Source organism: Tamandua tetradactyla, chromosome 2 (assembly GCF_023851605.1).
Source record: "Tamandua tetradactyla isolate mTamTet1 chromosome 2, mTamTet1.pri, whole genome shotgun sequence".
In the NCBI taxonomy this organism is placed as follows: Eukaryota; Metazoa; Chordata; class Mammalia; order Pilosa; family Myrmecophagidae; genus Tamandua; species Tamandua tetradactyla.
The window spans coordinates 165,626,421-165,698,509 of NC_135328.1; the positions used below are offsets into that span (position 1 = coordinate 165,626,421).

Consider the following 72,089-nt stretch of genomic DNA (forward strand, 5'->3'; position numbering starts at 1 on the left):
TTAGTCCAACCCTGCCATTCTAAAGAGAAATGGCACCCAGAGAAGAGCAGCTATTTGGCTAAAGAGCCAAGACTGTAAAAAAAATCATCCCTTCTTCCAATCTGCGATGCCACAAAAAGATAAGTCCTCATATGGGGCTGACTAGGGTGAGGGGATGAGTAAATGTCCTTAGTCCCTTAACTATGCATACCCTGTGCTCAGCAATTCCTTTGACAGAAAGCAAAGCCTTTCACTCTTTGGGAAAAAATTCCAGAAAATTTTCAGCAATTTCCAGGCACTGTGCTGAGGGATTCCCATTCGTAAGCCCATTTAATCTTCACGACAATCCAATCATATGAATTTTATTAGTCCCACTTACCTTCTCTGAGCCTCAATAAAGTGACATTCATTTGTAAAGTAACTTTCCCAACAGCACATAAAGTAAGTTCCTGAAACAGGGTCCAGCCATAGGTTTGTTTGCCTCTTAAGGGTGCTGGGGTGAAAAAAAAAGAGGAATATGGAATCAAGTTATACTGAGAAAAAAATGCAAAAATGAGAATTATCCATAAGATCTGTGTACTCTTTTCGGATTCTATCCCAAGAGCAGATGGATAGTAGTGAAAGGTTAGGGGAGGAAGAGTGCAATGTTCATTCATTTGCTTTTTCATAGTCTACTCAGTTGTATTAATATTTGGATTAGTCAAGAGTGGGATGTCTCCTGCATCTATGACAAACACAGCTTCACTGTTAAGCTTTTGAGATTTGAGAGTTATTTCTTTCCCACTCCACAGTCCAATCTAGTGTTTAGCAGGCCACCTTACTCATGGTGATTTGGGAACCAGCTGCCTTCCACTCTGCGGCACTACCATCTCCAACAAGTGACCTCCAAGTCTTCTGCAGGAGGGGAAAGATAGGATGGAGGACATTTCTAAGGAGAATGTCTCTACTACCCACCTTCCATTGGTTTTGCTCTGACCACAGAGCACCTGGGGAGGAGGTTTAGCTGTGTGCCCTGGAAGAAAAGAAGAAATCTGATAGTTTGTGAATGCTAGTGTTCTCCACCATAGCATGCCACCTTGAAAAAGCAAAGAACTCTCTCATTATCATTTCATGAGATCCCCCCTCACCTTCAGCAATAACCATGTGTGCTCAGTATTCTCCTGGTGAGGCTCCAACAGGAGAATTATATTTTATCAAAATCACACAGATTAAGTTGTAGAGCCAGAAAACCTAGGTCATGTTCTATAAATACAGAGTTCTTCCCGCCACCCTGTCTTTAGAGACCTGCCAATCTTCCAGCTGACACTGTGAATTAGATAACATCTGGCGCCTCCTTACCTAACAGAGAATCTGCAAGGATTTCTCAACATTGAGATATGATAAGAATCATATGGATTGAGACATTTCGTCCAAGCCTACATTTGCTTCAACTGGAATTACTGGACAAAATACAGCCAAAGAAAGAAGAGCTTAGATTTTTCTATCTGAATTCTTGGAATCATTGAGTCAAACTGTCTGGCCTGGAAAATCTCAGGAAACCATGTTGGCACAGACTCAGTGGAGGAAATGGGCATTCTAACTTCTCATTCTGAGCTCTCTAAGCTTCCTAGAGCACTAAGGCCCTCTGGTTTCTGCCCATGAGATAACTGGTAATTCTTCCCCCAGGGTCTCCTCATACAAGATAACGGTTTACAGATTGGAAAATTAAAGCATGCTCCTCGAATGCAAAAAGTAGATTTGCTTCTGCATCTGCTTTAAATAACAAAATCAACAGTATATATATATATATAAAAATTATATATATATATAATTTTTTTTTCTAAGAGCCACTGGAAAGCAGAGGACAATAGAAACCAAAACCAGAGTCAAGACATCTAAGTTCACGTCTTGGCTTTGAGACTATTGATCTGGTGTAATCCTTGAGAGTCAGGTCTTCTGTCTGAATCTGATATCCTTTTCTGTTGAAAACAAATGGGTTAGCTTCAGTCATTTCTCACTTAGAAACAGCCCTGCCTCCAAGAAGTATTTGCAAAAGTGGAGGAGCACTTTTAGATTGTCACCTTGACTGGAGGGCATAAGTGACATTTAGTGGATAGAAGCCCAAGAAGCTCCATGCCCTGCAATATGTGAGAGGGTCTTTATACTCACATCCATAATATCAATGGCCTGTTACAGAACACTGGATAATCTCTTACATTTTTAATGTAAAACTTACTGAAGTTTCTGCTTTGATGGGTTGGAAACTCAGAGCAAACTAGAGGGTTCCCATTTGCAGGTCCTTGTACCTGGAGCCCTTGGAGCTACAATTTTTCTACTACTCTTCCCCTTGACCTCACTGCACCCTGCCTCCCCCTACCCTCCACCGTCAACATCATGCTTCTTGACATTTCATTCTTACTTTAATAGTCTAATTTTAAGTGAATCTCTGTTCTCTATTGTTATTACATTTTTGACAGATTTCTACTTAATAGCATATTGTGAGCTCTTTATGTAAGTTTCCCACACTTAGACCGAACTCCTTAATTGCAGGGAGCATGTCTTATTCATATACGTATTCACTCATTCAATCAGGGTAACATTCATTGAGTACCACTTATAATAGCTAATAACACTGAGCACTTTCTATATGCTAGTAGCAGTAGTAAGAGAGTTTATGCATATTAAGTCAATTAACCCTTAGGTACTAATATTATTCCCATATTACAGATGAGGAAATTGAGATTACAAAAGATTAAGTTACTTGGCCAACATCACAGGACAAGACAGTGTGTTAGATTCTTATGCTGAGGGAGCAACAATCCTAAGGAAAATCTTTAGCTGGATTTCACATGAGAAAATTCATAGTGGGAATATAAAATAGTCTATATTGACCCTTTGCTACCCAATGCAGCAAAATAAGACTATTGAAATTAAGTGGACACAGTATAGGATTTTGAACTGACATGGGTTCACTGAATGGTGAATTTTGGAAGAAGTAATATGAAGTGAGATTAATTGACTAGACCAGTATTTGCATATATGTAAACAATAGATATTACTGCTGGAAATCTAATATGTTGGCTGCATTCTTATTTTCTTTTTATGTAGTTCTATACACAAAGATTTTAAATAGTCAGAATAACTTTGAATGTTAACTCAAATGTTTAGAGCACAAAACTATGATTCTTAACTATTGTCTTAGTATTATAATATATGTACACAGCAAGGGTGAAGACAAGCATAAATAAACACACTTTAATAGTAAAAGAAAAAAAATTTGTTAAGAACTGGAGACCCAGAGATGGAAGTCAAGTTTCTAACCTCAAGGAGTTTGCATTCTAACAGACAAATAACCAATATATCCAGAACAGCAAGATACGATGTCCAAGTGTAATAATAGAGAATGTCAAATGAGATCTAAAAAGAGGCACAATGCCCAGTCTCTGGACCTAGAGAAGGTGAGGCCTGAGCTGAAGCTGGAAACCAGGTGAGAGTAAGTCAGAGAAGCCAACACAGCAAGGCACCCCAATGGGTAGCTCAAACAGAACAGTACATATTATGGATATTGCAAATACTGAGTATTCTGTCACTGACATAGAATATAGTTCTTAATGGGGAACTGAAATGGGAGAAAAGGCACCTTGCTCAGGTCCCAGAGTTGTCAGGTAGTAGAAATGGTTGGGTATGGCCTACAACTTCGGAATTACTCCTTCCACATGTAACGGAATGTAAATGTGTTCGGCCTGGTTTCCCACGTATATTGGTCTAGGGAAATAGAACCAACCATAGATATCAGTAAATATTATGAGATTTTATAAAAGTGTCTCACACAACTGCAGGGATACATGAATCCAAATTCCATGGGGCAGGCTGCAAGTGCAACTCTGATGAAGGTTTTCATTGAATTCCCAAGGAGAAGTTGGCTGGCTGAAGAAGAGATGAAAATTCTCTCTTCTGACTGCTGAAGTCAACCCTTCTCCTTCTAAAGCCTTCAACTGATTGGATTAAACACCTCTTGTCATGGAAGACATTCTCCTTTGTTGATTGTAGAAGTAATCAGTCCTATAAGCAATTAACTTACTGACTATTTAAGTCCATGAAATATCCTCACAGTAACAATTAGTCCAGTGCTTGCTTGGCCAGACAACTGGGCACCAAAACCTGACCAAGTTGACACATGAGCTTAACCATCACACTAGGATAGGTTTTCACAGTCAAAGAGGTATGAGGTAACCAAACCCTCCCTAAAAGCTATGCTTGTTGTTAGGAATCTTCCCTAAATCTTCATCTCAGGTCTATGAGGGAATCATCATTATCCCATTTCACAAGTGGGAATATTGAGACTCAGAGAAGACAAAAAGATAGTAAGCAATCAAGGCAGAAAGTAAGCCCAGATCTATCTTTGTGCAAACTCCAAATTCTTAGGCGTGTGCCAGGCTGCTCCCTGGAGAATCATCCTATGTTCACTCAGCCCAGCCAGGGCTAATTCCCTCTGCTGTGCCCCAGACTCCAGGAGGCCAGCAAGGTTTCCCTGTCAGCTCTGCTACTGTACCTTGACATCACTGTTTACTTGAAAGGTTTTCTCCTCATTCTGTGTGGTCTGAAGCAGCAAATCCAACGTCAATTTTGTTCATGCTCAATCTCAGTTTAGATAAACCAGTTAGCAAAGTATATACAATAAATCTCCCTGCCAGGTTATAAACTAAGTAGTCAAGCAAACAAACACAAAACCAAATGAAGATCTAATTAGCTTGGTCCAATTACTCTGTTCCCTTCCGGCTAGTCTAGGATAATCTATAACAAACACCAGGGAAGCAAAATAAACTACCAGGTTTCAAGTCTTTTTTTTCCTTCTTCTTTTATTCTTTCCTGGTTGTCCTTTCTCTCTCTCTGTCTAGTTTCTCACACACGCACACTTTTTCCCTTTCTTTCTTCATTTTTCTTTTCTTTCTCCTTCTTCCATTATTTTTTCTCTTCCCCCTTCCTTCCCTACCTTATGCCATTCCATTTTTCTATTCATTTCCAGAACTAAAAGGGAAACTTGGCCCCTGGAAAGACCTAAGGCCTCCCATAAAAGCGGTATTTTGAAAGTGATCCGTCAGTTTTTCCCTTCTAACACAAGCAGCCTTGAACTAAAAACCATCTCTAACACCTTTTAGCAATGAAACTGGATCTGGGATGCCCCTAGGATGCTGAAACTAGAATGAGGTGAGGAACGGCTCCTTGAATGCCAATAGGAAGGAGGGCTGGGGGCATAGAATCACCCATGGGCACAGCACACACCAAGCCTAAATCCTTCTTTTCATTTCTCACTCCCAGCCCCAGTCAAAAAATCATTCCAGGCAGAGGAAAGAAAATGACAAGTGAGCCAAGCTCTAGCTTTTTAATAATGTGAAAATTTAAGCAATTGAGGAACAGTTATTAATAAGCGCAGTTCATTCTATGAAAGCATGGAAATTTTTCCTCTGTAAAATAACACAACCATGAGGGTGGAAATATTGACTCATTTAAAGTGAGCCTCTGGCGCTTAACATTCAGCAATCAAGGGGAATTGCATGTAGTGAGAGGAGCAATAAGTTTAGACCCAAACTCTATTTACTGCTTATGAGTTGTGTGACCTTGGGCAGGACACTTAGCTGCTTAAACTGATCTCCTGTCCTGAAAATGGGGAGCAAATAAATAGATCCCACCTCAAAGAGTTGTCATGAGAATTATATGAAATGCATGGTGTCAAATCACAGAAAACAGCTCTCTCAATAATCACTAAAAAGTGGAAAATATACATATACCCTTCCATGGGTAACTAGGTAAGCAAACTATGGTATAGCCAGGCAGTAGAATACTACTCAGCAATAAAAAGGAATGACTGCTGATCCATGGAGCGACTTGGATGAATGTCAAAGCAGTCTGCTGAGTGAAAGAAACCAATCTATATACTGGATGGGCCAATTTATCTGTCATTCTCAATTCTCAAAAAAAAAAAACACTATACTGACAGAGAATGGATCATTGGTTTTAGGGGTAGGGTGAAGATGTGACTAAAGAGGGGTAGAAGGGGGGAAGATTTGGGGACTGAGAGAAGGGTTTTGTAACCTGATTGTAGTGGTGGTTACATTAACCTGTAACTAGTACATCGATATGAACTAAAGTTCCTAGAACCAGACACCAAAAAAAAAAGGTGTGTATTTTGCTTGGTCAATTAAAAATCAATAAATTAAAATAGTAAAATGAGTGGGACTTATAATAATAAATTACTTTTATTTGCTTATCACTTTTCGGTTCACAAAGTACTTTCATTTGATTCTCACAGCTCAGAAACTACAACTGAGAGACACAACATGACTTTCCTGGTAAATATCAGTTTAATATTTGAATTTCATTCTTCCACTTTCAAATTCTATGTCTTTTCCATCGCACCTTCACTAGGTGATATTTTAAGTCCTTTTCTTTTCTTAAAGGACAGATAAGTACTTTAACTTGAAAGTTCCTTTCAAGAGGAAGCAATTATTTTTTGTCTTGTTTTGCTTTGTTTTTTTCCAAGTTCCCATGTCAACCTTCTCATGTTCCTGGGAGTGTTTATATTTTCTTAGAGGAAAAACAAAATAAGCTAATGTACAATTCATTTAAATCGCAGAGAAGTAGGAAGGTACCTTTGGCTGGTTCTTTGTATGAATGATTAGGAAAATAAATTGTTGTAGATTTTAAAGCATTCCTTCATGTATTCATTCATTTAACATGTCTCTACTCAGCAACACCGTGGGGGTCTGCAGTGACTTAACACAAGCCATTTCTTCTTTAGTGAAAATGCTCCCCACATCTCCTTCTGGCCAACTCTTACCCATCCTTCAGTTCTTGGCTGAAACATCACTTTTTCTATGAAGCCTTTGGCTGTCCTCCTCCAACAAGCTTTACTTTCTTGGTACCCCTACGGCATCCTGCATATTGCTCTACATTGATGCTAATAATTTCAATACAACAGGATTTATCTCCCCGACCAGACAGTGAACACCAAAAGGAGAAGGGCCAGGTCTGAATCATCTAGCATAGGCCTCAGCAAATCATTCATTCATTCATTCATACATTCAACAGTTATTCATGAGTGCCTTCTTTGTGTCAAGCAATGTTCTATTGCAGAGAACATACACAGACCATGTCCACAGGGAGCTTATTTGTAATCTAACAGTAGAAGAGACAATAAAGAAAAAATAGCATGCATCACTTCTTGATATTATATGATATGTCAATGAAGAAAAATAAAAGAGGGCAAAGGCAAGAGTATAATGGGTTCCTCTGAGGAAAACACATTTGAGTGGAGATCTGAATGAGGCAAAGCTCTTCATGCAATTTTCATCCAGCAACCATTTGCCGAGGACCCAATGCTTCCATTTATTACGTTGTTTTCCTAGTCTTCCAGGTCTGAGGACCTCCCCTGACCCCCACAACTTGGGAAGGCTGGAGCCATCAGTGTATACAGATATCTGGGCTTTGGTCCTGTACTGGTGGCTGAAGCAATAGGAATTGCATCTTCCTGGTCCTGGATCACACCTCCTACTCCATTGGCTTGGACAATCTGAGCAAAGCTTACCCAGGTAAAGGGTGTTGGGAGTAATTTTGGAATCTTCAATCCCCTATTCAGGTTTGTGTTTAGATTTCAAACTAGTAACCTGCCAGTCTCCAGCCATTTGAGAACTTGACTTCCTTTGACTCATAAAGTACCCTTTTATGCCTCAGAGGTGACATAAAATATCATTCCATCTTTGGCCTGAAATACTCTCAACTGGTGAATGAAATAGACCTTTATAGGCCTTTATTGTACATCAAAGGCCCATAACTATGTCCTTTTCTGGACCTTTGATATTTTAATATTTGGCCAGTGAAATTATTATCTCTTCAATCCACAAAGCACTTATTTATTTTGTTGGTTCTTTCTTTGTTATTTCTTCAGTGGTGAGAGGGCTAAGCAAGAAAAAGGCGCCCAGCTCCCTGGCAGCCTCAGATTTGGATGTCCTCTAACTTTTATCTCCAAATGCTAAAGCACTCAATGTTTGAATTCCTTGGCCCAGGTTGCCCAAAGGAAATGCAAGACAACATCCCCCTTAACAAGCGCCTCTAATTTATGCTTTTCTGAGGTCAGCCAAGTTCCTTCAATGGACTTCCACAGGCTATCCGGATCTTAAGGAGTTGGGATTTGGCTTAACATATTTTCCAAAATTTCACTACTAATAGAGACATGCTGCTCACATTCCACTAAGAAGTACGGAATACCTACTATGCGCCTCCTTTTAAGTTAGAAATCTGGAAACCACTCAAACTCCTTATTCGTTCAAGTATTCAGTCAGGGATTACTTACTGACGTTCTACATTGCATCAGGCACTGGGTTGAACAGTAGGGATACTAGTCATAAGGCAGTCTGCCCTCACAAACCTGTCATTCTAAATCCCTCTCTTATGTTCCTTATTTTAAATTTTCACCAAAACTTAAGAGATTCTGCCTCCCGAATAATTTTCAGATTTATCCCCTACTCTCTGTAGCCTATTCCCTTGCCTTAGAGCAGAATTTCATCATCTCCCAATTGAATTATTGCCATTGTCTCTTAACCTGACTTCTGGCCACCAGCCTACCCTCCTACGATCCACCCTGGGATCCAGCCAGAAGCATCAACTGAAATTCAAATCAGATATCCTCAGTGCTCTGCTTCAAACCTCTCAAACTCAAATGCCTTCAAGATCTAGGCAAGGAATGGAAATAAGTGCCATTGCAGGGTTAGAGTCAAGACTAGGAAGAAAATGGAAAATGGAGAGCCTATGTCTCACCTAAAGTCAGATTCCATCTCAGTCAAGCCAAACACATCTTTAGGCTAAACTCTAGGCTGCCAACCCATGAGCTCTTGCTCAGGGTGAATTCCACCTCCTTAGCCTCTCACTCTGGTGGCCTTATGATCTGGTTCCAGCTAAGCAATCTAGTCTCATTTCTCACCCCCACCCCTACTTCTATTCTATGCTGTAACTATATTAAATTACTTACTTGGGTTTTCCAAGAACCATACATGTTCATGCTTTCATCCATTTGCTCATGGTATTATATTTTCCTAAAATTACCCTCACCTAGAGAATATAAAAATTTATTTCTCCTGTATCTCCTTTCAAAATTTATTCTCCTGTATCATCTTTTCTCTTACACCCTCCTAGAAAAAATTTGTCACTCTCTGCCTGTCTTACTTATTTGCCTTGTAGCCCCTCTACAGTGGACTCTTTGTGCCTCTACATTTATTTATTACTTAGTGGAGAAGAAGACCATCATGCAAGTAAACAGTGAGTTCCTTGTGGCTGGAACTTGCTTATGTCATTGAACAAATACTTTATTGCCCTCTGTCATTGCTCTGAAGAGATATTTCAGTAAAAGCATGACAAAATGAATTATCAAATTCAATGTGAGGCAATTTCACACACTTCTTATTTAATATTTACAAGAAGAAACTTGACAGGTATATATTATTATCACACCCATTTTCTAAGTGAGGAAATTGAGGTTCAAAGAGATGAAGACATAGGTCATATAGCTAGCACACAGTAGGGCCAAAGTTTTGCTCTTGGTCCTCTAACACAAAGGCCAGCTAGTTTATAACAATGTAGTCCCATTGGTTCTTATGCCAAGTGCAAATATATCAATGGAGAATGTCCAAAATATCTGTGGTGTTCGAAAATAGGCCAAATGGTATTAAAATCATTGATGATAGAAAAAGATGAAACAGAAAAATACACAAAAAGATACACAAGGCTTATGGCTGTTCCTTAAGCAGGTTACAGCACTGTTTCAGCATAAAGAGTGCTGCATTATTTTACTCAGGTGTCCTGGGTTCTGGCCCCTGTCCTGCTTATAACATGCTGGGTAACACTGGGCAAACCACTTATCTGTTCTAAGTCTTCTATTCTTCACATTTCAATTTGGGAGGTGACTCTGGTAATTAATTTCCCTTCCTGCTGTGTTCCTCTCTAATTCTATGTCGCCAATACCTGGAAAGGCAGCAGAAGGTAAACTGTTCCCAGGTTCACCATTTCTGACTGAAGCCCTGCCCATCCCCCATCCTTCCTGCTCTGCCTCTCTCTTTGGAGATCCTGCAACCTGAGAGGCCAGTGAATAGATGTGTAGTAGAAACAGCTATGACAAAGAATGGCCCAAATTCCTCACATCATGTGGGCAGGTTTCCAGGGTGAACAGACCATTCAAATGTTTTGCCTAACTCGATTAGAAGTCCTTGCTTTATAAGCAACTTGCCTTTCCAATTATCTTTGTATCTCTAAAATGCAGGACTGAGGATCTACTGATATTTGATGAGGAGAGATGCCAACTCTCCTTGAATGTATTTGACTCCTATTCCTTCCACCTTGCAAAAAAATAAAAGAAAGAGAGAAATACATTGAATAAAAAATGCGTTGACCATTCATTCGGGTATAATTTACTGGTCTTGTGATTAAGTCTGGGTTTCACAAAGATCCTACTGCTCCTCTAATCCATATTCCACACTAGATGCTAGAGACAGGAGGTGAGGAAATTAGTAAGGAAGCTATTGTACTGAATCAGGCCTTCATCAGCTGTGGCCTAGATAGTGGCTAAGGAGATAAAGAAAAGCACATGAATGTGAGATGTGAACTCAGAAGCAGAATTCACAGGACTTAACGATTGGATGTTGGATGTGAACTTAAGGAAGGATAGTGTAGGATAACTCTTCAGTTCTGGTTTGGGTGATGGGAAGATGGATGATAGTGGTGCCATTTACGTGGAGAAGAAATACAGACAGAAGGGCATGCTTGGGGAGAAGAGGTGAGGAGTTCAGTTTTGGACATGTCGAATTTGACATATAAATTGCAGGTGTTTAAGAAATAGTTGGATACACTAAATCTAACCCCAATTTGGAAGACTGAGCTGTGGGTGAAATATATGCTGTCCCTTCCTACTGGCCCTTTCACTGAGGAGAATCATGCTTTCCACCCCATTGGTATTGGTTTTGGACTTGTCCACATGACTGCTTTGGCTAAGAAAATGTGAAAGCAAAGGGTGGGTGTCATTTTCAAACAAAAATTTTGAAAGCCATGGTTGTTTTCCCTCTGCTGCACAACTGGCATGTTCCAGATAGGGGCTGCTCCCTCTCAAAGGAGAGGAGAGCCACAGTCTACCCAAGAGAGCAAGAAATAAATCTTTGTTGTTGAAAGCCATTAATATTTGAGGGCTCATTGTTACTGCAGCCAAACACAGCTTAAGTTGAGTGATACATCGACCCACTCATTCTATAGAAGAAGAAATTGACGCCCAGAGTAGTCAAAGAAATTGTCTCAAGTCTTTAGAATCTTGACAAAGTCTATTTTTTCTCATACGCATACAGAAACTCTCATGTCAACAGTCTTTGTGTTCCTTGAAATTAATATATCAGAGTGAATACCGTGGTAACATGGCCCAGTTTCCCTTTTTATAAGAAAAACATCATTTTATTTTCCTCTGCAGAGATTTCATCTGTAGAATTTTTTTCTTGGTTCAAAGGTTCCTGTCTAGTATCAAAGCTAGACATGAGATTTCTTTCCCACTGATTTCCCTCCCAGCTCCACAGTACTGACTTTATACATAAAAATTTTGCTTGGACTTAAGACCAGGTGTGGGAATTTTCAAGAAAAAAAAATCCATCTACAAATATTTGTATAGTAAAGGATAGGGCATAGGACCAGGATTAAAAGAACTCAGTTTTACTCCCACCAGAGCCACCAAATTGCTGTGTGACAGCAAAGCATTCCCTTCACCTCTCTGAGCCTCAGTTCCCTTATCTGTCATAGAGAAATAATTTATGCCATAGCTATTTTTAAGGGCTATTTGAAGATGAAACAAGAGTCTATTTGTAAATGCCCTTTAAAAATCTGAAAATTGGAAAAGTAGATGTGTGAGAGGTGGGGAGCTCAGCCGATTAAGTACTGCCAAGCAACCTTGGACAAGCAGCCACTTGGCACAGATTAAAACCCCAGCTGCCTGCTCAAAGTATTTTCACCACACCAGGCCACTAGGCAGAGGTTTGGATGGAGAAAAAAGATAGAAAAAAAAGTGCTTCCAGCATTTGAGTTTTCCAGAGAATGGAATTTCTGGCCCAAGTTCCAAGAGGGCAGGGCTTCTGGGATCTATTTCTCTGGAGGGGGATGATGGTGGTCCTCTCGCACGCCTAGCATAATATGTTATAGTTCTCATCAGACCCTCACCATAACCCAATGACAGCCTGTTGTTGTTAACCCTCTTTTACTGAAAAAACTGAGTCTCAGAAAGACTACAGAATATGAAATGAAGATCTACAAGTAAGTTTTTAGGACAGAAGTGACATCACTAAAGTCACACTTCAGAAGTTGGAAGGTGAGCTCTGGGGGACTATAGGAAGGCAAAGGGGCCAGGTGATGGGAGATGATTAAACCATCCAGAGAAATCCAGGCAGGGCCCAGACCACACAGAAAATCCAGGCATGAACTGGAAACATTGTGAAGGTGGGTCATTTGTCAAAGGTCATGTGGCAAATGAGTGGAAAAACAGACCTAGAACCCAGGTCTTTGGTTCCCAGCCTGTTGCTTTCTCCTATTTCTTATTCCTGCCTAGTACAAAATGTTCCTTGTAAAATAAATGGAAAATTAAATTTAACAAAGCCTTGACTCTTGAAATAATTTTTTTTTTAAAGACAGAGCACATAGATAAATGGACTCAGAAAACAGATCCTGTGCAATGATGTTCACGCTTCCTAACAAACCTGTCTGGCTGGGCTATTGCCCTGTTCTGTCTGTTTTCCCTTTCTCCTTCACCATCCTCTCCGAAAAAAACACTAAGTATATATTGCAAGAGTTAAAGGAATCAAATTAGTGGGGAAGGGGTTTTAGAAGTGTGTGCATTTATTTAGAGATACAGCATATTGTATATATTTTCAAGAATCTGTGCAAAAAGTAAAACACATACACAAACACCCTTTTAGACATATAAGATCACTCACTTCAAGATCAGCAGACTTTTCTGAAAAAGACCGGAGAGCAAATACTTTAAGTTCTGTTGCAAACATTCAACTCTCTAATTATAGGGTAAATGCAGCCACAGGCAATACTTAAACAAATGGGATGATTATGTCTCAATAAAACTTTATTGACAAAAACAGGAGGTGAATAAGTACATGGAACCTTGAGTAGAGCATGAGATTTTTGTAGGTTTGTCCAGGGTGATGCCCTGATAAATCCCAGAGTGATCTGAACAGTGAATAAAAAAGTATTTGCGAAGTCCCCTTGAGGCAATGGCGAAAAAGAGGAAAAATTCAACTTCCCCATACGGAGAAGGACTGATATTCTCACAAGTAGTGAGGACAACAAAATCCATAAGTAGAACCCTCAATTTTGGGTTTTTTCATATGAAACATATCCCCGCAAAGAATAGGATAAGCCTATTTGAAATTAGACCCAAGAGTCACCCCCAGAAAACCTCTTTTCTTGCTCAGATGTGACCTATCTCTCAGCCAACACAACAAGAAAACTCATTGCCCTCCCCTCTCTACATGGGACATGACTCCCAGGGTTGTAAACCTTCCTGGTAACGTGGGACAGAAATCCTAGAATGAGCTGGGACTCAGCATCAAGAGATTGAGAAAATCTTCTCGACCAAAAGGGGAAAGAGAGAAATGAGACAAAATAAAGGGTCAATGGCTGAGAGATTTCAAACAGAGTCAAGAGATTATCCTGGAAGTTATTCTTAAACATTATATAGATATCACCTTTTTAGTTTAAAGTATATTAGAGAGGGTAGAAGGAAGTGCCTGTAAATGTAGAGCTGTGTTCCAGTAGCCATGTTTCTCGAAGATGATTGTATAATTATATAGCTTTCACAACATAACTGTGTGATTGTGAAAACCTTGTGTCTGATGCTCCTTTTATCTACAGTATGGACTGATGAGTAAAACATATAGATTAAAAATAAATAAATAATAGGGGGAACAAATATTAAAATAAATTGAGTAGATTGATATACCAGTGATAAATGAAAGGGAGTAGTAAGGGGTATAGAAAAAAATAGGGTAAACAAAGACTAAAATATATTGGGTAGATGGAAATGTTAGTGGTCAATGAGAGGGAGAGGTAAGGGGTACGGTGTGTATGAGTTTTTTCTTTTTTCTTTGTATTTCTTTTTCTGGTATGATGTAAATATTCTAAGAAATGATCATAGTGATGAATATACAGCTATGTGATGATATTGTGAGTCATCGGTTGTATGCCAAGAATGGAATGCTCATATGTTAAGAATTTTTGTGTTTGTATGTTGTTATGTTTATAAATAAAAAATCAAAAAAATTTAAGAAAAACAGGAGATGAGCTGGATTTGGCCTGTGGGCCATAGTTTGCTGACCCTCTACTTTGGGACAAAGTTATTCATAAATGGTGAAGCACTGGGAGCAATACTAGGAAAGTAATTACATTTGATAATCACTTCAATACATGATTTAAACATTTTAATAGCTATAATACAGACATCTGATGGAATGTTTGCAGCCATTAAAATAAAGGTCACAGAGTCTGTAAAGCTGCAGTTAGCATTTACTAACAGCTGGGTACTAGTCTAAGTGCTTCACCTTTAATAACTTATTTAACCCTCCCAACAATACCCACGAGGTAGATACTGTTCTACATCCCATTTTTCAAACTGTTTCTATTGTGCTTGCATAGCTTCTGGGATGTGTACATGGCTAGAGAGGAAACAAGAACCCTGCAGGGCTCAGAGTGCTCACAGACAGGGAGGCTCGACTCACTCAGAACCTTTGCTTCTTGGTAGCTGGCTTCTGGACCCCTGTCCACTGAGGACAGAGTCCTTAGTGAAAACGCTACCACTGAATTCTAATAATTTCCACAGGTTGAAGGTTTAGTGATTTTCCAAAACTGAAGTACCATTTTTATTCAGTCTCTATTTTACTAGGAAAAATGTGCTCTCCAATTGGATAGACATCCCAGAGAAAGACTGGATGCAGCACATTAGTGTTTATTCTTAGCCTGCTTCCATTTTTTCATTCTAAATAGTCTCTCTGCATGGCACGGTGAGGAGTGAATGAGCCTGGAGACAGAAGACCATGTCCTCTCCTGGGCCTGGCACCATCTTACTGGGTGACTTAGAGTTTTTCTCTCAACCTCATTGGTGTTGTTTTCCCTATTTGTTAAATGAGGGCATTAAAAGAGATGACATCCGGGTGAGCCACGGTGGCTCAGCAGGCAAGAGTTCTCACCTGCCGTGCTGGTCACCCGGGTTCAATTCCTAGGGCCTGCCCATGCCAAAAAAATAAAAAGAAAAGATGATATCCAAGGTATCTTTCATTCCTAAAATTTTATGTCTGTGTTCATAAAAAGGGAAATGCAGTAAACCGAAATTTGAGAGACCAGGATTCTAGCCTAGGCCCTGTCACCACCTAGTTCTGTAACCTTCAGTAAGTCTCGAGATCTCACGGGCATCCAGGTAAAAGGATGATCATGACAGGCACTTTAAGCTTCCTATGCAGCGGGCACTAGTCCAAGCACTTTACATGTATTTATGTGTTTAATTCTCACAAGTCCATGAGTTAGATATACCATATCTATTTACAGCTGAGGGAACTGAGGCACAGAGAGGATGGATAACTTGCCCAAAAGTTGCACACCAAGAAACTGGTAGACCTGGGTTTGAACCCAGACAACCTGGTCCCAGAGTCCGTGCATTTAAACATTGCATTAGAATGTCTTTGAAAGGGTTGAATTAGATGATCTCTAAGGATCCTTCCTGCTCAACCATTCTTGGTTTCAATGATTGTAAATCATCTTGCAGCAGTGTACCTTTTCTCCCTCCCCATGCTGGCTATCCTCTGCCTGCCTCACCCCATCCAACATTCTGGATATTGCTATTAGTATGTATGGAAGGAACATAAAAGACAGCTAATTCTGTTCTCCTCAACTTCACAGAGGGCCAAAGCTCTGGTGGGAGAGAGTCTAATTTGTACCCCATTGAAACAGACAGGAGCCCAGGTCTTCCTTTTACCAACTTTGCCTGGGTAACAGAAAATAATGATAACTTTCTGAGATCTGTGCCCTGTCAGTCCTGGGGAAGAGGTTACTTCCTCACCCCACTACTAGTCCAAAATTTTAACCACAAGGATATTATATTTTCATTAAGCAAATAATTATTGGCCACCTGCTGTGTGCTAGGTACCTTGGGAGGAGTAAGGAAAAATAGCAGTGAATAAATAGAACTTCATGGAGCTTACAGATGTCAAGGAAAAGAAACAAGTAATTATAGACCCAGTGGGACAAGTATGGTAGCATCAGAAGTAGACCTTTTAGGGATGGGGTAGTGGGGTAGAAATAGTAACTAGCCGAAGAAGGGGGTAGGTGGACAAAAATCAGAAGGAAAAAGAGAAATCAAGATCAAGGAGGGGAAAGTGTGGTACATTTAAAAAGTGGGAAGCAGTCAGCCCTACTTTCCTTCTCTGTGGAGTAGAAAACTGAGCATCAGTGGAGCAACCATTAAATGCTCATTTCATCCTCAAAGCAATCCTAAAAGGTTGGCATTATTTTCTCTACTCCACAATTGATGAACCTGAGCATCAAAGATAAGACAGCTTGTGCGGGCTCCCGCAGGCAGCCTGAGGTAGAGCTGGGGTTTCCTGTCTTAACTCCAAATTCAGTGCTTCTCTCTTCTCCATTTGTGGCTGCCTCTTCTGCAAGAGTTGAGTTGGGGAAAAATAATGGAGTAGGAGCTATAGACCAGCATAACTCAACCTACAGTTCATATGCCCCGGTCGATTGCCCAAATTAAGAACATGCAAATGTTTAGAACAATTTGATAGCTATTTTATGTCAGTTGAATCTAATTATGAAAAAAAAAACTGGAGGTTGTCGTCTGTGCGCCTCTTTTTTTCACTTTAACCCATTATTATTGAATTTTATAAAAGTAGTGGTCTGTGACAACTTGAGAATTCAAAACACAACACAACAAAACAAAATTTCAGTTTTGAAATTGTCTATAGAAGAAAGGCCCTGGATGTGAAATCCAGAGACCTCAGTTTTTGGTCAACCAGTGGCCCTCCAAGTAATCTTAGCAGGACAGTGTGTCTTCCTGGATGGGTTACAATTGGCTCTAAAGGGTTGGGCCATCAAAAAGGGCCTCATATTAAAAATAAAATTATCATTTATTATGTGGGGTGGGGTAGGAAGGTTCGAAAGAAGAAGGGAAGGGCGAGGAGGGATGGGGAGGGGAAATAAAATCAAAATTATACTCAAATTCCTTTTTATTATTTTTGTTTTATGAAGGAAACTGGAAAAGACAGATCAAAGGAATGGTTTTCTTTAACTTTCAAGAACGTCACTCATTAAAAATAAAGCAGATGACACCTCAGCTCCCGTTTTGGAGCAGGCTAAGAATCAAGAAGCATGACCCAACTGCCCCTAGCTGCCAGGCGGATCCGCAGCTGCCTATGACATCATGTCCTGCGCCCCGCGGTCCCGCCCGGCTCCGCCCTTTGCCCAGGCTAAAAAGAAATAGGTGCTCCATTTGTTCCTATTCCAAATCCTACCCCTCGAGCTCCGGTTTCCTCCACCAAAAAACAGAAAAGCTCTCCCTATGCCTGCCAGGTTTGGAATCATCATTTCCCTTGTAGAAATGCAAATCACAGTTGAAGGAGCATGGAAGGACAACTTCAGATTCAGCCTCTAAACAACTCTAATTTCAAATGTGGAGAAACGGAGGCCCCAGTGGGGAGCGACCTCGGAGAGACCTCTGGGACCCAGATCCCACCTACTCCATTATAGCTGCCTTCCCTGAAGTCGTTTCTCTCGCCCTGTTAAATGTTTGTGTCAGGAGCTGTCCTGGCATCGCGGGTGTGAGTTCATTTCTCACTCTGAAATTCCTCAGGCAGGTAATGTTATTTCCATTGCCTGGGGGTGGGGTCGAGTGGGGGGCGGAACTCATGCAGCATGTGGCATGCAGTTCAAAGGGGGTGGCAGAATGAAAATATACCCACCACCACCCCCTCCCCAATCATTTCTCATCTTCTCCTACAGCGTGAACCAAACGTAAGTCTACAGGAAAGAAAGCTGTGCGCGTGGTTTTTAAGCTAAGTGCAGCTAAGGGCAACAGCTGCCCCAGACTGAGTGGTCACCCTTCACGAAACACTCTGAGTGCCCCTCAGTTTAGCATACAGTTGTACTAGGTAAGAACAGGCTTTTTTTGTTCCTGCACGTACCCTCTACCAACTCTTACCAAGAGATTTGTTGCTTTTTTCTTTCTTTTTTTTCACCTTGAAGGCAAAGGGAGAAAATTCTGACCCAATCCCAAACTAGGGTTTTCTTCCATTCAAAAAAGTATTTCAGGGTTTTCTGTGCCTAAAGCTGGATATTCAGAGTTCCTCCTTTATCATCCCTGCCAACAATTCTGCACCTGAACATTTCTGCTGCTCCCTGCGCCCGTGTTTCAACGCTAGCCGTGCATTAGGACGGAAGCTTTGATGCCTTGCCAGTAAAGAGTGCCAGAAGCACCCGGATTTTCCTAGCGGCTGGCCAAATTCAGCAGTAATGATTTGATAATTTAAAAACTGATTTCACACACGTGGTCACAAAGAGATTTCTATGCTTCCACACCCTGCTCTTTCAGAAGAGGGAATAGAAGAGGTAGAAGTGGAAAAGCCTGTGTTAGAGAGCATGCATATAGCAGGAGGAATTAAAACCATGGGGCAAGCAACTTAATGAGGCAGTGACCTTGCTCAGGTAACTGAACTTCTCTGGGTCTCAGTTTCAGGCAATAATCCCAGCACCTACATCACGGGGTGCTCAGAAGTATAACTAAAATTATCCGTGTTAATTTTAGTTAATCCAGCCCTCACCATTTATTGCTTACTTATTATTAGAATGTAATCAAGTCACAGAACATAAGTTCCATGAGGGCAGGAACCTCAAATGTCTTTTTACTTCCATATCTCCTTTGCCTGGAATAGCATCTGGCTCAGAGGAGGTATTCGATGAATATTTGTTGAATGAATAAGTGAATGATGAATGTTGGGAGAACCTTAAAGATGATCTGTTCTTAACAAGGTCCTTAAATTTCTATCAAGATATTAGCCATTTTAGCTCAACTGATTTTTGCCCGTTTGTAAAATGTTTCTCTGATTTCCAAATTTTCCAAATGGACACTTATTCTTTTCCAATTTTATTTATATTTTCTGTTTTTACAGATCTCCTCTAGTTCCATCACTCACTGACTTCTGCCATTAGCATATCCATGTACCTTCTTTCTGGTCTGAGTGTTGACAGGTAAGACAAAATCATTTCCCAGAGTGAGTCCACACAGATAAGCTTTTAGTCAATTTTTATTGGAAATCTATCACATTGGTGGGGGCGTATTGATAGACATGAGAAAATATGTTCTATGTTGTAACTTTTCATTTATTAAGCTATAGTTAATGTGTCGGGGTTTCCCCCATTTTAAAATTAATCAGCTTGATAGGAAAAATCTCTCAAAACACAGGTCCATTCTAAGATTATAATAAATGAGGTCTTTATTGCTGAAAAGTTAGGGAACCACTAAAAAGGTCTAATGTCTAATTTATCCAGTCAGTTAGTAGAAAGTAATTAATATTCATGAGTGCCTATTGTATGCCTTAATCCAAGTTAATCTTCAAAAAGATCTACTGAGCTAGCTAGTAATAAAGTAGGAAATCAATCATCAATAAAGTGAGAAAAATAAGACTCAAAGGGGGAATAAAGTACTTACTGTTACATATACTTACCCTCTCCTTGTATTTCCTAAGGAGACTGTCTTGGAGTTAGTTGCCTTCCAACCCATTTTCCCCACATTGTACTCAATTCTTCCCAAGGGAGAAGGAATGATTTCTCTTATGGCTGAGTAGTGACAGCCTGACACTATTGGTCCACATTTCTAGATCAGATGGAGTTAAGAGCCTCCACCTGTAGTTCTTGCTATTGGAATGAGAAAGTGGAGGGGTAGTGACTCTCGCAGCAGGCTGTGTTAGACAGACCCACATTCCCTTTGGATGAATGCATAATCCAAAGTCTTGGACTTGGAGAAAGAAAGAGCAAGTCTTTTTGGCCTCAAGTCCAAGCCATTATATCTGAATGTAATACTATCATCAGTGAAGCTAGAACTTACAGTTTCAGCCGTGAAACTTTTGTCTTTATTTCTCAGTTGGTTCAGAATTGAGTGAGGGTGGTGACAATTTATCATCATGCTGAACATCCCTAAGGCATTGCATTCAACTATGATTCCAAAGTCTTTTCTCCTCCTACTTCTCTCATAGTCTCACAACAATGAGGCAGAGACATAGGGAGAAAAGAATGAATGTACAAACAAAGAAGCTTTTTTTTTCTATTTGTAGCCTAGAACTTTAGTGATATTATGTGAGACAAAGAAGATGATTTCTAGATCCTGTCTAAACTATACCTCATTTGGCTTGGAAATTTGGAAATTTTATCTGGAAATAATTTCTTTTCAAAGAAATTTCTTTTTGTCCAGAAAGAACTCACCATAGGTAATGCCAGCATATGTTTCCATTTGTTGTTTTATATATTTTATATTTGCTTCCAATATGAATCAACCCTTTTTAAGCCAGGAAGAGTGTATAAAAATGTGCCTGTAGAACAATAATTTTTCTTATGGTTTGTTTCATTTAAAAATAAAATAAAATAAAAACCACCATGGATCAAATGAAATGACCCAACTAAAGTCAACCCATCTCTTTCTGCAGGTTTTTCCATAGCTGTGAGACTACAATTTCCAAGGTATCATTTTAACTGTTTTCCTAACTGGTTAACATATTGGAAACAGCTGTTAGGTGCAGGAAGCTAGAGGGAAAAAGCCAAGGATATCCTTTTCTCTCCCACATGAGTCTACCCAGTGACCTGCAGCAGGTCATCACCATTCCTTTGTGATTTGGGAAATATGAACTTTAGTGGAAATCCATTGTATCATAAATAGCCATTTATCCTGTCCATTAGAAATGCTGATATTTGCATTTTTCAGCCCAGGTGTGTTTAAACAGACCATGAAGATTCTCCCACCAAGACCACCAGCCATATAAGGATCAGCAGCAGTCATTTACCACCTACATACCCTCAATTGCCTTACCCAATCCTCAGGTCAGGCTTACAAGGTAGATATTTTTATTCACATTCTACAAATAAGGGATTAAAATTTAGAGACACAAAAAGATACAGGGCCTTTCCGAGACCACAGAGCCTAGTGGGTGGCCTCAAAGGGACTGAACTCTAGGTCTGGCCGGAGCTATTGACCACAACAAGCTCAAAGAAGAACTGCCAGACCAGGAAGCCAAAGGGAGCATGCGCAGAGGTTGAGGCCCTGGAGAGCCGGCCACTATAGATTTAGCAAATGTTTAAATGCACCGGGCATAGGATCTTGTGTTTTGTTTTAAAATGAAACCATCTGAAGCCGCCTCATTTCCTTCTGTAAAGTAAGTTTTTGCTTGGGGAGGGGAAGGGGGCGTCTGAAAGGCATAGATGTGGTTGTTGGTTTTCCATGTTATCAGCTGCCCATTAAAAGAAAAGAAAACCAGCTCCCTTGGAATTGTGGCCTTGCCTCCAGAGAGTTCTCCTGGGGAGGTGAAGAGCACAGAAAGCTTATCTGGCTCCCCTCCTATGGCGCAGTGAAATTGATGTTGAAAAGAGTCAAAAAGTTTTGTGTTTTTGAAGGCTGGGAGAGAGGGAAATTGTTCCACCCTGGCCCCCCACCCTCAGCTTCCTTCTCAGACACGCTCCAGCAGTGGAGTAATTAGACCGAGGAGAATATGTCTCAGGAAGCTCTGTCCCCAGAGCCCTGTCCAGACTTGTTTAAAGACAGCTGCTCTGATCGTTAAAATGAAATAGGACATGTAACCAGATTATGGGGAAATTATTGCTATTAACAGCAATAATTACCCTCTGTTCAAGTAGCTTCCTGAAATAAAAAAACATCAAAGCAGAAGCTTTCAATTACTTTTCTTAGCACCCTGCATGAACCCTTTGGGTATGTGTGTGTTTGTGATGCATCAGAGAGAAAGAGAGCTGGTGTGTGATAGTGAGAGGGGAAGGAGAGTGCAAGTGGGTATATGTGTGTGTGCACACACACGCACCTGCACATTGGAGAATGCAGATGTATTTTGTGCTTTAGTGTGTATATATTGTAAATTGGGTGAATATATTTTTTTCACTAAAAAAAATTAGTGAACACCTGAAGTGTAGTAGGCCCTGTTTGAGGTGCTATGAATACAAAACCAAATAAGACTGACTCCCTTACCCTCAAGAAGCTCACATCTTGTGTGGGAAGCAGACATGTTAAAATACGATTTTAATACAGCATGCCCAGTACTGTGATACAGGGAAACCTGAGTGGCTCGTGTAGCACGATGGAGCCAGCCTTACTCCACTGGTAGGAGATAAGGGAAGGTGGATTTCCTGGAGGAAGGGATGCCTAAAACACATCTTGGAGGATGTGCAGGAGTGCGATGGCAAGGGGAGGTTGAACAGGGCATTCTGAGAAGAGTGTCCAATACACTGAAAGGTCTAGTGGCTTGAAACAAGCAACAGTAATTATATCAGATACAGGAGAGGAGGCTGTAGGTGGGGGCAGGTTATATACAATCAAAGCACAGAAATCCTGGAAAGATTTTAATCTGGGTGGATTAGTAGAGGGTGAGGGTGGATTAGTAGAGACCAGAGAGAGGGAGAAGTGTAAGAGGCTACTGCCAGACACTATGCTAGAAAAGAGAGAAATCCTGAACCTAAGGACAAGAAGGCATGAATATTAGAAACCTTTAAGAATCAAGACTTGCACAATTGATTAGTGGATCAATATGTCAAAAGGGAATCCACCCTACAATCTTGACTCAAGATTAAAGGGCATGGCTTTTCTGGGGTATACAACACTTTCAGACAAGCACACCTTCCAACCCTTTCTTTGCCTTCAGCACCATATACGGAAGAGCCAAGGTGTCATCAAACTCTTTTATCAGTACTCGAAATAAATGGATCAAAGTATTTAACCAGGAAAATACCATAGTGCTAAATCTGTAGGTGACTTATAAACTGAAAGTCTCAAATTCCCACTCTTATTGGATGGAAATTGAACCTCTGAAAAATACATAGAGCATGGCAAGAAGCACAGGGGTGGGGAAATTAACTACAGCACCTCTGACCTCCATTGCTTGAGCACCCTGCACCCACATTAAGCACCTCTCTATTATTAATCCCATGGATTAGGACTTTAGGGGATCGGTAAGTAATGTGCCTTTCTTCTCCTCATACATTCAGGGCCAACAGAGATAAAAACAGGAACAAGGCAGATAATAGATAACAACATCAGCTTTTACGTTAATAAAAGCAAGATTAGAGAAATGACTTTAGCTATAGCCAAAAAGTCTTAAGTCAACAGCACTCTAGCATAGAACTAAATTTACCACCTGGCACAGAGGGTGTGGGAAACTTCTGACTCCATCAGGGCAGGCTGCTTAGGCTGAGACTAGACCAGAACACAAGCTTCCTGTGGGCAGACAGATTGACTCCTACACCCACCAATCACAGAAGCGTTTTCTCTCCATGAAGAGAGGGAGTGAGGAGAGAGGCCAGAAGAATTTGAGTTGCTGGAGGCCCTCCAGATAGAAATGTAAGGGGCAAGGAAAACTGTTCCTGCTATCATTCTAGAAATATTCTCTTGCACCCAGACTACAATGGACTTTCTAGTAATGTTGCTGCTGATTTTGCCTTGGTCTTGTCTTATTCCATTCTCTATGCTATGGTAGTGCTAAACATGTTGTTCTCTCATGCCTTCATGCCTTCCACATACAGTTCCCTTTGCCTGGAATACTCTACACCCTTTCCCAAACGCATAAAACCACACACCCTTTGTCTGGATAATGGCTACTCCTAGATCAGTTCTCAGCTAAGTATCATTTTCATTCAGTCATTCATCAACAAATATTTGTTGAGTGTCTACTTAGTGCCAGAATACATAGCATATCGTTCTTCCCAAATGTGGTTGAGAAGATACTTCTAAGGACTCCTATGCATCTTCAATTACAGCAGACTCTTTAGTTATCACAGCCTTCTCTAACACAGTAAATTGTTTCCTGCCAGACTTGAACCCATTAAGGAAAGGAACTGTGTTGATCCTGGTCATCATGTTGGGCTTCATGGATGTAATGATGAACAATATATAGTAGATGATCAGTGAATATTGAATGAATGAATGTCCTTTGCTCCCATCTCTGCAAGCCAAAACCATGTCCTTCAAAGAAAATAGGGCCTCGAAGAATGTGTGATAATAATTCCCTACAGTTAAAGAGCCCTTTCCAATTTAAAGTGCCTCTGCATTCCTTATCTGATTACCTTCCTAAGAGATTCTGTGGTGTCAGTACAGTTATCTCCCTTGAGTAAATGAACAGCTGAGGCCCAGGGAAATTAAAGAATTTGGCCAAGTTCTTTCTGTAAGCAAGTGGCTCCATTTGACCCAGACTACCTTGGTGGCAAACCATGGCTTTTGAAATTATAGTGCACTAAAATTAAATTTATAGTAAAATATTCTGCCTCCCTAGAGAAACTTGAAGCTACCCTGAGACTGGAGAAACTAGGCTCTCACTGTAACAAAGAAAATGTTTCTTGGCTCCCCTTCTATCTTCCCAGGGACAGAAACTGAATACAACCTACATATTTAAATGCTAGCCTCATCCCTTAAAGATTGAAGTCTTAAAAAATAGTCTGAGATCTTCAAACAAGCAATTTAAGAGCCTTGCCCTTTCAAGTTTAACATTTCTTAAAGGCAAAAAAAAAAAACCCAATGCTTGTTGCTTTTGGAATCCAGTACTTATTACTCATGTTTTTTCCCTCCAAAAGAAAATCATTTCACATTTTAGTAATGCTTCTTGGCCACACTCGTTGAGAGCAGTCAACAACCATCTCCAGCATGCAGCATGACCTGGCTATAGAAAAAGAGGCAGGGCATGGGAAAATATGTGATTTTTCTCAGAATCATCAGACAGGCTTAAAACAAAGTATGTTGTGACCTATGTGTAAATGAGATATAAAGTCAGGCTAAAGAGCATGAGCTTCAGCACATTCAATCCTGGCTCTACTGATTTTGCTGTGTGATTTGGAGCAGATAGCCTATCCTCCCAAAATATCAATTGTATCACCTGTAAAATGAGAATTATAGTAAGACATACTTCAAAATATTGTGATAATTAGATGAATTAATGCCTATATAACTCCTATCACAGTACTTGGCATAATAAATACTAAAATTTACTGAAAGCTTACCCAGGCAATGCCAGCCTGGGAGAATAGACAAGGAAAGTTGTCCCAGAAATGACTCAAGCCCCTGCTTGGAAATCCCATCCCAGTCCTCACCAGGATACCCTTGGCGGTGGCTCTCCTAGTCCCAGAGATTTCTGGGACTCTCCTCTTTGCCTACTCTTGGCACCTGCTCACTGCCCCTCTGCTCCTCCCAAAACCCACCCTGTAGATCTCAAATTTCTATCAAACTCCCATTTCTGATGTACCAGATCCCACCCCTCCTTTACCCCCCAGTTGATATCCTTCTACCCCATTTCACATTCTAATTCTCACTCAGAGCTCTGTTTGCAAAGACAAGAGGTTATACACAAACTACCTAAAAGAAAGCGAAACAGAGACCAGAATGGCATTAAATGGATACATGGACATTTCATGGAAGCAAAACACAGCTGGACTTCATGGAACATCAACAGGGATCTAGATAGCTATGGGGATTCTGTTTCTACCTGTGAGCCTACTTGAATCTCCCAACTCTCTCTCTGCCCCCAAATTTCTCTGCTTGGTCACAAGGTATAACTAGCCTTTCATTCAACCACCCATTGTCTGGCTATATGGTTTGAGTCTCTCTGAAGGAACCCAACCTACCTCCTATTCACAAACTGCCCTTGATTTGGGTGTGCACCCACTTTTGAACTGGTGGTAGCCAGAAGGTGGAGTGTATTGGCATAAACATGGCTAGTCAAACCTACTCCTTCTTTAGGATCTTCAAAAGAGCATTAATGCTCAGAGAAAAGGTTATAGGCTGTCATGACATTATCCATGTTGACATGAAGGCATTACTCTGTCTCTGTTTTCCATGACAGGACTGGGGCAAGATTTTTGGGAGAAAACACTGGGAAAGAGTGTGCTATAACTGTAATGTACTGGCAGGAATGTTTGCTGGAGACAACAAGAGGCAGGGTAGTCAGAGTGGATAACCAAAATTGCTCTCTAGAAGATCAGGGATAAGGAAATGATGTCACGTATCAAGTCAGACAAGTGAGGCAGGCTGGGGAAATAAGAGATCCTCATCAGGGTCAAAAACTGGAAGGGTCAGAAGCAACGTGGAACCAGTCATGAATGTAGGTCAAGGAAGTGGGTCAGACTTAAGACAGAGAATAATACATATAGGCTGACTGGGAGAATTTGGATTCTGTCACCAGGGTGGGTGTGCCATTTTAAGGTTGGGAGCAGTGTCCATTCCTCTTCAGCAGTCACTACATTCAGCTACCCACTGTCACTCTAGTGTAGGAAAAGTGCACCCCTCCCACAGGTGTTAAACTCCGTATTTTTCTGGTACCCAGTAGCGTCTCTAGTGGCTCTGCTCTTTAGCCTAATTCCATCTTTCAATTCTCCACAGCCCTGTCTACCTTGAAACATCACACAATCCCGTGAGTTCATATTGCAAGACAATTTGAAAACCCTGTGCTAGACTTTGCTCAATACACTGTTCTTCACTGACCACCAACCTGTATTCAAGGCCAATTTTATGTACCTACTTGCTCCCTTTAAGGTGAATTCCTTCTCTATATGGTATTTCCACATCCCTGCAAGGTCCAAAATTGTCATTATTCCATTATTTCTTACTACCTGGGATCCTGGTCCTGGGGACAGTTATCAACCCTGATAAATCCAGTCATTGCCCTTCCTAAGAAACTCATTATGTCATCCTACAAATCACACTCTTTGGACAAAATGCCTCTCCATTTGCCCAGTGCTTCGTGTCCACCTGGCCTCTCCCCACTCCCATTCCTGCACTTACATCTGGGGTCCCTTCAACTCCTTTTTGATGAACTTATTCACTTATTAAATGTATTTACTGGGGGGCCTACTCTGTGCTAGGCACCTACTTGGTTCTTTGACAGAGTTTTCACTTTATTTTCCAAGAGTTTATAGTCTGGTAGGAAGATAAGAACTATAAATCAGAAATTAGAAAATGGTGTGAGAGAAAGCAATGAGAAAACAAGTGTAGAACTTAATCCTGGCTAGGGGAGTCATAGAAGGCTTCCTGGAGGAGGAAGCACAAGTGGAATTTTGACGCATCATACTGAGTTGCCAACTTGGAGTAGAATGAAAGATGGGTTGGGATGAGGGGGGCTTCAGGGAAAGAGCACTACAGACAGAACAACACTAAGTTTAGGAACTAGAAATAGAGTGTTATGTTTGAGGAAGTACATGTTTTCCCAGTTGCATGGCATTTTGCCTCATGAATCCAAGATCCAAGAGGTAAGCTGGATCCTGAGGGAGTGACTTTTTAAGCTAAAGAGTTTTTGTGGAGTCAGGTGTTGATTTTAAGTAGGCGAATGGTGCAATCAGACTCATGGTAAGGGAGCTCAACAGAGGACAGAGATGCAATCAGAATGCCACATCAGGGGACCGCCTTTCCATCCATTTGGATGTTCTTCCAGAGAGAAATACCTGCCCATAGGGCCAAAGGAGGCATAGGAGTGGACAGACATGATTAGGGACACGGGAAGGAGCAGCTTGACCTATCAAATGACTGCAGTCTCTACTTTCCTGAGTACAGCAAAGAAAAATAAATCATCCCTCAAATGGCAGGGGCCATGGCTTCCTGCATGATTGTCTAATTAGGTATAAGCTTACACCATAGGTCTGGTTACTGGAGGCCAGGGGGGCAATTAAATCCAACAGCATCAGACTGGAAAAGAAGGCAAGACTTTTCTCAGGATGAAAACAAAAGAGATGTAAAAGCCTGCCACCACCCCTTGCTTACAACCTAGTTGCCAATCTTAATAGCCAAATAATAAGGAATTTTGAAGTGGGAAGATAAATTATCTGCTGAGATTTTATACTCTGTTTCATTTCTGGCATGGTTCTCTGATCGCAGACAGGTAAATTATGTAAGAAATAAGGATGTGGGAGATGGCCATAAGCACAGTTTAATTTTTTCAGTAAACATTATTGAAAAATAATTGTTTCCTATGTGTAAGATACTGCACTGTCTGCAGGGGACACAAGTAATTAGGACATGGCCCCTTCTCAGGGATCTCACATCCCAGTCGGAAACAATGACTCAAAAATTCAGAAAAAATACTTCTGTATTAGGGTCTTTTATTCTTAATCAAAGGATGGGTTTTATATGTATGTGGAAAACATTCAGAAAGTTACCACAAAATAGTTTGGCTTGAACCAAGTCTTGAAAATTAGTAGAAGTCTACCTGGTAATGATGAGGAAAAGGGAAGTGCATACTCAAAAGTATAGAGATGAGAAAAAATACCGTAGCAGTTTAATGAATAATAAGGACTATATTCCCTTCATCCCAAGAGTTCATTGATTATAGGTATATTCTGATGCTACCTTTTAAAGGCAAGGATAAAAAGGAAATGCATATTACATTAAAGAAATATAGATATAAATTATGTTTCCCTAATAGCATACACTTGTCCTCACCTTATATACCACTTTCTTTGTACTGCAATCAAAGTGAATCGATTGTCTCCTACACATTCAGCATCCAAAAATTCTTCTGAATCATTTTTGCACCCTAGAATTATGCATAGCATAAGAGTGACTCAGAGCTTTATGTAACATATGTCCAATATTTTGACCTCATTTTTCTGTTTAGGGTTGACTAATTTTAAAAGTGTCTTAAAATACCAGGGTTTTGTTTGCATTTCCTGTTTGGTAATACTCATGGGTTTCCTCCTCTTAACTGAATTATGCAATAGTGGAAAGTAACTTTCTGTTTTATTTTATTATATTTCTTACAGGTTCATCCATTTTGTTGGACTCAAGAGGAAACAGAAAGCCTAAATACTACCATATCATTAAGGAAATCAAATCACTGGGTTTAAATGTTCCCACATAGAAAACTCCAGGCTTAGATAGATGGTTTTAAAGTGAGTTCTACCAAACCCTCAAGGAACATATTATTCCAATCTTATAGAAACTTACAGATCCAGTCTCACATATGAACAGATTCAAATATTCTAAACAATATTTTCAAAATGGTTCTAGCAATGAATACAAATGTAAAATAACTTGACACAGTTCCATGTATCCCAGGAATGCAACTTTGGGTTAGCGTTTTTAAATACATTAACATAATCCACCTTATTAAGAATAAAGGAAAAGAAACATATTCTCAGACAATTTTTTTGAATATTCAATAAAATAAATTTTTATAATTTAAAATTCATATAAATGTAGGAGCAGAAGGGAACTTTTTTTAACCTGATAAAGGGCATCTATCAAAAACCTATAATGCATACTTAAAAGTAAAATGTTGGAAACATTTCTTTTGAGAAAGGAGCAGGACAATGATTCTCTATTCAGTATTGTCCTGGATGTCCTAGGCAATGTAAATCAAGAAAATTATAAAAAAAAATAAGGATAGGAAATGGAGAAACCAAACTACCAATGCTCATAGATGTTGTAAGTGTCTATATAAAAATTGAAAATAATACAAGTTATCATTACTAAGAAACTTCAGCAAATTGGTTGACTAGGACATCAATATGCAAAATCCAGTTGCATATTTAGATTTAAGAAACACCTAGAATGAGTAATTTTAAAAAAGATAATATTTATTGAATGGTGAAATTCATATATATGTGAAATTTAGGAATATATCTAACAAGAGATGTGCAAGATCTTCATGGAGAAATTTCTAATACCCTTTGGAAAAAAAATTTTTTAAACAAATAAATGTAAGATTTTATTATGTTCATGAAGGGGAAGACTCAACATAAAAATGTCGTTTGGCTTTAAGTGATATATAGAGTCAATTTGTTCCAGTGGATATCCTAACCAGAAGTTTTCTGTGAAACATGAAAAGATTTGCACCTACCTTGTATGAATTCTTGCCATATCAGATAGCTTATAAAGCTATAGAATTAACATTTTGAAATAATGGCCCAACAACAGGCAAACTGACCAAATACCTTCCTGAACATATGGAAATTTGGTTCATCACAAACACACAGCATTGAAAATATGGGGAAAAGATGAACAGTTTAATAAATGTTGTCAGAAAGGGTTAGGCATCCGTTATGGGGAAAATATGAAATTTATCCTACCTCATACTATATGTGATCTATTCCAGAGAGACTAAGTATTAAAGTATTAAAAAGCAAAACTTTGAAAATGTTTCAAGGAGAATATGGAAGACAGTCTTTGTAATTATAGTATCGCAAAGGATAATGTAACAAAACACAAAAGCACTAGCCACAAAAGAAAATATTGAAATTTTATTATAGTAAATTAAAATTTCTGTTTGTCAAAGGAATTAATAAAATATTGAAAAGATAAGCCATAACCCAGTAGAAAATATTTGCCATATAAATAACTGACAAATAGTTAGTATCCAAATATATTGAAGAATTCTCTTCTGACCAATAAAGAAACAAGACACCTAATAGAAAACTGGGCAAAAGACATGAACAGAGGCAGGCATTTTCATAAAAGTAAACCTCTTTACTATCCATGAATAACTACTGTTAGCATTTTTACATTCTTTTAGTCTTTATTTTATGTTCCACTGCATTATAAAATTCTTAAAAATACACTAATTAAAAAATTGGCTGGGGTCGGCCACGGTGGCTCTGTGGCAGAGTTCTTGCTGCCATGCCAGAGACCCGAGTTCAATTCCCGGTGCCTGCCCATGAAAAAAAAAAAAAAAAAAAAATTGGCTGGAAGCCTTTGGCATATGGGAGATTGGCACTTGCCTACATATAATTATGCCTAACAGTCACCTCCAGAGAGAACCTCTTTTGTTGCTCAAATGTGGCCCCTCTCTCTAAGCCAACTCAGCAGGTGAACCCTAACCCATACATAGGGCATGAGTCCCAGGAGTATAAATCACCCAGGACTCCCTGGATGAGCCAGGACCCAGCATCATGAGATTGAGAAAGCCTTCTTTACCAAAAGGGGAAAGAGAGAAATAAGACAAAATAGAGTTTCAGTGGCTGAGAGATTTCAAACACAGTTGAAAGGTTATCTTTGAGGTTATTCGTAGGCATTATATAGCTATTCCTTGTCAGTTTATGGTGCATTGCAGTGGCTAGAAGGAAGTACCTGAAACTGTTGAGCTGTATTCCAGTAACCTTGATTCTTGAAGACGATTATATAACTGTATAGCTTTTACAATGTGATTGTGTGATTGTGAAAACTTTGTGTCTGGTACTCCTTTCAGCTAGGGATGGACAGTTGAGTAAAAAAATAAGGTTGAAGAATAAATAAATAATGGGGGGTGGGGGTAGGGGTAAAAAAAAAATTGGGTAGATTGAAGTACTAATGGCATTGAGAGGGCCGGGTAAGGAGTATGGGATGTAGGAGGTTTTTTTTTTTTTCCTTTTCTTTTTTCTGGAATGAGGTAAAAGTTCTAAAAATGATCATGGTGATGAATACACAACTATGTGATATTGTGAGTCACTGATTGTATACTGTGGATGGACTGTATACTTGTGCAAATTTCTCAATAAAATTATTTTGGAAAAGAAAAAAATTTAAACAGAACACAAATAGTCTAAGACATATTTTTAAATGCTCAACCTCGATAGTAAACAGAACAATGCAAACTAAATCACAGCAAGATATGACTTTCTACCCACAGATTGGCAAAAATCAAAAATAAGATATCAAACATTGGCTACATGTGGAGCAATAGAAAGTTTTATACACTGGCAGTGGCATTGTAAGTTGATATAACCACCCTGGAAAACAATTGGTATTGTCTGTGGACGCTGACGTTGCACGTACTTAATGTCCAAGCAATTCCCATCCTTATGGACACAGCACATATGCTGCAGGAAACATCCAAAAGAAGGTTCATAACAGCATTGTTTATAATAGGGGGAAAAAACTAGAAATAGCCCAAATGTTAATCAGTAGAAGATGGTTAAATCAATAGGGGTAAGAATCCATACTTTACAGCATCATTCAATAGTCGAAGTGAAGGAACTCCAGCTTCGTGCTTCCATGTGGGTAAAGCTGAAGAACAAAATACTGAACAAATAAAGCAAGTTGCAATATAATACACTCAGTAGGCTGCCTTAATTATGAAGTCCAAAATATATAAATCTTCATGGTATATCATTTAGGGGTATATACAAATGTAATAGAGTTAGAATGAAAAGCAACATAATATAAACACAAATCCTGGATAACTGAATACTTGTTATGCTTGGCAGAAAAAAGAGGGAGACAATTAAAGAGAAGAACACTGAGGGTCTCAGAAGCATCGATAACCTTTTATTTCTTCAGCAGAGTAGTGGGTGCATGTGTATTTTCTATTATTATCCTTTTTTCTACTGTTCTTCTGTATAAATGAAATATGTCTAATAAGCAATAGATGAGCACCTTACAAAATCTGAATATGGAAATTTATAAAGAAAATATAATCACCTCTCTACTACCCATAAATAACTACTGCTAGCATTTTTACATACTTTGAATCTTTGTTTTATATTCCATTGCATTATAAAGTGCTTTAAAATACAAAAGAATGGTGGAAGCCTTTGACATATGGGAGTTTGGCACTTGAATGATAACCAAATCTATTAATATAGATTGCAGCATTTTCAAAGGCAGGAGAGGTTGATCTAAGCTTTGGAACTCATGGAGGCTGTATTCACACACAAATATACACACTCACACACCAAGACTGCTTTATCACAACTTACTCTGCAACCATAACATATTTATTTAAAAATTAACTGTAACATGCATACCAACTTCAGAAATGTTCTACTGTGATAAAAAATACATCTTGAAATCTAGGGAACATGATAGTTCATGATAGCTGAAGTGGAACGTGAAAATGGAGGGGGAAAAGAGAGGGAAATGGCCAGACGTGAAACTGGAAAGCCAAATTGGGACCAGATTCCAAAAGATTTTGCTTGGAAAGCTAAGAGTATACAGACTACTCACATGTAGCACAATGGCCAAATATTTTTTATTGTATAACTTTCTTTTTAAAGAAAATAGAAATGAGTCTTTATCCCCAAATACATGTGTATTTATATATTTGTACATTACATACATGTATTTCTCTACCAAAAAATCAAATATGAGAAGTTATACTATTTTCTTTCTATACCTCAAAGCATTGCCTTGAATACCTTAGAAACACGCAACCCTCTATTAAAAAACTCTGTTTTGAAGACCTATAGATGGTTTAAAACAGGGGGATAATGCTCTGATGTGCTATCTGCTCAATTAATATTAAATGAAGACGTGAATGAGTTAATTATTCCATAGAAATGAGCAACCCAAGGAAAGAACTCTGGCAGCACTGCAGAAGATACACTGGAGAGGGAAAGACAGACAGTTTCAGATGTCCAGTTGTATGGGCTAATGGGTTTGCATTAAATGACATTTTCGCCTCCAAAGTCAGAGAGCAGGGGTCCAATACCTTTTCACTACATGATGCTTGAGTGATTAAAATTAGCTGTTCTATATAAACCAATTTCTCTAGCCTCTTCTGAGATAAAGAAATTAATTTTGTGGATTGCTATTGCCATTAAATATAATAGAATAAAAATATCAGAATGCACTTCATATAGTAAGGACAAGTAAAAATATTGGTTTGTGAAACTTTTGTTTCAGTTCTGAATATCTGCATATGTTCAGTTGTGCCTAAGCATATGTGACGGGTTTACCTTGTAAAATATATTTTATCGTGGGTCCCAGTCAAGAGTCCCCTGTCCTCCTTCTCTCTCTTGTACTCTGGTCCAGACGCTGCGCATCATGTCGGCTCTCCACGTTCACATGTTCAGGTCTCCCCCATTCCTTTGCAGCCTGCTGCCCTCCCTTTGCTGTGTATCCCAGTGAGCAATGTCACCATCTAGCACATCACAATTGCCTTCAACAACTGCCTCAACAATTGCCTATTTCTTAGCTGCCACATCTAATCGGCTTTTTATCCTATCAAATTTATTTAATAAATAAATCTCGATACTGTCCCTTCCACTCCAATCGTGGGCTCCAGTTTGACTTCCAGAATTGCCACCTCCTAATTGGGTAACTTTGAACAAGTCTTGATTGAGTCTAAGTTTCCTCATCTGTAAATATTGAAATAATAGTATTTCCTTCATGCGCTTATTGTGATTGCTAAAAGAGCACATGGCTAACCATGAATAATTGTTAGCTCTCCTTATCACTTCTCCAGCACTAACAGATAACACAAACTGTCAGAGCATTTTTTCACATGAAGTCCACCAATTTTCTGAAAATGAACATCAAAGCTAAACTAGTCAACCCAAAAACTGGAGAAGGAATTAAGATTAAGCTAACTTTGTTTTACCAGAGATTTAAGGTGATTTAGACTATATGTGGATGCCTGAAATTCTGAACAATCTGGCTATCCTGTGACCCAATAAGGTAATTCTTGGCCAAAGGAAATTGCTTTATATTGGGAAACACTTGAGACATGCTGTTATATTAAAGTCATGGCTCAACGAAAGGTCAGTGTAGCCCCAGATGGCAAAATTGAAAAAAGGATTCTTGTTGTTGACTGATGTTTTGAAACCCTAGTGATTAAACATAATCCAAAAAAGAATGGTCTGAGATTTCAAAACCTGGACAAGTTTAAAAAATACATACATTGGAAATGAAAAAAATATTAAAGAGAAGCAAAAAAGGTATGCTTTTGTTAATAAAATGAGCTTTGGAGCCACAGACCTCCTTGAACTCTGTCTATGGAACTTTGTAGTGATACAACTTTGAATAAGGGCTTAACCTCAGCTCTATTTTTTCATCTGTAAAACAGGGATGCATGAAACCTGCTTTACAGGTACAAAATACTCTTAGCATATTGCTGGACATATAGATCAATAATAGTAGCTTCAAATAAAGAAGGAATTGGCAGAGGGGGTGCAAAGGTAGTTCTGTGGTAGAATTCTCACCTGCTGCGTGGAAGATGGCTCAATTCCCAGTCCAGGCACTTCCCAAAAAGCAAACAAACAAGCAAAACAAAAATTCAACAATTGGTGCTGCAATAACGGGATACTCTCATGAAAAAATAATGAAATGTGACCCCGCCATACAGAATACAAAAAAAAAAAGAGAAAGAAATTGACAGAACAAGCCAAAGGAATACGTGGGAAGATCCTTGAGTTAAAACAGGTTGAATACACATTCTTTTAATATAAGGTATCAAAATTTATTCTTTCTGATAACTAGAGAACAGTCATATTGCTTTGTATCTATGCTGAAAAGCATAATCCTTTTAACCACTTTAATTGTATTTTTGCAACTGCAGACATCTATTTTTTAGAAACCATCTCAACTATGATTAAATTCAGATTTCAGAGAAGCAGATTTGCTGTTTAACCTGCCATCTAAAGCTCCCCAAAACTAAGCACACCCAGACATTTTGGGCAGAATCGAAATTTTTCACAATCCTGTGAATGTCAATCTCTAAATCTTTGGAAATGCTAATAACGTCTATGTTAACTTTCACACATATGCATGTTTTTTTTTTCATCATAGTTTCCGCATTCAAAAATACAACATCAAACAGATGGCTAAAACAACAGTTTAGGACTACACTATTTTCTTTAATTTTGTTTTCATTAGAGGGAGTTTTGTTAAAAAACAAATAACTCAAAATATACACATATGCCTTCAGGCTTTTTCTTCAAGTTGTGATTTCCATTTGCAGTGCCCCTTCCCCTTTTTTCTGCAAAGTGAATTCTCATTCATTCCTCAAGATTCAGCTTAAATATCATCTTCAACTTGACCTTATCTCACCTACTGGTGACAGAATTAAGCATTCCTTTCTCTGCTACCGTTATTTTTTTTTTTCATGTGACTAAAATACAGCAATCAGCCACATAAGGAAATAAATGTGATCTCATTGTAAACCTATCATTTTATGAGTGTTCCATAAATTAGAGTAGGTTAAACTGTTGCAGCAAATAGAACCCCAAATACAATGGCACTAACAAAATTTCCCTCTAGGACTTAATTTCCCTCTAATTTACAGACTAGGATGAATATTCTGGGTCAGTGGACAGCTCTCCTCCATGTGAACATTCAGGGGCTAAGCTTGATAGTGAATCCTGCATCTCAGTGTCTGGTTTCCAAGGCAGCTCTGGTAGTCATCCTTCCAGCCTATTGGAAATGTGATCAAGAAGAGCACATGAAAGAGGCTTATCCACCACCCTAACACTTCCCTGGTGTGACCCGCATCACTTTTGCTCACAATACACTGTAGAGATGATAGCCTAATGGCCACACTCAACTCCAAGATGGTGCTGGGAAATGTGGGCCTGGCTCAGATGCCACAACTATCCCAGCTATGATTGTTTCACCATGGAAGGAGGGACATTTTGGCAGAGGGCTCATAGCTCTCACCACATGCCCATGAGGGCAATGACTTTGCCTTATTTGTCCACATGTCCTCAATGTCCAATAGAATGTTCAGTAAATTTCTTCCCTCTCATCACCCCCAAGGCCACCCCAATGCCACCCACAGCACTACATTCAACAATTTATACCCCCTTTCTTGACTGATTTTTTTCCTTTATACGTATTAAATATTTTACTAATTCATTTCATTTGTCACCTCTACAGAATGTGTGCTGAGTCTACAGCGGGGCTCCTTCAACCATGCTGACCTACTAAGCTTCTTTCTATTTTCAGTGCTCTAAGTGTCAGGCTATCATTGACTGATATCAATGTCCGTGGGGATTGAGGCCCAATAGACAATGCCTAAGATCCTTAGGAGAAAGGGATTTGATGCTAGTCAGACCCTTCACACCTGGGCATCCATTAAGGTCCACTGGTCTCACTTTTGCAGTAAGTCCTACACAAGCTGCTGGGTTAATCATCCTAAAGCCCTGCTGTGATCTTGTCACTCCACTACACAACATGTGAGAGGGCTCCTAACTTGTTTTCATCAAGTTCAAGTCCCTAAATCTAAACTTTAAGAAGCGACACACTCTGACCCCAATAATGATAGCTAATATTCACTGAGCATTTCCAATGGCCAGGCATCATTCTAAGTACTTAACATGTGTTAACTCAGGTAAACGCTAATGTAGTGATTATCACTCTTATCCAGGTTTCCAGATAGAAAAATAGTGCTGAGAAATGTAGGCCAGGAAGATTAATAGGTTGCCCAAGGTCACACAGGTGTCAGCACTGAAATTCTGACCCAGAAAATCTGGCTCTATAATCATCACTCTTAACCACTACTCTTTACCACCTCTATGCCTTTCATCTTGTTTTTCCTATGTCTTATCAGTAAATTTTCTTGCAATTAATTTGCCTCATGTGCATGCCTTTAGATCCTCTTACTACTCCAGATACTGCTGCAGAACCAATTTTGCATAGGTCATCACCTCTCACTTCCTGACCCAGAAGCATCTCTGTAATCTTGTCGTGGGAAGCCCACAGAAAAATATGGGCACTTTCATATAAGTAGGAATGGGGTGTTAAAGTCTAGGGGGACCATTCTTGATCCAGGATTTAAAGGCTTCCCCCTTCCCCCTGGGTAGTTCTGAGATGCAATTCATAAGGCACCTCAGAAGGTCTCGTGGATCAAGTACTAAGTCACCCAAATCAGTGGACAACTTGATAACACATCCCTTGCATTGGTTTTCCCATTTCATTCTCCAGTCTCTCATTCCTGCTCCCTAAGATCACTTCCCAAACAAACGGCCTGCATACAAGTCTTTGTCTCACGTTCTGCTTTTCAGAGAACTCTGGTTAAGTTAGTGGAGGACTCCATCGCAGGAGTTAAAGGCAGGGAAAATCCCATTGGTTTCCAGGGATGGAAATTGAAAACCTCATAGTACACGGTAACAAAAATAATAACTGTGGTTAAACTATTGCCCAAGGACATATTGAAGTGCTGAGCTCAAGGGCAAAGTTTGGGGAGCCATATTATTGCACCATAAACATGTTTGTGGAATTCAAAGACCAAATGGTGGAGTGGCTGCTTCTAAAGAGTTTGACAAGCCCAAACCTCTAAATTCTCTGTTCAAAGCATGAACTAAAACCTGGGAACATTCCATGCCCAAGAAAAATGAATCATATATCTTACATCTACAAAACTGTGATAGAAAGAGCATATTCAACTCAATCCTATGGGTTGACAAAGTAAAATGTAAAATAATAACCTCACCACAGTTGCTCTCTCTGGTGTAAAGTTAGGGCACTGATTAGGAAAGGCTTGTTCCCTGAAAATTTTCATTTCAAGGGTTCCTTGAAAACCCAGCTCATGTTGAGCATTCTTTGGCAGTGGAAGTAGGGGCACCTCCTTGTCCAATGAGGCTATCCCTTCACTGCTGGAAGTATCTATCAGTTCTTTGCTTGAGGGAGATATTCTGCAAGAAAAAGTCAAGGTAACTATCCTCCCTCAATCTCTTATATTTTCATAGTTGTAATTACAATCCAATCCACAAGTGCTTGAGAGGATGGAAAGAAGGCAATGCAAATCAAGCCTGAGGGGAGAAGGCTTTAAAAACTGGGGAATAATATAGAGATGGATTTTGAGGGCACTTAATCCAAAGACAGAAAAACATTATGCACCTGGCTGAAGTTATCAATGGGGTGTCTTTCTAGTGATTCTGGATTCAATGTCTATCTTAAGGACATGGGAGTTGTTGTTGATTGAAACAAGGGCATAAAGAAAGTTGAAACTACAGAAATCCCTTGGTAGTAGTCGAAGAAGAAACCAAAATCTTTGAGGGACAGAAATGCTAAAGTGGACTTATCATATGTGACCTACTCACCCTCTGCTGATGATTTCCACATTAATCTGAACACACCCTCATATGAAGAAAGTGCCAGCATTACTGAAAAGTGCTTTGAGAGCATATCTCAATGGACAAGGAGTACCAATGGGAGAAGTTCTAGTAAAATTAAGTCTCTGATTTTACTGGTCTCTGATTTCATTGGGATGACATGAACCCAGTGGGGCCAAGGTCAACTAGCAGCATTTTAATTGTAGTTACAAACTAGGTGTGGTCAACATAACAGGCAGCAATACATCAGTTTCTGACTTCCAGGAATGTTTGGAGAGTACAATTAACCTTGGAGTCCTCTAGGTCTAAGCAGACTGGCATCTCATTTAGGACCAACTTGATTTGCACAGCTCTAGAGCTTATGGCATCAAAATATCATGCCTAACAATCTGAATTAGATTATTAGGTTTAGAAATTGCCTTAGGGACTACAACAAACAAACCCAAAGCCCTTTGAAAAGCGGGATGGTCAAGTACCCCAGAAGAGGGAACCACCAACCATGTAATAATATCAGAGGGAGGTGTACACTGTGAATCTCTCTCCTAGATTTCCTCGAAGGGACATATAACTTTTTTGTGGGGGGGTGCATGGCCTGGGAATCGAGCCCAGGTCTCCCACATGCAAGACTGAACCACCAGTGCACCCCATGTAACTTTTTAGTAGTGTAAATGCACCTCTGAGGAATTGCTAGGCACTTAATCAAACACTAATTCCTGGGACTCAGACCCACTGCAGCCCAGCAGGAAGAATGAAAGCTTATAGAAGTCAAGCAATAAATGGAATTGTGACTTAACTTTGTTTCACAGTAAACTCAGTGAAAACTCCAAATCCATTCTAGGATAATTTCTCCAATCTTTAAATATAATATTGCAAATCTATCCCAAGCAACTCACAGAATTTGCAAACTAATTTCCTAACCCATGAAGAAGGAAGCCTCTACAGTTCCTCCTCCCTAGAAAAATAGTAGGTTACAAGCCCTGCTATGCCCCTGGAGACAGAAATCACTGAGATTAGTGTCTTCATCAAAGAACTGGAAGATGCAGACATAGTGATTCCCATAATATCTTTAGCTCCAGCCAGGTCGTACAACCCTGGGGTACCATTCATATGGAATATAATGTGATTAGTTCCACCAGATATTCCAGCAGTGGCCCTGCAGGAAGAGACACTTTAATGATCTAGTTTGGCTGATCCAGAAGATAGAGAACTTTTGGAGTCATGCTACACTATTAAAATTACCAGTGGCATCTAGGATCAAACATAATACATTGTCGACTGGCAGAATCACTCATTGTCTGGGAGAAAGCAAAGTCTCCTCCCAACCAGAATGTTTAATTCATGATTCAGCCTTTCCATCTTTCACAGTATATATGAGAAAATGAAGACAGACTGCAAAGCTCACAGCCATCGAGAAGCAGAGCTGGATCGAAAGCTCTTCCCATTCCCCCACCACGAAAGCCCCCAGCAGTGAAAGTAGTTAGAGTTCAGTAAGTTCACTCCAAGGTTAAGATGCAGGCTTTGTAGACTTTGAGCCACAACCAAAAGAGAATATGTTCCCTGGCAAAGATGAGAAAAAGAGGGAAAAAGAAAGATCAAGAATTGACTTCTGGCCATGAATGATCCTTGGGATGCAATTTCTTCCCAACTCTGACATCATTTGGGAGCTTATTTTCAACTGAGTGTTGTGTTTAGAGTTAATGGGAGCTAGTACCAAGGGAACACCATTGACAGATGCCTTTTCCTCTTTGGTTTCCAAGAAAGCAGGTGCAGCCAACTCCCCAGGTGCCCAAGTTTGTGGTCAAAAGTTCTCTGGTTTTGGAAACAGACCCAATCCCACAGAATCATCATCTCTAGGTAGAGAGATGATTCACACCAGTGACACTGGCCATAACCATTTGAGTCTTTTGTAATGTGGTCCAACTGTACATCAGGGACTTGGCCAATATGTAAAGGGATTTTTTTTTTAATTTAAGCCTCCCTTGCTTCCAAATAAGTAGAACATTTGAAATATTCTCGAAGCCACCTGGGCCCTGGGATTGAATTTCAAGATGTACTTTATAGAATACAAGTTTGAAATATAACAAACAACACTGACAACAAAGGATGTGTTCAGATCTGGTGGCATCCCTGGGATGGAAAGGAAGGCTAATGAAGAGGAAGAGTTTGCAGTGGGATCTCAGAAGTTATACCTAAATGGGGAGAGAAATTCAGCCAGGGTTATGACGAAGCCCTGACGAGACCGAAAAGAGTCTAAAGAAATGTTTTTAAGTCTCAGCTCTGACTATTTCCTGCTTTGGGTTAAGGGTGTGAGTGGGGACAAGCGATGAAGGGAGAGACACCACTATTTAAAATTGTGAGGTAGGCAACCCAAGACCAAGTTGAACCAAGAGAGAGTTGCCTATTCTGAAGCAGGCTTCCAATTTGGGAGGAGCTGGCATGAGGCTGATGGGAATCCTAGGAAGACAAAGAATAATTCCCAGACAGAATGTGTCTTTTTCTCTTGCCTGCTACCCCTCCTTTTTTTGCAGTTCCTCTCCTTCCCATCTCATATCCTACTTTCCTTTAGGAGTATTTGTGTACATCGGTAGTCTACATAAACTAGAAGAAAGCCTCATGGCTCTTTATCTGTAAGTTTCCACTTCAGAGAAACATAAGTCTGATTCTGAATGCTTTGAATAATAATCAAACGCTTAATGGTTGATTTTGCCTAAAACACACCACCAGGCAATTTACACAGCATCCCCCCAGAAATCCTCTTGAGAAATTACCTTTAGACGTTTTCTCCTCTCCACAAAGTTTCATCCTCATGGAAAATGTTGAAAGTCCATCTCCTTCTCCCTCCCTCTACACTTCTCTCTCTCTCTCTCTCTCTGCACCCAAGTCCTTCTCCAATTTATGTTGGCTCAGTCCCATACCTATCCCACCTCCTTAACCTGTAATCTTGCCACCACAGAAAAGTCCCAGGAAGTGCTGTCTGGATCTCTGCTCTACATTATATATTTTTAAAAGATTTGAAATTATTCCAAGCATGTTCTCTAATCACAGTGGAATGAAGCTGGAAATCAATAACCACCAAAGAACCAGAACTTTTACAAATATATGGAGATTAAATAATGCACTCTTAAACAACCAGTCAGTCTCTTCTCTTGAGAAGCAGCATTCTTTGAATCCATGTCTATCTCTCTGCCTGGTTGTGAGCTCAGTGAGAGCAGGGACTATGTCTAACTTCTATATAGAGTTTATTCCCCATCATGGCATGCACAACAATTTGTGTATAATAAGTATGCAAACGTTTGCTTCTGCAGCAAAGTTACAAGGAAACCAGGCTTTCTCTGCTTGGCTGTCTTGAAATCCTGACTGTTAGCACCTGCCCCCATTTACCCAAGGTAACCAATTACCCAGTGTAATTGATTTCCTAGACTTTACCTCAAACAGGGTGGCCTAAAACAGGAGAAATTTCTGTCTTACAGTTCTAGAAGCTATAAGTCTGAAATCAAGATATTGGCAGTACCACGCGCCCTCTGAAGGCTTTCAGGAAGAATCCTTTCTTGTCTCCTCCAGCTTCTGGTGACCCCAGTATTCTTTGGCTTATAGCAGCATAACTCCAAGCTCTGCCTCTAAAGTGTGTTTCAGCAAAATGGACTTCTTTTCCGTGTGTCTGCATCTCTGTGCCCAAATTTCCCTCCTTTTATCAGGGCATCAGTCGTATTGTTTTAGAGCCCACTCTAGTACAGAATGACCTCATGTTGACTAGTTATATCTGCAAAGACCTTATTTCCAAATCAGGTCACATTCTGGGGTTCCAGCAGACAAGAAATTCTGGAGACACTATTCAAACCAGAACAACAGAAAACAAAACCCAGTGTTTTGAGGTCGATGGTAAAATGAATCTTTTTATTTTATTTTATTTTTTGGCATGAACTTCATGGACAATGTTGCATACTGGAGTCTTGTTGGCCATTGTTTCGACAAATGTAAATCATTCTTATCACATACTACCCAAGAAATTTCTACCCTCTTGGTCTCTGGGGCTTACCAGAATATGTTTGCACCCCCATGTTTCCCCCTCCTGAATGCTACAGAAGCCATAGCTACAATTTCCAGGCTTGATGTGGCCTAAGTCATATGGTTTGTTGTTGCTACAGAGGCCCTCTTAGAGAAAAAGAATACAAAATTATGAATACAAAACTAGATTTAATCATGAATATTCAATTATGGTAAGAAAAAAATCACCATAAACTACAAAATTTTAAAAGCTAACACATATCATAAAATCCCCAATTTTTATTTTTTAATTAACTTTTATTGGTTACTTTTATTAACTAATTTTCCTACATTTTGGCTGTATACTCTTTCCCTTTTCATGTAGTAACAATTTTCTGATATCATCTACAAATAAGATAAAAAGATCCTCCTGCATGGATCTTTGAAATTTGTTTTGATTTTGTTTTTTTGGATAGTATAGAAAAAGTTTCTTTCCACTTTACAACTTGTTATGGGGAATGTCATGTAAGTATTTAGCATTATCATCAAATTTGGGAAAATGTCTATAAAGTTTCTTTTATACATGAGCTGTAAGATTTTAGGACATTTCAAGTTTTAATGTGCATGACAAATCCTAAATAACTAAATCCTTTTGAGCTGATGATATTCATTGACCATTTGACACAGCTGTCCTTATGTGGAATACAAAGAGTTTTATTTTTTTAAAAAATACCAAAATGTCTTTCCCCAAGTCAATTTAAATGACATTATTGCTGATTTTTAACAGGGCACAATGAAAGGACACAATAAATCCATCAAAATAAAGGCACCATTGAACTTTGTGTATGTTCTGTTGAGAGTACAAATTATCTTATTCTTACTATTACTTTCATCTTCTTTTTGCTTTTTGTGTTTCTTATTTAGGAATGTCCTGATCCTAATCATAGTCCCTTTCTCTGTTGCCAATTTCATTATCTATATATTCTTGGCTATCTGATTCTTTACTAATTTTCATACTTTTGACTAGCAGAGTTTTTATTACCTTCTATTACCTTTATGACATAATATGGGTGTTCTTGACATTTTAAAGGTTTAATGTTAAATATCCTTCATATCAAATTTGAATTTAGGTACAAACAGTAATTCTGAAAAAACATACAAATTAATCTAAAATTAAAACATACATAAGAGAAATTCAAATGCATTTTAATTGCTTCTGTATCTCAAATGTTGAGCTACATAACTAGTCAAATTAATTTTAAACTACATACAGTGACTTGGTGATTAATGTGTACAGGAATTTTGTCACTGAGATCCTTGTCACTCCAGGCATGTTTGCTATATTAGCAATATTTTAACATGCCATTTCATCTAGAACCAACATACGCTTTGTGAGAACCAGATGTGTCATATGCATTAAGACAGGAAGTGACACTTTGGGGTGTATAAGACATGGCACTTCACATACTAACATACTCTTGGTAGTACTGATAAAAGGTCTATGCCCTTCAAATGAGGGAATTATCATGAATTCTAGTCCATGGGATTAATCCAATAGGCATTTATGATTGCACATTTTGCCTACTGAGTATAGGCGAGAACTTCCATTTTGACTAAGTACCAAAGAGAATCAAATCCCCCACTTAGAATTTAAACATCTGATAATTGTGAAAATAATCCATAGACTAGCTTCTGGCTTCATACATTTGAAATCATGTCTCTCCTCCACTGCCCATAATTCTGCCAAGAACAGCCACATGGAGGCCATCTCTTTGGTCTTGCCCTTTCCTGTCACAGGTATGTATGAGTTAGTATGGTGGTGGTATCAACGTCTGGGAAGCCTTTTCTATACCAGATGACCTTCACAACTTAACCGTATGTGGAGAGACAGTGATCCACCTCAATACATCCTTTTAAACCCAAACCAAATGCATCCCAACCCAACCTCCCCTCGACCAAATCTCAGCATTGCCTATAGCCCTCCAACCCCAGCCAACACTATGGGAAGTAGGACAGAGCAGAAGGTGGAGCAACAAGCCGGTGGCCTGAACTGGCTTAGGTAAAATGCCTTGCACTTGAACATTTTACAGAAATATATGACCACGTGAGCACATTGGTAGGACCCCATTCAGAGCCTTGGAAGTCACCTGTACAAGTGAGGGGCTCTAAAATGTTTAAGCCTCATTAACTCCAGGACAAATCCCCCTCTATGAGGCAGCCATAAATACTCTTCTGAACTTGAATGCCAGGAGAAAATTAGACCCTCTGGTCCACTGCTGTCCTAGCCTAACTTTAATCTACAAAGATCCCTTATATGGTAAATCATTGGAATTTATTAGGAGGCAAGAAACTCCCTCTTCATGTGCTAATAGGTAATTTTTATGATGTTTTTATAAGTAGTTGAAGCCCATGGTTATACCCAGTTCATTTACTCTGCATAACTTTGTTGTGAACACCTCCCAACCAACATCAGAGGGCCCCTTATCCTCCAAGTAGATGCAGGAATGAGAACACTAAGGAATGAAGACAATATCCCAGTACACTGAAATTAAAAGCTTCTCGTTTTGTAATTCATTGAAAAACATGTATCTATTCTCTACTATATGCCAGTTGCTGTTTTATATCCTGGAAATGAAAGAGTGAATAAAAGTGAGCACCCAATCTCACAAGACATATTTTAATGGAGGAGGAAGAAAAGACCATAAACAAGTAAGCAAACAAACATCAATTAAATAAATAAACAGAAATATTTTAGATAAAAATGACAGAAAAAATGGAACATGGAAATCAGTGGAGGGCTGTACACTGCATAGTGTAATCAGTGAAGATCTCTCAGAGGAGATGACAAATGAGATGAGACCTGAGTTAAAAGAAGAGCCAGCCGTAAATAATCAGGTAGGCGTGTGTTTTCAGTAGAAAAAAACAGCAAGTACAAAGACCCTGAGATAGAAATAAGCAAGGAATTGTAAAGAAAAAAGTACACAGAAAGTCAATGGGACTGGAGCAGTGTGAGAAGCAAAGAGCCAGTGAGCTGATTTAAGTGAAATGACCTTAAGAAGTAGGCAGGGGACAAACCCCAGAGAGCTGTGCAGACCACGATATGAAGTTTGAATTTATTCTAAGTGTGACAATCAGCCTTTGGGGAAGGTTTTGAACAGGCGTCACAAAACCTGGTTTTATGTTTTAAAGGCTGGTTTAAGCTTTCAAAGATCATTGACTACTTTATGGAGACTTGATTATGGAGGAGCAAGAATGCAATCCAGGACTATTTCAGTGGGCCGGTAAGAGAGAATGATGCCTTAAACTTACGGTGGTAACAGGGGAGAAGACAGAGAGGTGAGAATGGACTTCAGATAGGTGTTATGTCTCCGACTGGATATGGATGGAGAACAAGCAAGGGGTAGAAAAAAAGATGAATTCTAGGTTTCCAGCCTAGCCTGAGTAAATGGTGGATGATGGTGCAGTTTATTGGAATGGAGAAGACTAAAGGAGTGACAAGTGGAGGGGTGGAAGAGTTGTAAATCAAAACATTTTTATTTGGCCATGATGAGCTTGAGATGTTTATTAGACATCCAAGGGGAGATGTCAAGTAGACAGTTAGCTATTGCAGTAAAGAGTTCCATTTTTTATCTTTGACCACTGACAGCTTATAAGCCTCATCCCTTCCCCTTCTCCTCTTGCCCTTCCTCTAGGCAAGCTGATAAAAAGGCCTGGGCTCTTGACCTTGGAAAATCTAAAGGCCAGTTCACTGCTCCCCTTCTCTATTTCCCCTGAACCCAGGCCTCCTTTGGAACCAAAGAGCCTCACTCCTTGTGTCACAGTTTAAGTTCAGCCACCCTGATATGCTCTGAGTTGAGTTTTTACTGTCCCATGGTTGGCCTGGGTTATAGGTCTGGGGCTCTGCCTTGGTATCTCCTCATGGGTCAAGATTTGTGGCCCTGTCCAGTATTCTAGTCTATGAACTTGGACAGAGTTCAACCCTAACCCCCAGCCCAAGATTAGGCCCCTGATCACCCAGGGTCCCTCCTACTTTAGATTATCTCCTCCCCAGGGCCAGAGTTCATCCGTGAAGTCTCAGTCAATGGTTCTCTTACTAACTGCTTGCCTGGCTCCCATGTCCTGAGCCCTTATTTCTTGGACTCAAGGTGGCAAGAAGTAAGACTCCATCTCTGCTGTAACATTTACCACTCTATGTCTGTCTCTTCAATTGGGACCTTCTCTTAGCTATCTTAATAGCAACAACAGGCAACACATCCCTTCCACACAGCAGGCACATAGTGGCTGTCAGGAAAGTTTTATTAAATAGACACAATAAGTCCTGGGAATGGGCACTCACTAAATAGTTTCAGAAAAATAATGTCACTTTGACAAAGAAAGAGGAGGTGTGTAGTGAAGGGGAGACTAGGTCATTCCTTTCTTCAAAAGCAAATATATCTTGACAAGTTTCAAGAATGATGCAAATTCCTTAGTGAAATCAGATTTTCCTTTTAAAGTATATTTAGTTTTGTCCCTTCTTAAAGCAAAATAAAATAAAATAAAATAAAAGGATCAAATATGACAGAAAAGATTTTAACAGAATCACTTTTTCCTTTGATCTGGATAGTGAGATCAAAGGCCTTAGAAAAATTCTCAAACCATGAAATGTTAAGAACTACAGGGACTTTAAGTTCCTTCTCTTATGTGGGAAATGAAGGGAAAGAATTAAAGGGTCTCAAAGAGGGAGTAGACTTAGCCAAGGTCACATTGACTGGGACCCCAATGTTGACCATCACCATACTGACACTTAGAAAATAAAAATCAGTCTGTATACTCACTCGAGCACAGGATTTGGAATAAAAATGACCTGGGTTTGGATCTCAGCTTTGCTATTTGCTAACTTTGTGACTGTCTCTGGGAGCCTCAACTTCCTCCTCCATAAAACAGTTATGGCAATGACATGGAAGATTATATTTATAGTTGCAAAGGCCCAGTGCTTCCTTCCTGACCCTTAGACCACTGGCCTTTAGGCAGACCCAGTCCTGAGTATCTCTGGCTCAGAAATTTTGAACTCCCACAGGAGTTTGCCACTGAGATCAAGCCCAAAACAAATGAAAATTTTCTTAGTCTTATGGGAAGATAGTTTATGGGGTGAGAGGAGAATTGAATACTTATGGTCATAAAACCCTCAGAGATTGTATCCCAGTTCAAGGTTGAAGTTTCCAGAGTAGACTCTCATCAAGCTTCAACAGAGGTAAAGAGATAAACACATGAAATGGAGTCCCTTTGAACAAGATACCACATAATGCCATAAGTTACAGCTCCATGGTCTAAGGTAGAGCCCCACGTGGAGACAGCAATGACGTCTGGGACATTTGGGGCTGCTTTGATGTTCTGTATGTTGGGTTTTACATGATTCTCCTTAGGATGGAAGGAAAAGAAAAAAAAAGAAAGGGAGTCCTGGGACAGAATCTGAGGGAAGGTGGATGAAGGCATGTCTGTTCAATTATTTAATCTCAAAAAGGACTCTGAAAGAGTCTCCACCAACAAGAGTCCCCACTCGGGAAAGGAAACCCTGAACTATAGTTGAAGACAGATTGTGGTTCAGAGCGCCCTCTTCAGCAAATCCATAGGTACTGCAGGCCTTCCAGTGACTGGGTGTTGGGAACTAGACTTTCCCACCAAAGGGAACTGCTTTCTGGTGAGTTTTCTGAATGTGACTAGATGAGCATGAAACGTTTGCATTTTAATTATTTTAAGTAGCTCTCTGGTCTCACTGTCATAATAAATTTTTATCTCATTCTTCCTCCTGCCCTTGAAGATGGAAAAAAGAAGATACTGATTTTTATACAAATCATGGTGGAGAGGTAGAATGTTCCACTGGAAAGAGTCTGGATTTTACAGTCAGATCAAGGTTGAATACCTTTCTCCACAAAACCTGGGGGATCTTAGACATACTATTTGTCCTTTCTAACCCTTACCTTCTTCATCAGTAAAATAGGAATGCTAATTCCTATGCACAGAGTTATTGTGAGGTTTAAAAATAGTTAACGTTTGTAAAGTGCTTAGGATTTGTCTGATACATAATAGGTAGTGATCAAATAAATGGAAAAGAAGGTTGTTCTGCTACAAATACTCCCCATTTCTAATAATAATTTTTACTCCAAGTCTAAGCTATCACCTTTTACTCAGTCTTGAATCCTGATTATTTCAGAAATGAAATAGTCTCTTAAAGGAGGTGGTTTAGAAGACGTTGTAAGTATGGGCTTGGCAGTTGTCTCTAAAATTTATTAGTTGAGCGACCCTGGGAAAATGTTAAACTTCTTTGAGTTTATCTGTAAATATTTCTGTCAGTCAGAAAATCTTATCTGATAATCATAGGGTCTTTATGAATATCCAATAAAATCATTATGTTTAACATTTGCCTTCCCCACCAAACTGCAAACTTCCTGTGCGTAAGGTCATGTCTTTGTAGTTTGTTTCTGTATTCTTAGCACCTGGCACCAACATGCCCCACCCCAGAGGCTAGCGTTCTGATACCTGCAGTCAAATCCCTCACCTGGATGCTCACTGCCTACTTAGCATCTTTTATCAGATAGTCCCCAAACCAACTGCCTTTCTCTGCATTCCATTGAATGCCATACACTGGATCACCTGAGTGGGGCTGCTTTCGTGCATAATTCACTGGGCAGAGAAAAAGTCTGTCAATAGCAAATAAGCAGGCTCCATCACATCCCTCCTCCTTTCCCAGTGGCCTTCCCTGATAACAAGCCAGGCTTTAAATGAAGAACAGAACTGTGGGGAACTGCATTTCAGCAAATGGCAGCATGAGCAAAGGCTTCAAGGCTTGAAAAGGAAATGGCAATTAGTTCAAACTGAGTGAAGAGACTAAGGAAGCAGGCAAAGTAAGACCGGAGTGTAGTTTAAGGCAGATCATTCCACCTTCAATGCCAAGAAAGTTGGAGGACATTATTCTTTGGGAGTCACAGAAAGTTTTGAACAGGGGAGAGGCATGAATCTTGCCACATGTGCATATTAATTAGTTAGGGGAGAGCCTGGAGGAAAGGGGACTGGTTAGAAAGCTATTACACAGTGCAGACAAGAAGTCTGCTCAAGCTCAAGGATTTTGTCATGAGGAAAAGTCATACCAAACATTATTATACATTCTCTCTAATATATTCCAGGCAAGGACCCCTGGATGACCTTCAGAAGATGACCTGGATTTCAGTCCTGGCCATAATCTGCTGTGTGACTTTGGCAAGCCACTTCACCTCTCTGGGCATCCCTTTCTTTATGTTATATAATGAAGGGCCTGGATCAAAGGATCCATTCTAGCTCTGCACTTCATTTTGCTTTCTGCAAGTTTATTTCCACATTTCCAAGCTCTCGTGAAAGCCTGATAAAGCACTTTGATTGAAACCAGAAAGCCAGAGGGACCAGGGAGACCCCACCAGGCTTCTCCAGATGTGGGACATTATCATTTAGCACAGAGGATCCGCCAGGCAACCAAAACAGAATATTCATGGAAATCACTCCATCACTGGGCATTTCTCCTTGTAAGCTTACATCAAAGGAGTGTGGGAATAAACTGTTCCCACAAGAGAGATAATACTGTACTCCTGGCCTGGTATACACTGGATGTGGTGCTTCTGCTGAAACTTCTCCAATTTACCTATGACAGAGGCTGTAATACATTTCCAGAGGTAGCCAGCCAACTGTCAGGTAACTGGAGAGGATTGGAAGAGAAAAATAACATAGGAGCCTGATATTTGCCTTCCAAATCTCTCTGTGTTTCTATCATGAAACCAGCAGCTAGGAAGACAAAAGAAAAACAAAAAACACCTCACCCCCCCAAAAAAAAAACAAAAACAGAAAAGTATGTCAAAAATAAGAAAATGGAAAAGATGCTAAAAACAGAATCAATGGCTTGAACAGAGACAACTTGGTGCAGTGAACTGGAAATGTAAAACCAAGGATAAATACCCAGGGCTGCCTGGATCCTGGTGTTAGAACGAGCTAGAATGAGCTTGACTCCTGGGTTTTGCAACTCTCACATTCTGGGGTTCGATCTTCCCAGTGTGAGTCAGATAGTTTTCAGCACTTTCCAGAAGAAACAAGATCACATTTTTAAGTCTGTATGCAATGTCAGCCTCTACATTTACCAGCATATGATCATACATTCTCTGGCAACTTGTTTGGTCTCCGTCTTCTCATCCAGAAAGCATGGAGCATAGCATCTACTACTGTATTTCATAAAATATCAGGGCCACGGATTATAAGATTGTTTTATGTGTACATAGAGAAAAGGGCAATGACAACTAAACCACAATATAAGGCGCATATTCTCTCGTTGACCTCCCTCTGCCCCATTTCCCCACCACCGCCACCACCACCATGGCCAAAGGAATGAGAATCTCCAATTGGAATACAAGGCTGTCTTATCACATAGATTGTAAGAGGCATCTGGTCTCAGCAATATTAATGTGTGAAAATATGGAGACTTACAATCTGTGAGATCATCTGTGAGAAATTACTGAGCACAGTGCTGGGTACATGGTACTTTTGAGGGACAAATATTTATTTGTGGTTATCTTCATCATCATCATCATCATAAAAAAATTTTTCTGAGCCATCAGCAATCTCCTGGGAAGTAGGGTTGGACGTGCACCGTGTGCTATGTTTCATTTTGCTTTTCTCTCTATCACCTAATTTTTGGAACACTTATTGAATGTCCCCCTAGATGCCATCCAGATGCTAAGGGCTTTGCATGCAGTTGATTTGTCAGCTGGCTCACTGGTCAGCCTGTGTGCCCACAGCTTGTGCCTCCTGTCCAAGGCCTCTGCCTCACCAACTGCTTGATCCATGAAATGCCTCTGGGTAGGTGGAAGGCCGAAAAGGTCAAAGCCATTACTTGGACTTCTGCTAAGCAGAGTTTTCACTGTTTCAACAGTGACCAGAAGGTGTCCATTCCCTACAAGGATTTTTTTTAAAAGACCCAAACACTTTGTTTTTAATCCCTTGCTACCCTATCTTTTATATTTCTTTATTTTCACCTTGTTTTAAAAATATTTTCCTTGATCCTTTAACAATATTTATGTCTACATATTTTTTTACTTTTTACTTTTATGTATTCTTTTTCCTATTTTAAAAAAATCTTCTTACATTTTAACTTCTCATCTCATGGGATATGGCCTATAATCATTTTTTATCTTTTTTATTCTCATATTTTATTCATTGATTTCTATCCCTTTATCTTATTTTTAATCTCATCCAGACTATTTCATTATTACATTTCAACCCTTTGTCTTTCATCTTTACTAGGTTTTTTATTTTTTTCCCCACTTTTCATTGATACTTTTTTCACTTAAAAATAAGATAACAGAACTGAAATTTAAAATGATCTTTCCCACTTCATTTTTTTTCTTTATTGTCTTATCTCCATAAAATGCCCTTTGTCTTTTTATCTGCACTTGTACTGGTATTCAGGGAGCATAACTCTTGCATCATATTAAAAAGAGAGCTCACCAGACACAAAAGTCATAGATACTATGCAATTCCATTTATTTCAAGCACGAAAGTAGGTAAAACTAAATATATTCTGTTAGATGTCAGGATAACTTTTACCTTTGTGAGAGGCAAGGATCATGACTTGGAAGGGCAGATAAGGGAGATTCTGGGGCACTGGTGATATCCTCTTTCTTCATCTGGGGAGGTTATACGGAGGTCCTCACTTTCTGAAAATTCATCCAAAAGTCACGTATGCCCATTTTTTGTAGGTATATTATACTTTAATAAAAGGAAATCTATGGACTTGGGAGAGATAACCATGAGGGGAGGAGAAATGTATACCACAGACAGCCACTGGATGCCTTGGAGGGTTGCTGGAGGGGAGGTCACAGGAAGATGTGAGGGGAAAGGCCTTAGGTCTCCCTATGGTACTGAGGATGGTTCAGCCTCCCCATCCATCAAAACTTTGACCCCTCCAAAACTTAAAGGTTAGCACTTCCCAGGGTCCCAGTCCTCCTTGTGCAAACGCACACCTGGCTTACAAAGAAAGTACCATCTCACTCACTAATCCACCCCATAGTAGTAGTGGCTGTCTGCAGTTTGAACAAGTCTGGCACAGGGTAAATAACAGAGGCAAACAAAATGTCACACTGTGTTTTAATAGCCTGCTTCCCTTTCTTTCTCCTCACAAGTCCATTAGCTCTATACCGAAAGGGGCATCATCTCAGATGGTAGAGGGAAAGTGCTATCCAAACACTTTAAGTTTGCAGGGGATGGGTCATGGCTTGGGAAACTTCATGACTTTATGGGAAAAAAAATCATCTAAAGGTGACACCTCTAGGATTTAAACAATAGGGAGAGTGTCACATGCTGAGAGAATAGCATGGGCAAAGGCCCATAGGTGAAAAGCATGGAATTTTTGAGGAACCCTCAGTCTGGAAGGTCCTCAATACTTCACACCACCAATGCTTTAAAATCTGTGGAGTTGTGCCACACTATGACAACTCATAGTTTTGTTGTTGAACCACAGAGAAGTTGAAAGGAGGAATTGTTTTGCTCTTTTGGGCGCTGGTGGCAGATTAAATATCAGCAGTAACACGTGCACTTAAACTGTTCCATTGGACTAGAGAAGTTTTAGCTCAAGGTCGCTAATTTAGCTCAAGTTGACCTCAAGGTCAAACGCCAGCTTGAGCAGCTGAGCAGAAGGCATCACCTGAAAATTTGCTTAATTTTGTGTTTCTCTTTTGATTCTTCATATTCTGCATCAGAAAAACTCAAAGAAAAAAAGGACCTTTTTGAGGAATGAGGTGGCTGTGAAGTTCTAGATGGTGGAGCACAGGGACCCGCCTGAACCGAGCTTCTGGCACTCTTGTCTGCTCCTATCCTTGTATTTCCACGTTGTTCCATCAACCTTCTTGGTAGATTTCCAGAGGGTACCTCTCAATGTGTGACTTCTCCCATAGTCTCTCCTTGCAAACTGGTCAAAAAAGTAGCTAACTATGGTGGGCATTATCCAAAAAGAGCTTTAAAAGCAAGGTACACTGCCACACTGAGTATCTAAACTTACAAAGTATTGGAACCCAGGTATTCTTTGAAACCCATAGAAAAGATCATGGAGCACACGGAGCAAGTTAAAACTGCCCTTCTCAACTTCTCTTCCAAGTTCCTCAAGAGGAATAATAAGCTGCTTAGTATACTATAAACCCTAAAGTAACCACTAAAACACCACAACAAAGATTTATAGCCAATGAGTCAAAAAGGAGATACAATGAATCATGAAACACACTCAAATCAAAAGAAGGCAGCAAACAAAAAAAAAGAGAACAAAGAACACATGGATCAAATAGAAAACAAAAGCAAGATGATAGACTTAAACCTAAACATATCAAATCACACAAATGTAAATGGTCTCATAAATATAGATTCCAAATGCTAAACAAATTTTAGTAAATTACATCAAAAAATATTAAAAAAAGAGACTGCATCCAACTGAGTAGGGCTTATCCCAAGTTTGTTTTAACATTTGAAAAATCAAACAATGTAATTCAACATATTAACAAACAAGCAAAACAGTATACATGCAAATACACACACATACATATATATATTTATCTCAATAGATGGAAAAAAATAACAATTACCAAACTCCAAAATTCATTTCTCATAAAAATTCTCAGCAAATTAAGAAAAGAAGGGAACTTCCTCAACCTAATAGAGAGCATCTATGAAAAACCGACAGCTAAAATCATACGTGTATAATCAGGCAAGAAAATGAAATATAAGGCATCCAGATTGAAAAAGAAGAACTCAAACTGCCTTCATTTACAGACAACATATTCTATGTAGAAAATTCACAGGAATAAGCAAAACAGATACTAGAATGAATAAGCAAATTTAGCAGTGTTATAAGGTACATTATAAATATTCAAAAATCAACTGTATTTCTATATACTAATAATGAAAACTCAGAAATAAAAAGTTTTTAAAACATACTATTGGGTGGGCCACAGTGGCTCAGCAGGCAGAGTTCTTACCTGCCACGCCAGAGACCAAGGTTCAATCCCCAGTGCCTGCCCATGCAAAATAAATAAATAAGTAAATACTATTAACAGTAGCATCAAAAATATAAAACACTTAGAAATAAATCTGACAAAATATGTGAAGGATCTATATTTTAAAAAGTACAAAATATTTCAGAGATAAAGACCAAATAAGTGGAGAAATATACCATGTTCAGGAGTCAGTATCGTTAATGTCAGTTCTCCTCAGTTTGCCCTATTGATTCAATACAATTACAACAGGCTTTTTTTTTTTTAAGAAATTTACCAGCAGATTCTAAAACTCATGGAAATAGAGAGAATCTAGAATTGCCAAAACAACTTTGGTGAAGAACAAAATAGGAGGGCTAACATTACCTGATCTCAAGAATTATTGTAAAGGTACAATAATCTAGACAGTATCATACTGGCATTAGCAAAAAGATGAATAGATCAATGGAATAGAAGATGGAGTTCAAAAATAGATGCACACATGTACGAACAACTGATTTTTGCAAAAAAATTAAAAAATAATTGTAATTCATTGGAGAAAGGATAGTCTTTCCACAAATGGTGCTAGAACCATCATTGATATGCCAAAAAATGAAATTTATTCTTACCTCACAACTTACACAAAAATTATCACCAATATATAAACTACAAAACTTTTAGAAGAAAACAATGAGAAAATCTTTGCAGCCTTGGCTCAAGCGAAGATTTCTTACATTCAACACCACAATTACAATCCATTAAAAAAATGCGAATTGGTAAGTTGATAAAGACCGTTAAAAGAATGAAAAGCCACAGACTGGGAGAAAATATTCACAAAGCACATACTGATGAAGGATCTGAATCGAGAAGATAAAAAGAACTCACAAAACTTAACAATAATAATAAATATTAATTATGTAAGTATGACTTATACATTTAATTATAATCATATTAAATATGATCATATTATATTATGCATATAATTATTATTTATATGTATGAAATATTAATTATATTAAAATAATATTAAATGTTATTAATATTTCTTACTAATAAGAAGAAAATCTAATTTAAAAATGGGCAAAATATTTGAACATACAGTACACTAAAGGAAGCATATGGATGGAAATGAGCACATGAAAAGATGCTTAACATCATTAGTCATTAAGGAATTGAAACCACAATGAGATACCACTACATGTGAATTTGAATCACCAAAATTCTTTAAACTGTCTATACCAAATGTGGACAAACACAGAAGAACTAGAACTCTCACACTGCAGGTTGGAATTTAAAATGCTGCAGCCATTTTGGCAAACACATTTCTTAAAAATTTAAACAGTATCTATCATCGAATTCAGTCACTCCACTCCTAGGTATTTACCCAAGAGAAAAGAAAGCATAAATCCATACAAAGACTTGTGCAGGAACATAAGTACCCATATTAACTTTGTTTATGCTAGTCCAGAACTGGAAACAACTCAAATATCCAAAACAAGTTGTGGTATATCCATGCAATGGAATACAACTCAGCAATAAAAAGGAACAAGCTATGAATGCACACAACAACATGGATGAGTCGCAAACAATTACGCTGAGTAACACAAGCCAGGTTTCTTTAAAGTATAAGTAAGTATACTTACTACATGATTGCCTTTCTGTACATTTCTTCAAAAATCAAACTAATCTATAACGACAGAAAGCAGATCAGTGATAGCTTGCATGTTTGGGGAATCAAAACAAGGAGGGTCAGGAGGAAAGGATTATAAAGCAGCCCAAGAAAACTTTTGGGAGGGTGATAGATTTGTTCAGTATCCTGATTGTGGAAATGGTTTTATGGGTACATACCTATGTGAAAACTTATAAAACTGTACTTTTTAAATGCATGCAGTTTATTTTATGTCAGTGATGCCTCAATTTTTTTCAAAAAGAAAAGTCTTTCAGTGATTTCATACAATTACATTGCAATTTGAATTTGATTCTAGCCCTGTATTGTATCCCACAAGGCCTTACGTATTCTGGCCCATGCCTACCTCTCACTTTTTCCCATATCCCCTCTTCTCCCCATCTCTCCTACAACCCCAATCACACTGGCCTCCCTTCTCATTCCTCCAAGCCTCTTTCTCACCTCACTTGCTTTTCCCCCTTCCCCAAGCCACTCTCTTGGCTGGCTTTCAGCTTCAGCATTAAGCTCACCCATTGCTCCTGAGAGGGGGCTTCCTGCTCACCGTGACTGAAGTGTGTCCTTGGGCACCATTCCTCCCTGGCCTACAGTGTTTACTCTCTTCATTGTAGTATCACCACTGAAAGGAGCTTATTTCCTTCTTGTTTGCTATCCATCTCTCCTTTCTGAAGTGCAAACACCTAACAACAGGTATCCTCTGTATCTTGTCTATTGCTCCACTCCCAGTATCTAGAACATTTCCTAGCACATTGTACTGCTGAAATCTTGAAAGTAAAATGCACTGGAGTGTCCATTTTTTTATAAGATATTAACATTATATACATGAAGGAGAGCTGGGCTTCAGAACATTCATCTTCCTATATTCATATTCTGAATCCATTCATCTTTCTGGCCTTCAGGAATGCTTACTTTTCTCAGTTTACAAGCCAAGATCAGCTTCTTTGACATATATAAACCCCAGGCCACTCTCTAACTGGGTCTCAGTAATGCTTATGATAGTGTAATTTATCAAAAGCACAAGTTTAAAATAAAAAATTCAGGAGAGATTCCTTGTCTAAAAGTTCAGGGTATTTTTTGGAGACAAAGCAAGTAGTTTGATGTTGTTAAACTGTTGGGGTGGAAAGAAAAAAGGAAATAATTTTTTATGTTGACCAACTACTAGTCAAGCAAAACCACCATGTATGGCAGATATTATTTATTTCCTTTCTCTAAAGATGAAAAATAAGTAGGAAAATGGCCTCTCTGAAACTGAAAACCATACAGTTAACAAGTGGCAAATCAAGACTACACCTGATACCAAAATCCATGTCTTAAAGGGAAGTAGCTACAGGTAATCCTAAAACAGCGGAATGAATTCTTCCATCCATCATGATAGGGCTAAGTTATACTGCACAAACCACCCAAAATCTCAGTGACCAAGCACAAAAAAGTTTATTTCTAACCCAAAGTTCCTTGTCAGTCCAGGTGCTTATTCAGGGCAGCTTTCCTCCATGCTGACAGCACTCCCGGATTCTTCGGTATTTGGCACCTCCATCTCAACATATACTTTTAGGATCACAACAGCAAGGGAAGGTGGACCACTGAGAATGGCTTTCCAGTTCTTAAATGTTTCCACCCAAAAATAACGTGTGACTTCTACCCATGTATTATTGGTCTAATCATGTTACATGGTCTTGCCTAATGTCAAGGGGCCAGAAGGGTAATCACAGTGACCCCCTGTGCCTGGAAGGAGGCAACCAGAAATACTAAAGAGTAGTGCAAATGTCTTCTTCCAGTCTCAGTCATGGAAGACCTTGAGCACCAACTGAAGAGAAGAGACTTTTATACTGTTAGCCAATTTATAACTAGAGAAGGCTTTTGAGCATGGAATGGCATTATCAAGAATTAAAGCTCTATTAAGGCCTGAGAAAAAGGGACCCCATAATCCCAAGAGGCCCAATTTCAACCTTTGAACACCTGAAAATGGATAAAGGTGCCCATGCTTGTGAGTATTTAGGTCTTTGTGCCCTGGCAGCGCATTTAATGTAAGGACACTTACAACCTGTCTTGTCTTGATGTAAACAAAGATTAGCGCAGGTTTCCTGCAGGTGGGAAACTTCTCCTTGCATCCCCACCTCCAATCACTCATTCCTGCCCCACACCCTCAGCCTGCCAAAACGTCTTCCAAACAACTAGAAGGCCAACTTGCTGACTTTGCAAAAGCCCCTCTTAATTTCCTCCTTTCTTAGAAAGTGGCTCTGCCCTAGTACTGAGCAATTCACACCAGATGGGATGAATTTACACAGAACCAGAGCCAAAGAACGCCCATCTCTCTGCACAGTTACAATGCACTGCCACAGGCTCAACTGAAAACAGTGGCCAAAGCCCCGTTTTTCATACCTGTCAGACATAGCAATGCTGTATCTAGATGTTTTGGGTGAAACAGACTTCCTGATTAAGAAAATAAATTTTTGAATGAATATCCAATTCGATTTTTTTCACTATATATATCATTCCCTTTACATATAACTCGCTCTTGAGTTAAAACCAAAAAAAAAAAAAAATGTTTAGTGTGTCTCTTTGTGTGTCTCTTTGAAAGCTGGAGCTTGGGTCTATCCATTCACTATTTAATTTATGAGAAAAGATGTTCTGACTATAACCACATGCCGATGACGGTTGTTTCTTCCTCCAAAGCCTTTCTCTGTGGAGTTGGAATAGTAGCTTACAAGTTCAGGCCTCGTCTATTTGGAAGTGATTATTCTGCAGGTTGAATTCCCTGGAATTTTACTCAGAGATGGAAATTAGGGTGCAGGAAGCTTATTTAGGGTCGTCTCTCAAGATCTACACCTGAGGAAAGGAGGGAAAGGATTAGGTAGGGGAAAAACTCAGGCTACAGCAAAGTCATCAACAAAAGCTTTGGCTGACCCACAGGGAGCTCAGAAATGGCCCTTCAGAGTCATCTACATTGCAACAGGGGCAGCAGGCTTTCTGCCTTGGGGGCATGACACTTGTGAGGCAACCCTTTCCAGTGAAGGCAGTTTCCAGAGAAGGCCAGCAATATTTCCAGCCTCTAAGGAAGTCAGTCATTCATTATAGGAGGCTAATCTGTGTGGCACGTGACAGCATGAACCACGTATTTTATGTCCACAGCTAGCATTCTTGACAGACAATATGATACTTTGTTGTGCCCATGGGACCAAACAGGCCCTAGAACAAGACTGGCCTCCAGGAGTTGGGTAACTTTAGTCAAGCAGAACTAAGCACCCTAGGCAATCACAGGGGCTGTGCACCCCAATAAATATCAGGTCTCTGGCCAAGCCCTAGGCCTTTCTAATCCTGCCCTGAACGTCATAACACAACAAACCATGTCCACTTTCCAGAAACCCAGGCTGCCTATAAGTGAAAGCCACAACTGGAAGCTGGGAATGGAGTCATCCAACCCCAAAACTTACCTGTGATTCCATTCCTGAGAGACTGATATCAACGAACAAAGATCCCACCGCTACAGACCATCCTGCACCGTGAAATCAGATCAGTTCACCCACACCCAACATGGGGACAGCAGGTACTCCATGCACTCTTTTTGTTTTTTGCAGATATAGAGAGCTTTATTCTAAAATTGATGTGAAAAGGCAAAGGAAATAGAATGGATAAAACAATATTGAAAAGTAAGAATGAAGTGGGAAGAATCACTCTATCCAATCATTTTTTTTACCTTTTTAATGATTTTTTATTGTAAAATATCACAAATGTACAAAAAAAAAAAAAAAAAGAAAGCAACAATTTTCAAAGTACACTCCACCAAGCAGCTACAGAACAGATTCCATAATTTTGTATGGGTTACCATTCCATGGTTTCAGATTTTTCTTTCCAGCTGCTCCAAAACACTGGATTTTTCTTTCGAGCTACTCCAAAACAAAATCACATCCATATAGTGATTCTTTAGTCATACTCATTTGTTAAATCCTATCTTCTCTGTTATAATTCCTCCTTCTCCTTTGACCCTTCTCCCACACTATAAGGATCTCTGGGCTATATCCATTCTAACTTTTTCATGTTGAAAAGGGCTGATGATAATATAGGAGAGTGGATTGGAATTGATCCAAGCATTTGCCTGACTTGGAGACTCCTTTCATCTTCCCAGCCTCTTGAAGGAGTTGGGAGAATGTGACTTCCCCAGCTGGGGCCCTCATCCTTGATCATTCCATCTCACCGTCACCTTCTGATTCTTCCGCTCCTGGATGTCCCAGGTAACCTCAGAGCAAAGTTAGGATACACCTGGGAAGCTTGTCACCTTTGTAGCCTATGTTCTGGTCATCATGCCAGACAGACCTACTTCAGGCACCCTTGAAACAAGGAGACTAGACATGTCTATCTTAAACCAAGTCCCAGGACCATCAAGTTAAAGAAATGAGAACAGAACTTTAGACACCAGATCATATGGTTCAGGGCCAATGTTCTTTCCTCAACATCACCTCTCAATGCTTGCAACATCCATACCAACGCTTTGCAGAGGACAAAGGACAGTCTACACAGTCAACAAAGCACTGCCCATAAGCCAGTAAATCAAGAAAGCAGTGTGTGTGGGGGGGGGGACGGGCATTTATTAAGCATCTATTGCAGGTCTCATGTCTCCATCTTACAGGTGAGGCAAGTGTAGCTTGTTCCAAGTCACACAGCTGGTGTGAGACAGAGCAGGGACCTCCTCCCACCATACCAATTGTCTACTTGATGAATACTAACCAAGCAAAATTCATAAAATCACCTGGCTTACAGAACTTTTAGGAGCTTTTCAAAGATGTAACTAAAACTCTCTCTGCCACACACACTCATTGGTGTTTATGTATGTTTTCTCTTCTCTTCTTTCTTTCTGTCTCTCTCTCTTTTTTTATTTTTGGAAGGGAAAACTGATCATGTAGTGAAAAACATTTTCCTTAGAGATCATTTAAGGTACAGTAGATTGCTAAATATCACCAATGAGAAAGAAGTAGGATATGTGACCGAAGGCTAAAAAGAAAACATTCAACAAATCCTAAAAGCTTGGGGAATGCTTCGAGCACACCTCCCTCACCACCACCTCAGACTTTCACACAGCCTTTTGAGTTGGCAAACCCTCAGGTGGCTGAGCCAGGGTGGCCTGGACCACCTCTTACCAATCTTGGGCACCCTCTTGAAGCCTGCCGACCAAAAACAAACCAACTGTCCCACCTCCAAGTCTTGATGTGTTTGGATTTCTTTCCCTGTTGCCAAAACCTGATTTCCTGTTTCTAAGAAAAAAGCTTATAAGTGCCCCTGGTAAAAAAAAGAAAAGTAAAAAGTCTTCTCAAGGCAGCTTATACATCAAAGAGCTGTTAGAAAGTAGAGTTTTGTTTGGTTAAGTGCACATGAATCAGAAAAATTGTGATTGAATTTCCCCTTTTAAGTGCTAAGGGTTTTTACTAGAGTTGAGCAAAAAGTTTATGGGCTTATGGGCAAACCATAGATTCTTGGGGCTTCAAAGAGCATGCATCTGGTCCAATCTGCACATTATACAGATGAGGAACTTGAGGCCCAGAGAAGGAAAGTGCTTTATCTAAGGTCTCACAGCAAGGGAGCATCAGAACTAGACCCAAACCCAAATCTTAATTCCCAGTCTTGTGTTGTTTCTATGTATCTATGAATTTCTCCTGCAATTGGAATTTATCAGATTTTTTTCAAACTTCACAAACCTCAGAAGAAAGCTAATAAAAGCTCTTATTTAAAAAAAAAAAAAAGATATCAGAGTTCGTTTTAGTTTCCTACACTGCTCAAAGCAGGTACCATGAAATGTTTCTGCTTAAATGATGGGAATATATTATCTTAGAAGTTTATAGTTTTGAGGCTGTGTAGATGCCCAAATCAAGGCGTCATCAGGGGGATGCTTTCTTTCCTAAGACCAGCTGCGGTGATCTTTGGCTCCTCTGCTTTGTGGCAAGGCACATGGCAGCATCTGCTGGTCTCTCCCTTTTCTCTTCTGGGCTCTGTTAATTTCACCTTCTTGCTTCCCTGGCTTTCTCTCTCTCTCTCTCTCTCTCTCTCTCTCTCTCTCTCTCTCTCTCTCTCTCTCTCTCTCTCCATATTCATTCCATTTGTAAAGGACTCCAGCAGTAGGATGAAGACCCATCTTGACTGATCTAACTGAAATAGTCATATCAAAAAGCCCTACTCAAAATAGGTTCACACCCACAGTAATGGATTAGATTTCAGAACATGTTTTTTCTGGGGTACATACAGCTTCAAATCCACCACAAAGTCTAACAGAATCTAATGATAAGTCATAACTCTAATTTTTTGAGTACTTATTTATGGACCAAGAATTATGCCAAGCACCATACATGTATTACCCATTTAATCTCAACAATCTTATGATATATTTACCATATTTTCTCCACTTCACAAAAGAAAAAAGAAGAGGGAGGGAGGACAAGAATTCAAATTCTGATTCAAACTTCAGCTTTGTTTTTTGAGCAGTCGAAATATGCCAGACTCTTTCTAATAGTTGATATCAATTAAGCCTCAAAGCAATCCTATTGTCATCTCCATTGCACAGATGCGAAAATGAGATTTTAAAGAAATCAGCTCTCTTGACCAGGTTCTCAGCACCAAATAAGCAATAGAGTTAAGATGGAACCTAAGTCTGGACTTCAAAGTTCCTTCTCTTTCTATCAGCCCTTACAGGCTTGTTGCATGGATCAAATCAAATTATGGAAATGAAAGCCCTTTGTAAACTGTAAAGAATTTAACAGATTTGAGGGATTATCACTTTTTAAATCTAAGTTGTTCTATTTTCCTAAATTTCCACTCTGGCTTTTCACTACAGAATTCCAGAGCTGGGCAATGACAAGGGGCCCAGGTCTCTCAGTCAAAAAACATTTTCCAAATAAAAGATTTGATTGAGCACACATTTGTTTTCCTTGGGTGGGTCCCAACCACCCAAATGTTTAATTGGGTTGGAAAGTCTACATAAGTTTGATCAGGAAGGCCATTGTTACAGAAAAAAGGGAAATGTGGAGCCTTCCTCTCTGACCCTGCAAAGGAGAAGAAGACCTGAAGAAATGCAATAGCAGTTATCCCAGTACCCTAAGTCTTGGAGCAAATGCTACTTCCTTCACTTGTGTGTTCATTGTTTTATTCAGTGCTGTCTTATGAGCCTTTTCTGTGAACCGGACCTGCTCTAGGCATAAGGAAGATGGGGAGGAATGAGAGGCAATCGTACCCTCAAGGAGCTTGCAGTCTTTGAAGGGAGACTGGTATTTTTTTCTGCCTTGCTCTGCACCAGTTCTGGACCCACTGGGATGACAAAGCTGTGGGCCTTCCTCATGGGCTTACAAATATCCTGTGCGTGGTAATTTTCTAAGTACTATGATAGGGGATTGCAACCTTCAGGGATACAAAAGAGTCCTTTAATCCAGCAAGGAGAGGACAAGGGTAAGGGAAGACTTACAAAAAAACTGTCATGAAATACAAGCAGCTATTATGCAGAAGGAGGTGGGGATCTACCATTTCAGAACATGCCAGGCTGGGTGTGCGTGCCCCAGTCAGCCATGCCAAGTCAGTACAAGAGAAAGAGCAAGGAGGAGATCAAGAAAGAGCTTGACGCATGAAGCAGATCTGGTTAGGACTAAGGTAAATCAGACCAAAGGTTAAAGGATGATATTGGCTATGTGTAAAACTTCAACTTCTGTGTGTGAGACCAAAGAAAGAGATGTGGATTTGGTGCAAAATTTATGTTTATATTAAATTCTTCACATTTAACTTGTAAGGTCAGTTTATTTGTACACCATAATTCATGGAACCTTGAATAGGGAGTGAGATCTTGTTGGTTTGTACAGGTTAGTGTGGTGCCTTGATACATCCCAGAGTAATCTGGGCAGAGAATAAAAAAGTATTTGCAAAAGGCCCTTGAGGAACTGGGGGAAAAGGTAGAAATATTAAACTTCTTCATCTGGGGAATTCCAAATATTGGGGACTACCAATTTAATAAGCTGAGCCCTCAATGTTGGGACTTGCTCTTAGAAAACTTATTCTTGCAAAGGAGAGGCTAAGCCTACTTATAATTATGCCTAAAAGTCACCCCCCAGGGAAGTTCTTTTGTTGCTCAGACGTGGCCTCTCTCTCCAAGCCAACTTGGCAGGTGAGCTCACTGCTCTCCTCATTATGTGGGACATGACCAGGACTGTAAATTTCCCTGGCAATGTGGGGCATGAATCCTGGGGATGCACCTTGCCTTGTCATTATGGGATTGAGGAAGCCTTCTTGACCAAATGGGAGAAGAGAGATTAATGAAAATAAAGTATCAGTCACTGAGAAATTTCAAATAGAGTTAAGAGGTCATTCTGATGCATTATGTAGATACCCCTTTTTAGTTTTTAGTGGCTAAGAATAGCTGAAGGGAAATACTCGAAACTGTTGAACTGTATTCCAGTAGCCTTGATTCATGAAGACAATTGTATAACTATATAGCTTTTACAGTGTGATCATGTGATTGTGAAAACCTTGTGGACTGACACTCCCTTTAACTAGTGCATGGACGTAAGAGTAAAAAAATAAGCACAATAAATAAATAAACAACAGGGAGGGTTAAGGGGTTAAAGAAAAAAAAAAAAGCAAAGGATCTGATGACATTGCTTTGCAAGTTAACAGTCAGCATGTGGCCTGTGCTCCCACAGTGTGAGAGTGAACTTAGTTCAGCAAAATCTCCTTCAGTCAAGTGTGCACGAAATATTTTACAGAATATGATCTTGTCTTGATAAAGAACAAGGCGTACTCACATATTCACATATTTACTAATAAGTAACAAACTATACTATTGAGTGAATAAAAGCAGGAAAAAAAAAGTGCAGGAAAGAAAAAACAGAAAAAAGAAAGAGCCAGATTATGGAGGGACTGTAGGTCAAGCAAAAGTACTTGGGTACAGGTGCATGGGTGGTTAAGTGGTAGAATGCTCACCTTTCATGCAGGAGACCCAGGTTTGATTCCTGAACCATGCACACCACCCTGCCAAAAAAATGCACTTAGGTAATGCTAATATTGAAGATTTTCAAGCAGGATTCTGTTCAGATTTTGTATGGCCTCTTCCCCAGCCTTTCACAGAAGAAACACTCAAGGAGTGCTTGCTCTTTTGACTTGAAGTGACTAACCCTAAAGATAGTTTATGGACCCAGCTGCTAAAAAAAAAAAAAAAAAACAAAAAAAACTCATTTTCCTTTCTCCTCCTCTCTACCCAACCAAACCCCACTCTTTTCTTCCTTTTAATTTTTCTTGTGTTAAATCTGCCCAGAAATCTCAGCCTCATGATAAATTTTCTTTCGGCCTTAAAAACACTTATTACTAGTCACACCTATGCTATTTTTTGAGAAGCTCTGTAGGGTAATAAAAAAGCTTCAAGTCAGACAGGTATAGGAGGCAGTCCTGACAAGTTCTGGGACATTTGGGGCCAGTCAATTCAGTTCTTTAAACCCCAGTTTCCTCATCTTTAAAATGAAAGTAAAAATCGCCACCATTATCTGTTCTCCTTTTCTTCTTTTTCATGATAGTACCCACCCACTCACCCAACTCCATTTTAGCTGGACGCCCATGGCCACCAGCTAAAGGCTACCTTTCCCAGCCCCCTTTGCAGCTAGATGTGATCTTGTGATGAAGTTCAGACCAATAGAATATGAGCAGAAGTAATGTGTTCAGTGTTAAGGTCTCTTCATGAAAACAGGCTCAGCTATTTGCCACCAGCCCTTCCTCTTGAATTTTTTCTGCAGATTGGGAAATGGAAACAGCAGAAGTACTCACAGAGCCACAATCTGACACAAAGCCACACGCTGAGAATGACAGACTGAGCTACCAGCCTGGTTCCTGGATGACGTGATAAAACAGGTCCACTTGCTCTGGACCACTGCATAAGAGAGGAGAAAACATCTGCTTTTATTTAAGACACTGAATACTTGTGTCCCTTGACTGCACCAGCTTTATCTACACTCTAAGTTGCACGTGGACTTATTTTGAAGACTGGAGATAACATACTCAAAGCAGCTTGACACTGAGTGGATCTGTGATTAGTGGTGTCTAATAGCTGTTACTAGAATGAATTGATTGAATGTAGTGGCTCACTGGGTGTGGGTAAGCAAAGGAAAAGGGAAAGGCAACCAGACTCTGAGACTTCAAACCTGGGTGTCTGAGAGGGTGATGGGGCTATTGATAGAAATAAGGGGGTAAGGAGGACGATTGGGGGAGGCTGTAGATATGTTGAATTTGAGTTTCAGGCAGGCCTCACAGAAAAAGAAGACAACAGGCAATGGAAATTTGAGCTGTTGTAAGGCCCAGAGTTGAAGCTGTGGATGTTGGTGAGGTCTCCACAAGGACAGACCTTCAGACATGGATATTGGAAGGAGAACGAGGAGACAAATCTGGCTAGAGCTAAGGTTTCTTGGGGTGCAAGAGAGAGAGAAGTACTGGAAAGGTGAGCTGGGCTAGTTCTGGTAGAGATGCAAAATCCCTGCTAAGGAGTTCAACTTTAACTCCACAGGCAACAGGAGGCCTGGAAGTTTTCTAAATGTGGAAGGGGGATGATGAAGCATCTACCTATTGACAGATGGTCCCTGATGGAGGCAGAGGGGTGAGCTTCCTCTGGGGGAGAATCAGCTACCCCTCACAATCATTTCATCGCATTTTAACAGACACATGTAAAACACAGGGAACACCTTCAATAAGCATTCAGCCCCCAGATTTGTGGACTCTAGAACTTTTTATGCAGAAAAGGAAGGTTGAATTAAACATTTTTAAAGAAGAGTGTGTGTTGTGTACTTGGCGGAGCACTTTAAAACTTAACATTCGGGGGAATTTCTTATGGAAATTGAAAACAAAGGTTTGGCAATGGTGACTCCATGTGTATGGAAAGTAATGTCTTGAAGGAAAAGGGGGAAATAATCTCTTATCCAACCAGTCAGTCTGTCAACATATACACTGAGGGTCTACTCTGTGCCTGCCGGGTGCTAGGTGCCACTGCTCACACTGAATGGAACCTAGATACACTAAACAACGATATTGGGAGTCATTGTGTGCTATGGTCAAAGGTAAAGCTGGGTGAGGGGATTAAAATGAAGGACACCACTGATTTAACTCAGGGAAATTCACTCTGAGATGACTTTAGAGTCTAGACCAGGTAAAGTGAGAGAGGAAGCCTTGCAGCTTTCATAGGCAGAGTGTTCCAGGTAAAAGAAACAGCAAAGGTGAAGGCCCTGGGGTGGGAGAGGACATAGTATGTTTAAAGAAGAGCCAGGAGGTCAATGCAGCAGTCATGATCGGAATTAGGGTGAGGCAAGTGAGATGTCTAGGTCACAAAATTTCAAGAGGTACTTATACTTAGGGCCCTGCAATCACAACACAGAGAGTGAGCGTCTTCTTAAATTTTGCACCCTAGACACCCTCTTTGCCTCTCCCTAGTTCAAGCCATGGTGGCAGGAGCTGAGTACAAGAGAGGGAGAAAGGCAGCAGGTCCAGAGTGCCACTAGACTCAGGAAGATATGAGTGTCGGGAAGCCCAAGGCCATAGACGGCTCACCATCTCTCTCTTCCAACTTGATTTCTACACCCAAGATCTGAGGCAAGAATTATTATCATCCTTATTTACAAGTGAGGAAACTGAGGCTTCTAGAAAGTAAGCCCCAGACCTGAAAATCCGACAGAGTGGCCTTATAAAATCAGGACCATGAAAGTTCATGACAACTGGGAGTCGATGACGAAATATACCCCTTCCTGCTGTATCAGTGAATCAAGTCTCACTTTCACATTTTACAAATATCTACTGTCTACCTATAACATTCCAATTTTCCAGAAATCAGAGACATAAATACCACAGTATTCCTCCACCCTCCTCAACATTTTCTGCCTCTCAATTAGGCCCTCAACTATACATTGACTGTATAGTTTTTTTACTACTCTTTTTTTTTTCTTTTACTATTCCCCCTTTGAAAGGTCCACACATACTAACTCAAGAAAATAGATCCCTAAAAGGATCACAATGTCACTAGTCTGCCATCAACCAGACTTCAGGGCAGGTTTGAGGCCAATTGGAACATCCTTGCTATATCCTGCACCAAGGAAAATCATAGCAAATCTCAGAGAGGCCTCCTCCCTCTCTAAGGGTACAGGAATGGGACGCTTGGATCCAGGACACCAGCTACTCTAATTTTCCACATTTGACTCATAGTACCCTGCCCAAAAAGGCCACTGAGCCCAGCTGGCTCACAATTCAGAATGCCAGGATTTGGTAGATGTGTTTGCATGTACAGGATGAGCCAAGCAATGGAAACTCTGGCTCAATCTAAAAGACATGCTTTCCCTGAGATAACCTAATAGCAAATGTTGCAATAGGCAAGTGCTAAGAAAAGAGAGAAAGTGGTCTCCCAAGTCACAAAAAAACAGAGTGATATATTTTCAGAGCAAAACCAGAATGGGAGCCATCAGGAAGAAGAGGGTAGACCCACTACTGGGGAAAGTAGGCAGGAGAAATTACTTTGATAAGGCACTTTGTTTTTCACTTTATGTTTAAACAACCAGGCATCTGTTTTATAGAGTAATGGAAAATACACAAGTACAAAGATTCTTGTACTCCTGGAGCCTGCTTCAGGCAGGTCTAATGGGGCAATCAATGAAAGCAAGAAAGTTCAGAATGGATTCCAATTTAGTCTGGAAAAAAACTTCTCCCTGCCTTGACTTCTGTGAACTGCTTCCAATTGCTAATCTTAGCTCTAAATCTTCCCAACAGGCTTTCAAGATATGCTTTATTATTTCCATTTTGCAGAGGAGGAAACTGAAGCTAAAAAAAATGAAATGAGTTACCTAAATCCATAAGCTATTTAATGACATAGATAGGATACTATCCCAGATCTGTCTGAATCTAGCATGCCTACGCAAAGCAGTCATGTGAAATACATGGAATAAAAATTTACTGTCTCTGATTTCCAGAGAGGTAGGGTGATGTGCCCAAGTTGAGATACCAGGATGTGAACCCAGTTTTCTTGACCCCAGAGCTAGCATTCTTTCTACCACACTATCTGGCTCTAGTAATCTCATTATTCCTTCCCTGATCATCTCTAAGCTATCAAAACAACATCTGCTATGTAGTAGATGCTAAACAAATACTAGATGGATGAACAGGTCTTCCTTGAAGTAAAGTTTTATTAGAAAAGTGGACAATGGTCTTAACTTTAGACTCAGAGTGAGATAGCCAGTGATTCATTTTGCTTGAGACTTCAAGTCTTAAATTTGAAGAAAAGCAGTTGACTTAGCTGTGAAATATGTCCTTGGGCTCCTCCCCAGTTAAGGATGGGAACACACAGAAAGAACCCACTGTTCCTCTCTGGAATGAGAATTAAAACCATGAATAAGGCTTCTATGTTTTCATTCTCCAGGACAATCAGGAATAAAAGTGAGTACTTGACGACAATAGGACATCAAAGACAACAGGCACCAAGCGTTCAAATACTGCTTTTCCTCCTATTACCTGTTATTTTATTAAGGTATAGTGATCCGACAATTGAAAAGTGTAGAACAAGAAACTGATATGTTTACCACTAGGGAAATCTCATACATTCTCTCAAGAACTGGGCAAGGCACTTAACACCCATAGGAATGGGGAGGAAAGGGGGGGGAGCAGTGAATGGAAAAGTACTGCACTGTGCCAGGTGCTCGTCCAGACAGGATCCATTTAATTCTCACAATAATCCCACACACACAAAAAAGGGATCCTCATTTTACAAAGGAGGAAACCAAAGATCAACAAAGTTATGTAAAGTAGCTTATTTGTTTTCCACAATTAATAAATGGCAGAGTCAAGATTTGAAACGAGGAGATGCTGAAATTAGAGTCTGTACTCCTTCCCATGCACCATAGTTAGAGATTACTAATGAGGGGTATTATTGCAGAGGAAAGTGCTCTACAAAGAGGTTCACTTGCTTTGTCTCAGAGTTGCATCAAATGGACTGAACACGGCAAGGATAATTATCCCCATTTCCTACATGAGGAAACTGAGGCTTTGTATATAAAGCAATACATATATGTAAAACATACCACATGTAATCCTTCCTTTATAAAGAGGAAACCGAAGGTACAATCAAGGTACATATATTAAAATTGTGTTCCTATTAATAAAAGCCTTTTCTTTTCATACAATTTAGGATCCCATAGCTTTATTGAACGAATCTTGAATCAGGCTGCATCCCATACAAAAAGGGAGTGGAAAGGACAAAGTCATGCAGGGCAAATGTGGAAGCAAATGAGGAAATGTTTTGTCTGGCTGACATTAAGTTCCCATTTTACTTAGGAGATTTTTACAAAGTGGGGAGCAGGTATACATTGATTAGTCTGGTATGCTTGTCCATTATGAGAAGCTCTCTCTACTAGGCCAAAATGAGTTTTATCACAAGGTATTACCTATCAATATCAACAAACCTGTAGTGTGTGCTCCATTTTCTTGGAAAACCCGTGCACATTGCTTGTTTTTGTCCACTGGAACAGCCTTCTCAGAAAGGAATCATCTCCTAGCAATGCCCAGCGCAGCCAGCCTTATTATTTTACTTAAAATTATTATGTGCAGGTCCTGTGCTGACATCTATATATCTCTAACACTCAGTTTCTTCTCTTAAAAATGAGAATGAGTATCTTGACTGAAAGTGATCAGTTAGAAAGTATTGCATTTGGAATTCTAATTTAGCCCTTTCTGATTTTAAAACTTGTTAATACAAGGAACTCAAAGCTTTCAATGGACTCCTTGTTTCTGTCTTGATATCATGAAATACATGGTTCCTATGAGTATCTGAATATGGTACATTTTATTTATTGCCAGCTGTGCCAGTAGATAAATAGTTCACTGAATCTTTATAGAAAGTCTATAACACTGATGTTTATATAAATAATTCACTTGTGAAGTCAAAAATATTCATTCTATCAGTGTAGAAAGGCTGCATCTGAATAAATCTTACCTGGCACATTACCTGTGAAATAGTGGGAGACAAAGGATTTGTTATTAACTTCTCTAAGAGAATGGGCAAGGAGCTCCTTCAGTCATTGCACTATGTCAAGTGCTTTATGAGAGTGCTTAGTATAAACATGGTGTTTGTTCTCTAGAGGTGCAAGAAAAGCTATACTATAGACACAACCATGTAAGACATGTTCAGAAACATACTGCAATCTCTGCAGAAAATTTCCTTTCCTGCCGAGGTTGTTGAGCACCAAGTTCAGTAGAATGCCTGAGTGAGCAAGTGTCCCAAACTCAGGCACCAAGGAAGCTGCTAAAGGGCCAAGAGACATGGATACAGAAGACGGCCAGTGTTAGTTAGCTAGGTCCTGGAAAAGGAGCAGCATTTCAGAACTTTAAGGGCAGCCCAGGCAGAAACTCTGGCATGAGCA

General features: G+C 39.6%; 1 long non-coding RNA gene across 3 annotated transcripts; it reads left to right on the forward strand.

Moving 5' to 3' along the window:
• Positions 1 to 17,481: 17,481 nt before the first annotated feature.
• Positions 17,482 to 29,429, forward strand: LOC143662966 (uncharacterized). Of its 3 annotated transcripts, none has more exons than XR_013165682.1 (5): positions 17,482 to 17,885; positions 19,197 to 19,275; positions 20,727 to 20,760; positions 21,002 to 21,131; positions 29,032 to 29,429. It is a non-coding gene; the product is annotated as an uncharacterized LOC143662966 (long non-coding RNA). The 3 variants fall into 3 exon arrangements; XR_013165683.1 differs by lacking the exon at positions 17,482 to 17,885 and adding an exon at positions 18,049 to 18,179; XR_013165685.1 differs by lacking the exon at positions 21,002 to 21,131.
• Positions 29,430 to 72,089: the final 42,660 nt, after the last annotated feature.